Below are 72,089 nucleotides of genomic sequence, written 5' to 3' on the forward strand. Positions count from 1 at the left end.
TCCCTTAAGGTAAGTTCAAATGTCACGGTGTGTCTAATCTGATTTCCATTTGACTTCTGAGGAATGCCAAAAGAGAAAGCATGTTGTATTTTCATATCACTGTTCAATATCAATCTGTATGTCAGCCTTCATATTTTTTCTCACATTGAGCTTAGAAATCTGTTTATAAATAATGATAATTATGTTCTAATATATAAGTTTATTTAATTATGTTTATCTAGATTTCCTTATAAGAACATTAAACAAGATGTGAAGGATTGTTCATTTCTTTAATCTGACTTAAAAACAAATTCTCATTGGTTGCAAATAATAAGTATTATTCTAGATACTGGGGATAGAAACATCAATAAAACATAATCTAATATTTCAGTAAATTTTACTCCAACAGAGAAAAAGTGCAAATATTGATCATGCAGATAGATTTTGACCCAACCTATGACAGATGTATATACTTGGTATTATGGGAGTATGGAATGCATTTTATGTAGTCTGAGAGTCAGAAAATCTTGTCCACAAAAATGTTTATTTTCTCCAAGTATTCAAGATAAATGTTAACTTCGCAAAAAGATAAAGTAGACCAAAAGATATTTCAACACCACACAATCCAGCATGTGCAGATATTCATATAAAGAAAAAATATACAGAATATTGGAAACTACAAAAAATAGACTAAAGAAGACTAAAGAATGAAAAAATGAGAGAAAGAAGATGAAATTATAGCAACAACAATAGTTTGTGTTAGATAAGGTAGGGTCTTTCTATCATGCTAGATGTTTGACATTTAGGTGATAAGTGATATATAACTGAATTGTTAAATAATATACTGCTATAATCAAATATAGCCAGAACACTCTGGTGACAAAGTTATAGTAATTAGGAGACAACTCAGAACACTCTTGGCAAGGGATCTTTTCACCAAATATAGAGAAGAAGCAACCTTAAGTCAGTGTTAGAAATAAAAATGAGTAAGTTTTGATAAACAGGATGGAGGTGTCTCTAAGATCAAGAAGATAAGAGAATATGATGACTTTATTTGAAGACATTTTTAATTTAACTGATATGGAGACTCCTAAAGGTGACTATTAATACAATTTCACTATAATGCTCTGCCGTTAGTTTATTGTTTTTTTTTTCTTTTTCTTGTTTTTTTATTGTAAACAAATGGGATACATGTTGTTTCTCTGTTTGTACATAGAGTAAAGGCATACCATTTGTGTAATCATAAATTTACATAGGGTAATGTTGGTTGATTCATTCTGTTATTTTTTCCCTTCCCCCACCCCTCCCATCCCTCTTTTCCCTCTATACAGTCCTTCATTCCCCCATTCTTGCCCCCCTCCCTAACCCTAACTCTAACCCTAAAACTAACCCCTCCCACGCCCCATTATGTATCATCATCCACTTATCAGCGAGATCATTCTTCCTTTGGTTTTTTGAGATTGGCTTATCTCACTTAGCATGATATTCTCCAATTTCATCCATTTGCCTGCAAATGCCATAATTTTATCATTCTTTATGGCTGAGTAATATTCCATTATATATATATGCCACAGTTTCTTTATCCATTCATCAACTGAAGGGCATCTATGTTGGTTCCACAAACTGGCTATGGTGAAGTGAGCAGCAATGAACATTGATGTGGCTGTATCTCTGTAGTATGCTGATTGTAAGTCCTTTGGGTATAGGCCAAGGGGTGGGAGAGCTGGGTCAAATGGTAGTTCCATTCCAAGTGTTCTAAGGAATCTCCATACTGCTTTCCAGAGTGGCTGCACTAATTTGCAACCCCACCAGCAATGTATGAGTGTACCTTTTTCCCCACATCCTCGCCAACACCTGTTGTTGCTTGTATTCTTGATAATCGCCATTCTAATTGGGGTGAGATGGAATCTTAGGGTGGTTTTGATTTGCATTTCTCTTATTACTAGACATGTTGAACATTTTTCCATGTTTGTTGATTGCTTGTAGGTCTTCTTCTGTGAAGTGTCTGTTCATTTCCTTAGACCATTTGTCGATTGGGTTATTTGTAGTCTTGGTGTTGAGTTTTTTGAGTTCTTTATAGATTCTGTAGATTAGTGCTCTATCTGAAGTATGATTGGCAAAGATTTTCTCCCACTCTGTAAGTTCTTTCTTCGCATTGCTGATAGTTTCCTTTGCTGAGAGAAAGCTTTTTAGTTTGAATCTATCCCAGTTATTGATTCTTGCTTTTATTTCTTGTGCTATGGGAGTCCTGTTGAGGAAGTCTGGTCCTAAACCGACATGTTGAAGATCTGGACCTACTTTTTCTTCTATAAGATGCAGGGTCTCTGGTCTTATTCAGAGGTCCTTAATCCATTTTGAGTTTAGTTTCGTGCACGGTGAGAGATATGGGTTTAGTTTCATTCTGTTGCATATGGATTTCCAATTCTCCCAGCACCATTTGTTGAAGAGGCTATCTTTTCTCCATTGCATATTTTGGCACCTTTGTCTAGTATGAGAAAATTATATTTATTTGGGTTTGTGTCCGTGTCCTCTATTCTGTACCGTTAATCTACCTGTCTATTTAGGTACCAATACCATTCCGTTTTTGTTACTATTGCTTTGTAGTATAGTTGAAGTTCTGGTATTGCAATACCCCCTGCTTCATTTTTCCGGCGAAGGATCGCTTTAGCTATTCTGGGTTTCTTTTTCTTCCAGATGAATTTCATGATTGCTTGTTCTATTTCTGTAAGGTACATCGTTGGGATTTTAATTGGAATTGCATTGAATCTGTATAGCACTTTTGGTAGTATGGCCATTTTGACAATATTAATTCTGCCGATCCAGGAACATGGGAGATCTTTCCATCTTCTAAGGTTTTCTTGAATTTCTTTCTTTAGTGTTCTGTAGTTCTCATTGTAGAGGTCTTTCACCTCTTTTGTGAGATTGATTCCCAAGTATTTTATTTGTTTCAAGGCTATTGTGAATGGGGTAGTTTTCCTAACTTCTCTTTCTGAAGATTCATCACTTATGTATAAAAATGCATTAGATTTATGAGCATTGATCTTATATCCCGCTACTTTACTAAATTCACTTATGAGTTCTAAGAGTTTTCTGGTGGAATTTCCTGTTTCCTCTAAGTATATAATCATATCATCAGCAGATAGGGATAGTTTGAGTTCTTCTTTTCCTATTCATATCCCTTTAATTTCTTTGGTCTGTCTAATTGCTCTGGCTAGAGTTTCAAGGACGATATTGAATAGGAGTGGTGAAAGAGGGCATCCCGGCCTTGTTCAGTTTTTATGGGGAATGCTTTCAGTTTTTCACCATTTAGAATGATATTAGCCATGGGCTTAGTGTAGATGGCCTTTACAATGTTAAGGAATGTTCCCACTATCCCTATTTTTTCTAGTGTTTTGAGCATGAAGGGGTGCTGTATTATTGATTGTGTTATTGAGTTCTATGGTTTTTTTGTTCAATTTTTGTTTGGAAGATCTGTCTAGTGGTGAGAGAGGCATGTTAAAATCACCTAGTATTATTGTATTATGGTCTATTTGGTTTCTGAGATTGAGAAGGATTTGTTTGGCATACATGGGTGAGCCACTGTTCGGGACATAGATATTTATGATTGTTATGTCTTGCTGATTTATGGTTCCCTTAAGCAGTATGAAATGTCCTTCTTTATCCCTTCTGACTAACTTTGGCTTGAAGTCCACATTATCTGAAATGAGGATGGATACCCCAGCTTTTTTGCTGTGTCCATGTGCATGGTATGTTTTTTTCCATCCTTTCACCTTTAGTCTATGGGTATCTCTTTCTATGAGATGAGTCTCTTGCAGGCAACATATTGTTGGATCTTTCTTTTTAATCCAATCTGCCAGTCTATGTCTTTTGATTGATGAATTCAGGCCATTAATATTCAGGGTTATTATTGAGATATGATTTGTATTCCCGGTCATTTGACTCATTTTATTCATTTATTTGTTTATTTTTGACACAACTTGGTTCCTCTTTATTTGAGAGTTCCTTTAGGATAGCTCCTCCCTTTGCTGATTTGCTTCTTAGTTTTTCATCTCTTCCTCATGGAATATATTGCTGAGAATGTTCTGTAATGCTGGCTTTCTTTTTGTATATTCTTTTAGCTTTTGTTTATCATGGAAGGATCTTATTTCATCGTCAAATCTGAAGGTAAGTTTTGCTGGGTATAAGATTCTTGGTTGGCATCCATTTTCTTTTAGGGCTTGAAAAATGTTATTCCCGGCCCTTCTAGCTTTTAAGGTCTGGATTGAAAAATCTGCTGATATCCGTATTGGTTTCTCCCTGAATGTAATTTGGTTCTTTTCTCTCACAGCCTTTAAAATTCTGTCTTTATTTTGTATGTTAGGTATTTTCATTATAATGTGCCTTGGTGTGGGTCTGTTGTAATTTTGTGTATTTGGAGTCCTATAAGCCTCTTGAACTTGATTTTCCATTTCATTCTTCAGATTTGGGAAATTTTCTGAAATTATTTCATTGAATAGATTGTTCATTCCTTTGGTTTGTTTCTCTAAGCCTTCCTCAATCCCAATAATTCTCAAATTTGGCCTTTTCATGATATCCCATAGTTCTTGGAGATTCTGTTCATGATTTCTTACTATCTTCTCAGTTTGTTCAACTTTGTTTTCAAGGTTAAATATTTTGTCTTCAATATCTGAGGTTCTGTCTTCCAGGTGTTCTATCCTATTGGTTGTGCTTTCTATGGAGTTCTTAATTTGACTTATTGTTTCCTTCATTTCAAGGATTTCTGTTTGATTTTTTTTTTCAATATCTCTAACTCTTTATTGAAATGATATTTTGCTTCCTGTATTTGCTCTTTTAACTGTTGATTGGTGCGTTCATTCAATGCCTGCATTTGCTCTTTTATTTCATCGTCTGCTTCCCTTATCATATTAATTATGTACATTCTGAACTCCCTTCCTGACATTTCTTCTGCCATGCTGTCATTGGATTTTATTGATGTAACATCCAGATTTGTTTGAGGCATTTTCTTCCCTTGTTTTCTCATGTCATTCAGGTATCAGTGGATTGCTGAGATGTTGCCGATTTCCTCTATTGACTTATAATGTCCCTGAAGATTGCTAGTGTATCCCCTCTTATCCTTCAGTAACCTGAAGTCTTGGAGGAAGTTGATAATGTGGTACTCTCCAAGGAAGCTGCCTCTCTAGGGGTGGTGGTCTTCAGGTGGGGTATATTCCCTGCTAGTGGGCAGAGGTGCCTCCACTTGTTGACCAATGGTCATCCAAAGGGGAACTAGGTTGCAGGCTGAGGCAAGGCCTGTTTGGGCCTGTGTCTCTGGTTTTACCGTCCTTGTGGGAAAACCTCACCCAGCGGGGAAGACTCACCCGGTGGGGAGGTCTCGCTGGTCAGTTCCCCTCCTAGAGGTTCCCCTCAGTCCACAACTACCGCCTGGGCAGGGCAGCCTTCCCAGGCAACGTTTCCAGGGGCCTGGACCTACCTCCTGGGCCTGGGAGCCTCACCCTTCGCAGATGAGTCTCCTTAGGTTGCCCCTCCTCAGAGAAGCTGCCCGCAGTCCTGGAACCTTCGCTTCACCCCTCAGCTCGTCTCTGTGTAGCTCTTTCACCAAAAGGCACCTAGGTCCCTGGACCGTGCTATGCACCTAATCGCCTGGCTATGCGACCCCTCCTCTGAGCAGCCACCTGGAGCCTCGTTCATATGCTCCGAGCCCCAGTGACCCGCCGCTCGCCTCTTCCTCCAGGCAGCCACCAGGTGTTCTGTGTGGGCGCTTGGAGACCAAGCAACTCACTGCGCATCTCCACCTCCTCAGGACAGCCCCCCCCCCCATTGTTCAGGAGGTTGCTGAGTCCAAACAGCTCGCCGCCCAGCTCTTCCTCTGGCAGCCGCGGGAGCCCCGGCAGGTTGCTCCGAAACCCAGCATTGTGTTGCACGGCCTCCTCTGCAAAGTTCCCCGCTGTCCGTGTTCACTGCTCCAGTGGGGAAAAGGGTATCTTGCCGCCTGGGCAGGGCAGCCTTCCCAGGTAACGTTCCAGGGGCCCGGACCTACCTCCTGGGCCTGGGAGCCTCACCCTTCACAGACGAGTCTCCTTAGGCTGCCTCTCCTCAGAGAATCTGCCCGCAGTCCTGGAACCTTCGCTCTGCACTCAGCTTGTCTCTGCAGCTCTTCCATCAAAAAGCCGCCTAGGACCTGGGACCCTGTTCTGCACCTAATCGCCTGCCTATGCAGGCCGTCCTCTGGGCAGCCGGCGAAGCCTGGTGGGTTACTCTGAAACCAAGCGCTGTGCTGAGCAGCTTCCCTGCAAAGTTCCCAGTGGTCCGTGTTTACTGCTCCAACGGGGGGGGGGGGGGGGGGGGGGGGTGTCTCGTTGGGCAACTCTACTTCACAAAGTTCCCTGCATTCCGGGACTACCGCCCCATCCGGGACGCCTCCCCAACGGGAGAGACTCACCCGGCGGCTTTGAGTTGGTCCCAAGTCACTCACTATCTCCTCTTTTGAATCCTGAGTCCTGGAGCAACATGAAATGCAGCCACCCTCTAGTCCACCATCTTGAAAACCTAGTTTATCGTTGACACCATAAAACTAGGAGAAGAGAAGTGGAGGGCGGACCAAACCAGAAACTTGAGGAATGTCATCTTTTAAGTGATGAACTGAGAAAGCGAATCCTATGAAAAACAATCAAGAGCAGAAGTCAGAAAATCAAGGTAAATTTTGGGTTAGGTAGACTTGAATGATAGGAAGTTTCAAGGAGAGGGGCTTATGACAAAATGCTGAAGAAACAGAGAAGAAGATAAATACTGCAGAGTATTTGATTTGTAAATGAAGAGTTCAAGTGAGGTTAATTTGGTGGAGTTGTTGAGGCAGGAACAAGGTGGGTTGAAGACTCAGTGGAGGTGAGAAATACAGCCTGATGTGCCATGAAAGCAGAATCCAGTCTAACTTACACTGTTAGTTTCCCCACCTAAAGAACAAAGCCAGGTATAAGGAAGCTTTTCAATAATTATGTGTGGACAGATTGAGAGAAATTGGTTGATTCATCACTATTCTTACCAGACATAGAGTTGAAAGGGGAAAAAAAATACAGAAATTGAGCAAAAGCTAGAGGGAAAAATGTAGTATTCAGAAGTTTTATTTTCTTGTAATTCTACATAGAAATTAGAAGCAGTTTCTAATATTAGAAATGAAGATTGGAATATATAACATTAGGAGGGAGATAAATTATGAATTAAGGTCTGAGTCATGAAAAAGTATAGGGTCAAGAGTAAAAGTGGTACAGTTCTGACCCTGAGCCTAAAGGGAAGGAATTATGAATGGGAGTGACAGATAAAAGCATAGATGGGAAGTTTCCAAACTAGAATAATATCGTGTACGTTATACATTTCTTAACCTAAGAGGATGAGGCAATTTTCTGAGGGTAAAAATGTAAGGGGTAGCTAAACACTAAGAAAAGTTGTAGATTTTCATAAAAGAAAAAGAATGATAAATACTGGCAAGAAGAATAATTGATATGCAACTCTGAAGTGCAACCTTAAGTTAGAAACACCAGTTTATAATATCACCCACTCACAAAACTCAGCAATTTTAAAGACAAGGTATCCTAGAGAAAAGTGATTGCAGATAATTCTAGAATGAGAAAATCTGGGTAAATGAGCAATGAAATCGAGTGTGCTAAGTAATCCAGCAGTTCTGATAATCATCTTCTAAGATGCTCATATAGGAAAATAAAGCCAGGAGAAGACCTTTGGCCTTTGTGAGAAGGGAAAAATCAACAAATCGGATATTTTTAGGAGGTTCAAGGGCAAGTTTTCCTGAACTGAAGGAATGAGATGTAAGGGATAAATGGTTTAGTCAGAAAGTGATATCAGCATTTTGTATGTCTGAGGTAGAGAAAGATCCTTATGCAAAGGATGCAGCCACAGAGAGGCAGTGGCTAAAATATACCTGGGTTAAAATTACAGGAATTGGGTGAATCAAAATGCTTTGTAAGTTATGCATTGAAGAAGTTCTCCGCATCAGTATTGCAATGACCTGTATTGGTAGCACAGGTTCTCCACATCAGTATTGCAATGACCTGTATTGGTAGCACAGTAAAGCAGACAATAAGTCAGGTGCACAGTGTTTATGGTAAAAACAGACCAGACATGGATAGCAACAAAACCATTCACAAAGGGGAACTGGCAATGTATTCTAGTGGCATGAACATAAAAGCAGAAGTGGTTTTTACATGAAAGTAGAACCAAAGGAATAGGAATGGTAGTAAAACAAAACAATATCAATAGTCTGTCCAGAAGTTTTTTGGGGTATAATGTATTTCTGTTTAAGGATATTACAAATTACACAAAATCCAACTGCAACTTCAACATTCCAATGGGAACCTCACTTTGCATGTGATTGCTTTAAAAAAAAATCTTTAGCTATAGATGGACACACAATACCTTTATTCTATTTATTTTTATGTGGTGCTGAGGATCCAACCCAGTGCCTCACACGTGCTAGGCAAGAGCTTTAGCAATGAGCTACATACAATTCCTGCTCTTTTTATCATATTATGGGACAAGCCTTGAACTTGTAATCCTCCTGCTTCAGCCTCCTGAGTACAGTAGCTGGGATTACAGGCATGTGCTATCATGCTTTGCTCCATCTGATTACTTTAAGTTCAAAAATTTATTGAGTACAAATTTTAATTGTCCTTAGGTTACTTATCAAAGATGATTGAGAAAATGTGTATTTGAAGATCTCAGAGTTTATCAGTTCTTATGAATGGAAAAGCTTCTCTATTTATGTGAATTATTAAGCCCTGCCTTTATCACTTATATTCATAATTTGCAATAATTGTTTATAGAAAATCTGCTAATGGTAGTTGTATATGAAGTTGAATCAAACCTATTTCTTCCCTTAAGGGCAAAATAACTTATTTGACATATCACATAAATGATAAAGACAGTATGTGTTTCAGGAGTGGAAACAGAAACCAGACCATATTATCTTATCTTCCTGGAAGCCTCATAGAGTACTCTGTCATTGACCACTGCTCTGCTATTGTTCTGATGAAAAGTAAGTGGAGTTAAAGGCTCCTTTCATGTCCTCAGACATTCTAGAGGGCATTTATAGGAAACAGAACAGTCTGAATTTTTTCATTCCCTGCTGGATCTGCCTAAGGGAATAAAGATAATTATGATGATGAGCTGTATCATTATTATTTTAATTTATTGAGTGCTAATGGTGCACTCAGCACAGTAGTAAATAACAAAAAGGAAATGGTCCCCACTCCAGTCTCGGGACAGAGACAGGACATAATAACAAATAGTGATGGAAGGGAGGGTGAGTTCAATTCTCTGTGGCATTTTTGAAAAACTGAATGTGCAATAGATTACTTAAGCAGAGACCTATCAAATAAATGGGAGAGAAATAGGAGAAAAATGTGAGGGAGATAGAGCTCTGTGATTAGTGGAAACAAATAACCCTTATAGATGGTAAGATAATAGAGGACCAAATCAACCAAACATTCAGTGATAGTCAATTTCAAATATGCAGTTCCATCATCATCATATTAAATGTCACATGATACTCCCAGCCTTTGGTTTGAAATATATGAGTGCTGATATGAAAATAACCCACATCTCCATACTGAATGACCCAGAAGCCCTCAACGAGGGTGTAGGAACAGTTAGATGACTAACCACCCGTCATGGGTCAGATGGAGGTACAGGAGCTATAGGCACAAGAGGAATTATTCTAGTCTGGAGTGATTACAAAGATATATCATGTAGAATGGAATACAGAGGACATTGATCCAAGGAGAGAGAAAGAGAAGGATAGAGAGTGAGCGAGAGGGTAGCACAGAAGTAGAGTGAATGACAACTGCCTAGGAGTTAAAGAATATGAAGTTGTTGTCACAATTTTTGCAAGAAGCCTATATGCATTTCATCCTTCTTCTCCATGAGACATCCAGTAAGCCTGTCATACGTTGCTTTTGTTTTTCAAGGGTTTCAATAGTTACAAAGAAAGAATTCTCAACCTTTTAATGCATCAATATCCAAGGACTGCAGAAAACAGTGAATGTCTAGTATATACATTCAGGAATGGTAATTGGCAGTAAAATAGGTTCAGTGGGCAATGATTTAAAACTATTACAAGAGGCCATCTGGAAAAATGAAAATTGATATAGGATTTGAAGTTTTAAAATGTGAGACACCATTAAAGATAAGAATTTAGTGAATATGTGTCTTAAGTCAATTCTGGTGGTAATAACAAAATGACAGAGTTCAGGTAGCTTACAGTCAACAAAAGTTATTTCTCACAAATTTGGAGAATGGGAAGTATAGGATCAACTCATTAGCATATTCAGTGTCTGTGAACTGGGCCCAATTCCTGGTTGGAAAATGACATGCTCTCACTGAGTTCTCTCATGGTTGATGGAAAAAAACAAGCTTTTTTGGACCCATTTTGAAAGGACACTAATTCTATTCATGAGGGTACTACCCTTATGGAGCATTTCACCTTTCAAAACACCATCTCTGGGCTGGAAATATAGCTCAGTGGTAGATTTCTTGCTTAGCATGTGTAAAATCCTGGGTTTTATCCTCAGTACAACAATAACAACAACAACAAAAAAAAAAAAACTACAAAAAAACTTCAAATGCCATAAATTTAGGGGTTGGGAATTGAATATATGAATTTGAAGGGACATAAACATTCAACCATAGCAACAGGTTTTCTTTTTTTCAATCCATCATATACGTATTTAGGTAATTCCTTGAATTTATAACAGATGGAGTTATTACATAGAAAAATACTAGTAGTTCTTTAAGTTGTTATTTGGGAAGAAAAAGAAATTAAGTGACAAAAGTCCTCAAAATAGATAAAATGAATTAGAGAAGTTATAATTGAAACCCGAAATCATTTTTCACATTAGTTTCTGTCAGAATTTGTCTTCACTGGGTACAAAGCCAATCAATTTCAAGATAAAATTTAAATAACTTAGATCTTCATTTACAAAATTATTTCAGTTGAAAAATTCTTCATTCTATGGTAGCATAAAAATTTGCATATAGGCTTGTTTTCTTTCATAGATCTTACTTAAGCTATTTTATCTAAAAATTATATTGCCAGTTTGCCTATAAATAAATGGAACTAGAGAATATCATTCTAAGTGAAATAAGCCAGACTCGGAAAATTAAAGGTTGAATGGTTTCTTTCATATTCAAAAGCTAGAGCAAAGGAAAGGGAGAAAAAGGGGCAGGAATTAGATATCATAACCATAGAGGGAAGATCAGTACAGTAGAAGAAGGGGATTGAGGGGGAGAGAGGAGGAACAGAAAAGGGGAAGAAATTCAGAATGAATCTGACAAACTTTTTTCTATGTGTATATATAAATATACCACCATGAATTCCACCATTATGTATATCTCTAAAGCACCCATTAAAAATAACCAGGTGTGATGGTGATGCCTATATTCTCAGCAACTCCAGAGGCTGAGTCAGAATTGCAAGTTCAAAGCTAGTCTCAGCAACTTAGCAAGACCTTGTTTCAAAAAAAAAAAAAAAAAAAAAAATCAAAAGGGCTGGTGATATAGCTCAGTGGTTAAGTGCCCCTGGTTTCAATCCACAGTTCAAATAAAATAAATACATAAATAATAAATGAATAACTAATGGATAGAGTAGAAAAAGAGAACAGGAGATGGGGTGTAGAGGAGAGGAAGAGGTACTAAACTGGAAAAATTTAAATTTCATGAAGGCATGATTATGTCAACATGAACCCAACAACTATAGTTACACATGTCATGTGAAGGTACTTTTAAAATGTTTCTTGAAAAGCCATCAATATTAGATAAGGTTCAGTCTTCAATATAACACACAGAACAGCTGGATTCATATATCAAGATATCGAGAACATAGGAGACTACACCGATATATTTCATCAGGCCTAGCTATAATTTCCACACTCTATGTGATTTGAGAGCCTCCCTCCATACTTAAGAAAAGATGCAGTAAGATTCTGAGATTTGGTTAGAATGACAGTAACTAATAATGTATTTTATCATGTTTTAATTACATGTGTTATAACTACAACTAAATCTTTCCTAAAAACTCTTAGGTCATTAAACTCTACTGTAAACATAAGAATATAACATTTTGGAGGAGAAAGAAAAATAATTCTTTTTGAAATAGAGTTTTTCTCTTTACCCTGTACTTTGAAAATTGATTATTATTCAAAATTAACTGTTGGGTTTAACTTTAGCAATTCTATGAACACAAACTCATGAATGAAAGCAGATAATGGTGGTTCAACCATTATGGTCAGGCATTTTTCTGAAAACAATTGAAGTGCATGTGAGTTCTGCTAAGGATTTGGTGTGATCTGCCTTCCAGTGTGAAAGAAGTCACTGTCCCTTGCTTTTGAGGAATAAAATGGGAAATCAATTTATTGTCAAATAAAAGATATTATTATAATAATCACATGTAGTGGTGGATAGAATAAATACCACAAGTCTAGAAATATCTCTCCTTTTCTTTTCTTTCTTTCTTTCTTTATATTTTAAAGCAGAAACATGTCCAAAGAGATCCAAGAATTTGAACATCTTCAAAGAGATTGGACCCATTATGATATAGGGTAAATACAATTACCTATTCCAAATTAGATTCAGGTAACAGATCTTATTTATGTCTTCCATTGTGTAGGAGGTAGGGCATAGAATACATAGATGGGATTAAAGACAATTTTAGACATTAAAAAATTCCCCAGTGAAAAGATAACAAGATCATTAAGAAACAAGTATTCCGTGTCTTTACTTGTCATATTTCCTGCTTAAGAGCATTTTCTTAATTAAACAGAAGTATTCCCACTGGGTTTAGGAGAATTAAATTTGTTATAAAGAGAAAAATAGGCAGTGCCAAATTATTGGACCTTCATAGTGGACTTTTGGGAAACAAAAGGTAAATCTCTGAACAAAGCTGGATTTAGGGATGATGTAATGGGAAGAACTTGAAAGATAATTCAGAGACAGTCAGACTATCTGACCATTTGCTGAAATTAAAAAAGGAGAGGACTAAGAAGAGGGTCTTCAATCTTGGGGGCAGCAATGAACTTGAAAAGAGGAGAAGTATCAGTTATGACACACCCACAAATATTTCTTCCATCATTGTCTCTATCATATGATGTGATGTTTTAGAGTGCATAATACACGGTCTATGGTTCTTGTCACTGTTGAAAACAACTTTGCATCCGAAAATGGCTTTTTAGATCGAAATAAGATAACCTGTCCCTGACTCAAAAGTGATACATCTCAACTTACATTGCAATTTCTAGAATACTCATTATTCCCTATGTCACAGAAATTAGAGTCCATGACAGAAAAATGTCCTAGGAAAAAATAAGTTAGAGGGTTTAAGAATCAGCACTAGAGTCAGACAGAGCTTGCTTTATATCCTTTTTCCTTAATCTTTACTCATTTCTTGTTATCTATCAAATCATCATTACTTCACATTAACTGTACAATAACTAAGTATATAAGGTCATAAAGTTTTTTAAAAAGACTTTATTTAGTTCTATATACAACATGATTAGACAAATATTAAATATTTACAATGAACAGTCGTGATTCTGCCAACAGAATACAACAGTGCAATTTCAACTGTAGTACTTCTGCTTGTAAAACTCTGAACTCCGGACTGTGTGGATTGTATGATTGTATGTTAACACTCTCAAAGGCATGGACATCAATGAAAAGGGGCCAGAAGTATGGCTAGGACATAACATAGTGATCATTCAGGGGTAAGGGCTTGGTGGTGTGTATAGGAGTGCTCATCGTTCAGGTAGGTGTGATTGTGGATAAAATACTTTGAATAACTCTTCAAGTCCTACAGTCTTAAGGTAACTCTGATTCTGGAAAATATTTTTTATCAAAATCTTTACAGTAATGTCAAAATACCATTTGTAGAAATTGTTGAATATCTCCTTCCTTGAATGAAGCACATTTCTTTCATCCTCTCTCCTTACCATGGTGCCCCGTGTTGCATATAAACAGCATTATGATAAAGATGGGCACCTAACAGGAAACAATTGCATTTTATTGATTCTACAATGCACATTTTTACATGTTAATACTTATGATATCTGTACATTTCCCATATGTGATAGTATACATAATTTAAATGGCAGGGCATTTGGGGAAAAATTAAACTTTAAATATTATAGTTGATGGAATCTTATATTCAATGAAATTCAGTTAACTCTTTGGCTAATAAGAGAGTGTGATAGTAGGCTTTTTGTTTCTGTGACAAATACCTGAGCAAAACAACTTAGAGAAGCAAAGATTAATTTGGACTCATGATTTTAGAGTACTGAGTTCATGGCTTCCTTGCTTTACACCTAACGTGAGGCAGAACATCATAGTGGAAGGGTGTGGGGGGTTAAAGCCGTTCTTCACCTCATGGTAACTGGGAAAGAGGGAGATGGGTAGGGACAACACATAGTCCCCAAGAACTCACTCCTTCAATTATGTCCTGCCTCCTATAGTTTCTGCTACCTCTCAATAAAGCAATTAGTTTGTTAATTCACTGATGAAGTCAGAGCCCTCAAGATTCAATCACTTCTCCAAATCCCCACCTCTTAACTTTTTTATATTGGGAACCAAGACTTCAAAATATGAGCCTCTGAGGGACATTTCACATCCAAATCATAAAGGAAAGAAACTAGAACTTTAAAAATCACTTATTGTAGATAATGACCAACAATCTGAAAAAAGGAAAATGAGTACCAACAGTAAAATATTCTGAATTTAAAACTGTAAAAATCAAGTATGAAAAATGAACAGAACACGTTTTGGAACTTAGGAACCAAGGTTTAAAGTTACAGGACCTTATGAAACATTATCATTGCGACTTTGAAAAAGTTGTATTCACTTTGCTGACACTCAGTACTTATTCCATAAATTAGGATAAGTTCTATAGGATTACTAGGAAATATGTGCATGTGTGTATCCTATCCTATATATGTTAAGCAAACCCTCTGGTATCTATTATATGTTCAAAAAAATAACAAATTATTATATGCCACTGTTCTAAGATTTTTAGAAAAGTTATGGTGATTTTATACTTATATTTTTCTCTTAAATATTTAAATTTTTAGAGCAGTTATAGGTTCATTGCAAAAATGAAAGGAAGATTTAGAGATTTCCCTATATCCAGTCACACATACATAGCCTCCCCATTATTCACATCTCCCACTGAAGTGGTACATTTGTTGCAGATGATGACTCTATAATTTATCATCCAAAGTTCATAGTTTATATTAGGGTACACCCCTGTATTTATAGAAGAAAAAGTGGCTGTGGTGACACTTGTCATTTTATACTTTATTTTATCATTAATGATGATTTACAGACGCCCTCCTATAATGCTTACATGGTCTTGAAATCACCCTAATTCATACATCATTTTTGCCTGAATTCCAGTACAACTACTGTCACTACATAATTTTCTGGCAAATGTTTTTTGTTGAAAGCAAGGTTACCTGAACTGAACTTGGTTTAATTGATTTATTCAATGAAGATCCTAAGAATAGCACCTGAAAAGTTCAAATTAGTCTAAAACTAGTTAAGGAGCTGAGGGATGGAATAATGCCACAATCAAGGCCCTGCCTGTCAAAGCATTTCCACTGAAGTATTCTTTTAAATAAAATCTATTTCAGGTTCCTGGGACAACAGAGCTGCTAAATGACAATTGCTCATTGCATCACAAGTGCCATGGTATTTATGTCATATTCTGTAAGTCCCATAGTACTAAAGAAAATAACCAATAGTCATGGAATGGAAAATAAAATGAATGATTCCAGCAATTATAAAAAGAACATTGAGCTATTAAAATTAGTCTGATCTTTAAGAAATTTCAGCCCAGCAGTACAAATGTTATTAAAAATAGCAAGATCATAACAAGTAGTCATTAGAATTTGCATATGTGAGTGAGAATGTTCTTAATTACAAATTACATTCTCTAAATTATTTAGAAGCTGTAAATCAGCACAACAAAGAATAACATGTTTAAAGAGTAAAATGTTTCAGGGGATTTTCAAATGCAAATGATGGTAGCAACAATACCAAAAGATTTTTTTTTCTTCTTATTCCAAATCAAATTTCTTATTTGAATAAAATATTATGACAGAAACTACAAAAGGCTTTAAAATTCAGTGGTACCTCTTCTGACTCAGAACACTGTTTTCTGGAAACCTCAAATATCCACAACATCACCCCGAAACAGAAGTGAATAAAACCGAGTAAAGTGTTCCTAGAAATGTAGATATGCAGTTTGGTTGCTGTCATTGATTTAACAATGATTTATCAAATAGTTATTACCTGGAAGATTTGTGTAAAATGTCAGGAAAATATGGATGACTAGATCTTCATCGGTTTCCTCTTCCAGAAAGATGAAGTAGACATTCTCTTCTCCATGCCTCCCACTAAGAATGAGTAGAAATTCCAGACATTCCTATGTATAACCCACACAAGATTATCCTGGAAACTACCTTAGGATCTTAGGATCCAAGGAACAATGGTTGTGAGCTCTTTGGGTTTTCTTTTTCTTCATATATCCTCATATATCCCTGACTGGATAAGCTGGCAGAAATGTCAACAAGTATAGAAAAAAGTCTCCTGACAAGCCTACACTCAGTGAACAAAAGATCAGCAAAGAAGCAACCTAGAAAGACTGAAAACTTTTTTAAATAATCACTGTACTCTAACATGACATCCCACAAAAATATTTCAATACCACTCCAGCAAAGACAAGTAGTGAGCCTAGATTTGACTCTTGCCAGGCTCTAAAAGGTGACTCAACTCAACCATCAAAGTGCTTTCAGAATGAATGGGAGCTAGAATGTTTATCCCAACTTGGTATGCAAAGTTTTCACTCCAAGAATCAGTGGAGTCCAATGAAGAGCAGTAACAAGTTGTTCCTTTTCCTCTCACAGGGTAGTATCTACAGGTGCCTAGTAGGGAACTTGAATTTTTCACTCTATCCCCCAAACAAGGAGTATATAATCCCTGGTCGCCAGGACTAAGTAGAGAACCTGGACTTCCATGCCACCTGGTGGTAACAGGTATTAACCCTCCCACTCCACCTACCAGAGCAGTGCCAGAAAAAGTAAACTAAAACACAAGACTCAATGAGATCTGCAGTATTAAAATATAATGCCAAAATTGTCATGGTACTCTGGTCTAAATGTTTATATCCCCTCAAAATTCATATGTTAAAATCTAATCCACAACGTGATGATGTTAGAAGGTAGAGCCTTTGAGAGGTGACTAGGTAAAGAAGGCTCTGCTTCATGAATGAATTTAGTGTCCTTATAAAAAAGAGCCCATATGGCTAGTGAGCCCCTCTGCCAACAAGGACTCAGCTAAAAGGTGTCACCTATGAAGACAGAACCCTCAATCAAACACCAAATCTGCTGCTGCATTGATCATGTACTTCCCAACTTCCAAAATTATGAAAAATAAATATCTGTGGTTTATTAGTTACCCAGTCTAAGATGTTTTTGTTATGGGAGCCTGAATACACTAACACCAGATTTTAATTGAGTATCTCCATTATGCCATGAATCTGGAGAATCTTAAATTGAGGGGAAGAAAGAAGAGAAACGGAAATGGATGCTGAGATAATGCAGATATTATAAATACATGACTGAAATTTTAATGCATTCATAACAAAAAATGCTTTAATGATTATTACAAACATGCTTGATAACAAAAAATATAGAAAGACATAGCTAATAAATGGAAGTTATAAAGTGGAATCAAGTGGACATTTTTAGAGTTAAAAACTACAATGACTAAAATTAGTTCTTTAAACAGATCCTCAGTGGATGGGCTCAACAACAGGATTGTAAGAATAAAAGGACATAGGAAATAAGCAGTAAACTTGAAGAGTCAAAAAGGAATTTTCTGGTCTAAATGACAGGAAGAGGAAGGTAAAATACACTTAAAAATGAAGAATTCAGGGATGTGTTGGAATATAATTTAAAAATCACTTGCATTATCAGAATTCCAAGTTGGAGGGGAGGGAAGTGAAGAGAAAAAGTGGAAAATATTCAAAGAAATGATGGCTGAGAATTTCCCAAACCAAGTTAAAAATGATAATCCTGAAAACAACTAGCGATTCCTGAAAATATTGTATATTCTATTACAGAATAGAACAGAGATATGGGTATACAGAGGAGGGAATAAACATAAGTAAATGTAGTATATTTTATAAATATTATAGTAGAAATTTGAACAAAATGCTGATAGAGAAGAGATTAACTCTTTGGAAAAGAGAAAGATATTCTCCCAGGTCTGAGGAAATATGAATCTAATATTCAAAGAAATGTATTTTATCAAAAGGAAATGCAGAAGAAATATAGTGATTAGTGAAATTTTTTGATTCCTATTGTTATTCTGGTTCATATTATTTTTAACTTTCATTTTATATATATTTTTAATGTGATATGATCTGAATTGCAGGTCCAAAGAAAACTGGAAGTATCAAATTAGAAAATAGAAAATGTAGAATGTGTTAGAACAATTATAATCAGGTCCAATGATAATTAGAGACTTAACAATGATAACTAGAGACTTAACAACAGCAGATAAAACATACAGAAAATAATGTGCAAGGTTGACAAATAAATGGTAAATAAAGGACGTTGATATATTTTCTTTCCCTCTAAAACAACAAAATACGGAAAGACAATTTTAAAAATCACCATTTTCTAACCCTAGAAAAGTCACAGAACAAACTGAAACTTGTCTCTTTAAGACAAAGAACTGAATCTCAATATGACAACAGAGTCTATGACCTTTATATTCAGGGAAGACATTAAATACAGGTAAGGCATTAGGGAACTCTAACCAAAACCAGCAAAGGCATCACAGGAAAGGAAAACTGCAGACCACTATCTCATGAATCTAGATAGAAAAGTACTCAACAAAATACTAACAATCCACATGCAGTAATAAATGAAAAGGATTATAAAATGTAATCATGTGAGGGCTGAGAATGTAGCTCAGGGGTAGAGAGTACTTGACTAGCCTGCGATGCCTGAGGCCCTGTGTATAATCTCCAGCACCACAAGGGCAAAAATCCAGTCAGAATACCCTACAAAGGCACACATGATTGTGTGGGTCACCAGATGAAAATCAATTCAGGCAGTATACTATATAAACAGAATTAAGACACAAAAACCTCACAAACATTTCAGTGTAAGCAGGAAAAGCATTTAAAAAAACTCACACCTTTTAAACTCACACCTTATTAAAAAAGTCAACGACCTGGAAAAAGAAAGAAAATAACCTCACATTCAGTAAAGGATATCTACGAAAGACCCAGGGCTAATATTCTAATGTGTGGGGAGCCATCCTTATTTAGCAGAATCAGACTAGTTTGAGCCATGGGGCTCAGAGGCCTGGCTTCTAGGAATTGCAGGGAAGTATGTGGGGCTGCGTGGGAGTTGGACCCTGTCTCCTTCTGCAATTTCACCCCTAAGAGTGATACTGCTGTTGACCGGTGACCAGTTCTGCTTTCTCTACTGTTGAAGTTTGTACACTAGAGAAGCACACCAAAGCAAGCATATTAAGCAGGTTTTACTTAAAAGTAATAATAATACAGACTTCTTCCAGGAGGGAGAAGGGGGCCATGACTGATGTTTTAGAATTCCAAGAAGTGAGCACTCCCTACATTTTTTATAGGTTAAGGTCTCTTTTGTTCTCCAATTCTCTCCCCATTTATCTTTCCTTCCTGCCTACTTGACTAGGCCTGGGTTTGCAGGTAAGATGCAAAAAGTGGGAAGCAGATGGGCAGGGGGAAGGCCAAAGTGATTCAGCCAGGTAAGGGCCCAAGGGGCATTAATTAGCAGCTCCCTGCCTGTAGTCCCTGACAAGCACAGGTAAAGTTGGTAATCAATGGGCTCTGAGATCCTTGACATTCCATTCTCCCAGGGGCAGTCTCCAACTGCCAGAGGCAGATGGCTTTCATGGCCTCCATTTCCTCCATTTAACCTGATCCCGATCCCCTATTTCTACACTAACTGCCTATCCCCAATTCTGGCTTCAAGAAGATGGCTCCCCTAACTCCACCCTATCCTGCCATCACAGTAGAAGCTTCTCCTGGTCCTTACCCCCTTTACCTGTGTGTCTATAAATAAAAGAGAGTTGGTCTACTGCAGGTGGAATGTTGAAAAGAGGCCAGAGCCAGTATGGCCAGATGTTCCCACCCCCTCTCTCATAAAAATATTGACTCTTGTGTGTTTACTGAGTAGTTAATTTTTTTTGGTAATTGATAGAAAAACATCCTCCTTGAGCAGTTAACCCTTTACTCTTCCACGTGGGAAGTGGCAAAGAGGACCCCGACATTAATGGAGAAAGAATTAAAGTTTTCCTCCTAAGATCAAGAGAAAGGATGTCTACTATAGCCACTTCTCTTCAAAGTGAACTGATATTCTGGTCACAACAATTAGTTAACAAAAAAAAAAGTCATCCAGAGTAGAAAAAAAGAAATAAAACTATCTCTATCTGTAGATAATATGATCTTGTATATAGAAATATAAACAATCTACTTAAAATACTATAACTAAGGAATTAGTCCTATAATGTAATAAATGCAATATCATAAACAATTGACTGCATTTGTATAAATTATAATGAGTATTCTAAAAATGAAATTAAGAAATAATCCTTTTTACAGTAACAACAAAAGAAGCATAATACTTAAGGTAAATATAATAAAATACACATAAGACTTGCATGCTGAAAACTACAAAATAATGTTGAAAGGAATTAGACAACATGTGAATAAGAGGAAATAAGTTCCAACTTTATGAATCTAAGGCTGTCAGTTTGTTAAAATGGCAGTAATCTCCAGACTGATGTGCAGATTACAGTACTTATCAAAATTTCAGCTACATTTTTTTAACAGAAACTGACAAGGTGATTCTAAACTGATTTGGAAATGGTGATATTCACAATAGCTAAATCAATCTTAAAAGTGAAAACAATGTTGGAAGATGTGTACTTTTCAATTTTGAAACCTTCTATAAATTTGATTATCAAGACTGTTATACTGGCATAGGAATAGACATGTAGATCAATCAAATAGAATTAGGGATTCAGAAAAAATCTTCAAATTTATGGTCAGTTGATTTTTTGAAAAGGTGTCAGTACAATTCAACTGGAGAAAAAATATTCTTCTACAAATGGTTTTGGAACAAATTGATCTACATATAAAATGATGAAATTAAACCATATGAGAAACAAAGAAACTCAACAGATATTATAAACAGAGTCATGAGCAATAAAACCATTAAATTGTTAGAAGAAAATGTAATTGTAAACTTTTGTGAACTGAAGTTAAACAATAGTCTTCTATAACACGGAAAGCATAAATAAACAACAACAACAACAAATAGGTTACTTGGACTTAATCAAAATTTAAAACTTTTACTCATTGAAGAATACCATCAAATAAGAGAATAAACATGTAGAAGAAAAATTTTATAAATCATATATATATGATAAAGGACTTAAAATCAGAATACATAAAGAACTCTTAAACAAAACAAAGACATATAATCCAATTAAAGAGTGTGCAACAAATTTGAGTAGCCACTTCTCCGAAGACAAACAAATGATCAACAAATATATGGAAAGATACTCAGTATTCATCGGTAGGCAAATGAAACTAAAATTTTATACTCTTTCACCACCCCTGGGATGACAAAAATCACACACACACAAAAGTTTGTTGATGTGACTGAAAAAATTGAAACTCATACATTGTTGGTGTGAACATAAAATGGTACCACCCCTTTGTGAAACAGTTTTGGAGTTCCTTGAATGGTGTTGCCATACAAGCCAGCAATTCCACTTCTAGGTCTATGACCAAAAGCTATCACACAGGGGACCAGAGAGTGGGAGGAGCGGAGAGAAAGAGGAAGTGCTGGGGAATGATATTGATCAAATTATGTTATCATACTGTGTGCCTGTACCAATATGTAACAACAAACCCCATCATATGTACTACTACAATGCACCAATTGAAAAAGGAAAAAAAAGTATTTACACAAAAATTTGTACATATATTTTCATAGCAGTAATATTTATAATATCCAAAATGTAAAACTATTTAAATATCCATCAGCTGATAAGTAAAATGTAATATTGTGATAATTCAATATTATTTGGGAATAATATATAAGAATAACTGTCAGAAAGAAAAAAGATCTAGTGATACATATGACTGCATACATGAACCTTGAAAATGCAATGCTAAGGGAAAGAAGCCAACCAAAAAATTCCACAAGTTGTGAGATTTCATGAAATATTCATAATAGGCATATCCATAGAAATATTCTGGTTACCAATAACTTGTGAAAGAAGTAGTGTTGCATTAATATTATCACACATACTTTATGACAATAATATACTAAGGGATATAGTCCCAATGTAAGATATTTATTCAAAAGAAGAAGAGCAACAATAATAAGAACCCAATGTTAACAAATTGAACACAGTAACTTGAAAAATACTTTGGAGATCAACTTTGCAGACCAGGCATTTTCCCATAGTCTAATCATCTAATGGATATTCAGTAGAGATTACCTGAGATACATAAATACTCTGTTTTATCATTTATATCAATAATATGTAAGAGAAAGAAGGAAGGAGGAAATATGTTTAAATTGTGAGAATATATCATCTCTAGGTATGTTGTAGATACACTTTTTAAAAAATTTGTCCAGAGAAGAAATGCACAATGTGTTGGTTAAGTTCAACAACATCGTTTGGCAGTGAAGTATTTGCCATACCTGTGAACAAGTTGTAATAGCAATTTGGTTTTCAAGTAGGGTTGCAGCAAAGAGAAAGCAACAACTCGTTAAACTAATTCAGTATTTTGATATAATGGAATCTAGAATTTTTAGCAGTGATAAAAAATGGGATACCATTACTAGGCCAGGTGGGGCATGCCTGTATTCCCAGCAACTTGGGAGGCTGAGGCAGGAGGATCTCAAGTTCAAAGTCAGCCTCATCAACTTAACAAGGCCCTAAGCAACTCAGTGAGACTCTTGTCTCAAAATAAAATACAATAAAGGGCTGGTGATGTGGTTCAGTCCCTTGGGTTCAATCCCTGAGACAAAAAAGAAAAAAGAAAAAGAGGATACTGTTATTTTAATAGCTAGCTAATTATAAAGTCTAAAAAATAAAGAAATGACTATTATACCGATAAATGAAGAGATTACTTCTTAATCAAACTATTCTGTATCACTTCTTATTGCTTTATATGTCACTATCATTTATCCCCAAACATGTACTCTCAAAGTTGTTTCCATGTTCTCTCTCTCAAAACTTTAGCTAAGAATGTGCCCTTTCTAATGTGAATACTTTATCTATCTTGTTTTTTAATATTCTTTTAGTATCTATAAGAAAAAGGTACTAGTTTGTACAAGTAAACTATTTACAATTTAAACTTACTTTCCACTAAATTAATTCTGAGTGATGGAAGTTGTAACTTCACTTGTTTTACATCTATACTTGAAATTACTAAAGGGAATTCTTTAGTTGTAACTTCACTTGTTTTACATCTATACTTGAAATTACTAAAGGTGATTCTGAGGTCATTCAAGTACTTTATTCTTCCTTTGGTGTCATGCTTGTTACTATGAGATAATGGGACTAAAAATTTGTTTACCCAGGTTTTTCCTATTTCTAGGTCCAAAGGTATCATTCAGATTTACTCTTAATAATAGTTTTTCAAAGTTTTGTTCTTACATTCTCAGGAGCTTTGGGCTCTTTCATATCTTCATACTTGTTCCTTCATCACTCATGTTATGATATTTATTCTTTCTTGCTTTGCTCATTCTCATCTCCAATAATTATACAATAATATCTTATTTGAGATTCAAAATATCTCCCTTGAGTTTACAAACATTCCTTTAATTATGCTTCCTTCATCAAGCTTTATGCATTGGGCCACTTGATTCCAAACAGAAGCTATCGGTGAAAGATTCTATGTCTATCTTGAACATCTTGAAAAAGAGAGCTATTATAAATTAAATTAAAAACAGAATGATTTTGATTATTGTTATAGCTATTTTTATTTTAATTTGGAATTTATTATTTCCAAAGTTGAGGATACATCCCTTGACATATCTATTTGTATAATGCTACAGCAGGCATTTCTTAGAGATACCTTGACAAGTACTTTCTATGAGAGAAGTATGGAAAAAAGAAGGGACAGTAATTCTCTCCAAAGAACCACTATGATATGATATTGAAGGTTAGCTGTGCATTTAAGAGAGATTTTTATTATTTTCATTGAAAGGAAATGTCATAACCTATAGTCCATTCTTATCTGCTTTAATAAAAAAGGCAATGAATGGCACAGCTCTTTGATATCTCTTATAAATTTTCAACATGTCAAAATTGCATATTATTATTTCCATAAAAATTCCATGTGGAAAGAAAGAAAATATCAGTCCAGGCAACCATTTAATATATTCTGAATCCCTTAAATTTTTATTGTATGGCATATTCTCTTAAATGCTATTTCTTTTTCTTGTGGACATCTCCATTGGTCTTATCTATTCCCCATCTTTATTTGTTTTGGCAATTGCCTCAAAAATTGTTTGGTTGGCATAGTGCTATACAAATAAAAAGTAGCATTGTCATTATTGTTGTAATGATGATTATTTCAGGTTGACATTTATACATTTCAAGTTCAGAAAACATATATCTATCTAAATCTATTCATATAATGCTTCTGACATGTGGTATCTAGACACTTGGGCAGGATGCCATTTTAATAAAACATAATACAGAAAAGAATAATAGCTTTCTAAATCTCAGCATGATATGATATTAAAAGGTTATCTATGAATTTAGGAATAAGTTTTAGAGGTTTCCTTGAATAGGAATATCATAACCTATAGATAAAATAGAAGAAAGTGAGGGTTAAGAAACTGTAAATCGAACGTAAATTAATGAAGAAAATAGCCTTGCACTTTGAGGAGATTCGGGACCAGATTTCAACACAAACCATTTTTTAATTGTGTTTTGAATTAAAATATCCAAATTAATGTTATTCATTTAAAAAAGAAAATGCTCTTTGACTATAATTTTTACAGAATTATAATGCAAATAAGATAATTGTAATATTTCCTTCAGTTCAGTACAAAGATCTTACTGTATGCATTGATATAGAGACAGAAGCCCTTGTGTATTATACTTAACAAATCAAATTTTCACTTTTGAACATACCAGGTAAAAGCTTTAAAACTTTACAAGATAGATTCTGACATATCTTTCTCTAAAGTTCTTTATTTTACAAATAGAAATGTTTGTTTTTCATGTATTGGCCTAAAGCAGGTTGTACTAAATAGTTCACAAAGTTTCGAATGGTATAAAAAATAGTTTATCATCACTATAGAAAGAGGCAACAAAACACATTCATTTGTTTATCCATTCCACAAATATTTATTATTGTTACAATCTATGTATCAGTAAGTAAGTAGTGTTCTCATACAAAATAGTGAATGAGATCAAAGCTATCCTATAGAAGTTTAAAGTTCAGGAAAAAGGGAAACGATTCTGTTATGTGGCATTTGGATCAAATTTTGCTATTAATTCCTTTTTGTGATAGTCACTGATTAGAAAAAACAGGGAGTCACAATTTCTCTAATTTTGTTTTATACTGACAAATACCCTATATCTGATTCACGTTACTACTGGTTTAGTAGGCAAAATGAAACCTTCCTACTCTCTATGGCAGATGCCACTAAAGCTGACCTCAGGGATGTCATTTTGATTTGACATCTGTATTAATACATCAGATTCTGTGGTTGGTACTTGGGTGACAGCCCAAGAATAGATGTTAAGGAGATTAGGTTTAGGGCTCATAGTTGTAGAATGGAGGTTGAAGCTGGTTTAAGAATCTAATCACTACATATCGATCCTATCTTGTCCAGGAAGTTGACTTTCCTTGATCAGCACATATCACAGAAATATCTTTTCTCTAGTTTTCTAAAATTTATAACTCTTCATTGAAACTCTTCTTATTTGTTTTCTTATTAATCAGTTCAAGTGCCTTAGAGGCCAAATGATTTCCTCTGTGTCTCTCTTATTTGCCTTAGCATCTAAAAGTTAAGTGAACACCTGGTCTTAAGTGAAAGTTCACAGGCTTGTGATATCATTGTCTTAACTGAAATTGCCTTAAGTGAGAAAGACTGGAGATTTTCCAAGATTTTGCATAGTTTTGGAATTACAGTATAAGGTGTGACATGCTGATGGAGAGACACACAGAAAAGATGGAGACTTGCTCATTTTTATGACTCCCACACAGCATGCTCAGTGTCGTGTTCATTGTAATAAATACTGAATTGAATTTACTCTGATAAGAACAAAAAATATATCTTTTAAGTGTCTTTATTGGAAAATCTGTTTTTGTCATGTAAACAAGGAATTAGGGATTTGCCATATTTAAATTTCTGCCTAATTCACAAGCTAGAACTGAGAGAGAGGAAGTGGTTTGTTGGGAAGAAACCGTGTTAGGCTTCTTTTAGTCCCCAGACATCAAAGGTTTTCACGTGTCCTCCAAGGTCATTTTACTTCAGTGAATTGTGGCTCAGGCCTGCACATTATGCTTCCTACCTTCTTCCCAGGGTGTCATAAGAATTAATGAGATACTCAGCCCAATTCGCATATTTCTCCACACCTCTGTGGATCTCCTCTACACCCCAAGGAGTACTTTATAGGCATCCTTTACTGGAATTTCAGTATGCTCAATTAAGGAAAATTTAATTAAAAATTTATTTCAAAAATAACATCAAACTCCCCAATGCTTTCAAACTTACAAGCGTTCCTCTCTGTAAAACACATATTAATTAGGGATCCCAGCTACATTTGATGTTCTTTGGATGTCTAGAACTATTTAACCAAGCTCATCCCCCTTCAATTTAAAAAAAAATGTAACTGGGGGAAATGCTTTACAAAATTAATATGCGTCTTGCACCTTATTCATAGCTGCTGTACAGAAGTTCTCATTGCAATTAGTTGGAACTCTGCACACTGATGAAATGAGGCAGTTGCAGAGGGGAATGCCAATCTGGCCCTTCACCTCTACTTTTCTGATTAATTTAAACTTAAATCATCAAGATGTAATGTTTAAGGATCAGTTGATTTTTCAAGATAACTGGTATTTTATAGTGATTTGAATATTTTCCCCTAATAGTTTTCTGCACTCTGCACACTTTAAAAAGAAAAAAAAGAAAGGAAAGAAAAATATTTAAAAGGAGGAGGGAAAAAGAGATGTGAGTGAGCAAGAAATGAAAGCAAAAGGCCAAGAGTTGACTTGGACACTAAAGGAATAATTTAATTTGTGAATTTCTAAATTAAAAGGTTTGTATATTTTCATAGACAGTATACCAGCTCTGTGGGGAAAAAAAAAAAAAAAAAAGTCTTCATTCTGCTGTCAACAGTTGGCTCTGTGACAAGCAAGCTTTATGACTTTGGGCAAATCATTTAACTCCTGTGCTCCTCAGATTTCTCATCTTTGCAAGGAAGGAACTAGATAATCTCTAGGGCCTGTTCTAACCCTAATTTTAAATGTGTCTGTTACATACCTGTTGTCCACACCAGGGACTAGCTCTGCGTCTTAGAAATCATATTGAACTTCTCCACATTTCCTGCTAAATAAGCATCGGTGGACAGGTTTGTGACATGTCCACTTTTTTATCCAAAATCTCTAGTACAAGGTAGACTTTGAACACAAATCCACTGAACTACCACAGTTTACAAAACAGCAAAAATAAATAAATAACATGAAACTGAAACAGTAATATAAATATTTTCCTCCATACCAACATTTATATTGCAAATATTTTTAGCTACATAAATTTTACAATTTGAGGAAGGTAAAAAATTAAGACCAGGAGAAACATAAGGCATATTAGCAACTAGCAGGAAGAGTTCATTGAAAGGTGAAACCAAGAAGAGGAGAATAAACTGTATCATACAATCTGTAAGAAAAGAGGGACATTTTATAAAAGGAAACTAGTCCACAATGGCATCGGCTATTATCCTAAACTGCAAACTACATGTATAGTCTGTGTTTAATTGTCCACAAGTGGCAAATTATCATTTTTCATTTGTTTTTATTTCTCCTTGGCAATTGGAAAGATAAAATAAAAGCATCAAAAATAGCATTTATGACTTCTACAATAAGGACCTAACATAAAGCAACTACTCTGAGACTTAATGAAGTATCCATGTGCAGTTCTAAGAAAGAATGAGTTAATTACCAAACAGAGCTATCTTATGAAATATCAAATTTAGTTGTTTTGCCGAGATATCACTTCCTGCCATGTTGGGAGCAAATTCTCATACAAAATGATTAATCAGCATTAACCTTGGCTGCCACATTATTCTGCCCTTCCAGTTTCATGCTATTAATTTCATAAATGGCAGTTAGTGTAAAGTAACTTACCTAAAATATAGAATTGCTTCACATTCTTTCCCTAACTCTCCAACATCTACATTTTGCCCCTGAATATTGCCTATTATCTGGTTATATTTTTTCTTATACTTGAAACATCTTCCGTCTTTTCCCCTGCTTCTTCTTACTTAAGTTGACTTTGCCCTCCCATTAAACCAATTTATTCTCTTCTTTATTCTCCTTATCTGGCATCCGATGCTCACAGATTTTATCTTAATAAACAATGGGGAATCATTCTCAATCAGCTGTTCCAAAAGGCTCCTGTTCAATGCCTTTTGGAAAGAAATTATATCTTAAAACATCATTTAATAGGATAAATCCTATTACTGTATGAAACTGAGTATTGCTGGATCATATCATATCAAGGTAGTCTCTGAAAGGATCCCTTTCTCTGAATTGAGAGCCGATAGTTGCCTTTAGCTCTTATTTAGTATGTTAGGGAAAAAAGTCTATTGGTGACTATAACATTCAAAATACTCTAAATATACTCCATTCTGAAAGAAAATAATAAAGAAAAATAATTATTTATCTTCAATATTTGCAAATCCCCTCCCCCCTTTTCTCCTCTATCATTTACAGCTAGGAAATTAAATGTTAAGTTTTATATTCTGTTCTAGCAACTGGTACTAAAACAAATTAAGTCTGACAGTAGCATGAAGTCTCAAGTTTCTCTATTTTCTGCCATTTAACTTTATTATTGTGGCTTCCAGATACAAAAGCATGTGTCATGTGTGCCCTATCCAAAGTCTGATGAAATATTCAACATAGTAGTTTTGCAGAGGTGTTATCTCCTGCCATGTTAGGAAGATTCATACAAATGATTAGTCAGCATTACCTTAATATAAAATTTTACATGTGTTAACACATACAAAATGTGATATCACTGGACATTGTAGAATTGCTTCTGTATTTGAAGATATGTAACCTGGTTTTGCATGGAGCTCATAAATTTTTAATTCTATTTTATCACCATAAATATTGGAGTTTTTAATAGTGAATTAATAGGTGTTATTTGAAATAAAGGCACAGGCAAAACTCAATATGTAGAATTTCCAACTTTAATTTCAGAAGTATGCTACTATTATAAGTATATGTAAACATTAAATTGCATTGGAAAGGTATTCCAACAAAGAACATTAAGGGGAGCTTATGTGGGAGCATTAAATTCTCTTTGACAAATATCTTTTTCAGGAATCCAGATACTTGTTACAATGAGATTTATGTGTACTTAAGTTTCCTACTTTTAGAGAGTCAATATGCTTCCATTCTAGGAAACTTTCTTCTAAATGGCTCAGTAATGATGATCTAATATTTCCAAAGTTAGTGAGAAAATAGTCTTTCAAAGGGAAATCTGCTTATAGTCTTTATTTATCACTGTCTCTATGAGTAACATAAGAAGAAATGACTGACCCTGGGAACAGTTAATATTTTACTGTTAAGTGTTATTAATATTATTGCAACCAGGAACTTCCTGGATTATACACAACTTCTTTCTTTAACTGTATTAGTTTTGATTGCCAGAAAATGAATGGCCAGGGGACTCTCATTTTCTCTGTTACAATGATTCATACATCAATCTCATCTTGATTTCTTTAACCTCATTTCATAAATCTTGATAAAAGTGCAGGCAGAAGGTGAGCAGTCAATTACTTGGCTGTTTATTTCACAGATGAAGAGTAGAGTTGTGGGAAAAGTGAATGAGGATAAGAGGTTAATATGATAGTTTGGGCCATCACATTGGTTTAAGAATCTACAGAGTGAGGACACTAGCTGCTATTGACAATGCTAGAAGATTACCATCATAGGTCCTATTCACATGCAAGCCATGTCTTAACAAGATTTTAAGTGTTTTTAAGAAGTTAATTGCAAATATTCAGGAATGACATTAAAAAATACAAGAACGTGAAAAAAGAAAAGAAAAGCCTTAGAAACCAAGTTTCTCTGTTTCCTCCAGCTCATGAACTCAAGTGTATAAGAGCCAGTGAGTAGTAGGGGCAATCTAGAAATTGCTGTCATTTTCTTTCAATGAAATTTCAAATTCCATTGACTACACCCCAATCCTCCTTTGTCTTTTTTTTTTTAAGTTTTTGTATTCTGAGACTTGGTCTTATTAAATTGCCCAGGCTGACCTTGAACTCAGGATCCTCTTGCCTCAGTCTCCAGAGTAACTGGGATTACAAGCTTGTGTCACTACACCTGACTCAGTTTTACAGTATCTGCAATCATCATTTGTCATTTTTCATAAATATAAAAAATATTTTTTCAGAAATCAGTAAATAATTTCTAGTTACCTCTGAATCAGACTCTGAGCTCAGAATTTTATAATGTGACTCCTGACAATACACTGATTTTTTTTTAAATGACCTGGACTAAGTGACAAATATACAGATTTGAATTTAACCTGAGGTTGATAAGTTTAAATGGAATGCTAACTCTTATAAATTTGGGGCGTGATAAAAGAGAGAGAGAGAGAGAGAGAACACTACTGTATGCTCCATAAAGTCAATCTGTTGAATTCACTATCATGGCAGGTCACTGAGCGCAATGCCATGGCTATATAGTTTTATGGCTCTTAATAACATTTGTTGTATGCAAAGCATATATAATGACATGGGAAACCAAACTATATGCTTCCATGCATGTACTCCTTTACTTTGTGGTTCAGGAAAAATAAAATGATACAATGAAAACCACAACTAGTTCCCAGAAGAAATTAAGGAAGAATACTCTTGTACTTCTTTACAGCTGAAATTTTAGCAAGGTAATGTGTCGTAATCTATATTTTGAGAAATAATGTTAAGGTAGGTTACTAAGGAATGTTTTGATCTTTTCCAAAATTCAAAAAAGAATTTCTTTCTGATATAATTAGTTTACATTTTTCGCTTTTTCTTTCTTTATCCAGCAAAGTTTTCCTCCAGATGGAAAATATCTTATTAATAATAAAAATATGAAAAGAAACTCATATTGAGATATTATTAGATGCATTTTTTGCATTTATAGGATAAACCCTAGTTATCAAAAAATAAGCAGTTAAAGGAACTTTAGAAATTTTAGTCTTTGTTTATAAGAAACTTTTTAAATAGGGACTTCATGAAGAACTTTTAGTATGTCATGGTGACCATACTCTATTGATTCAGAGTATATTTTCTTTAGATAGAATAATTATATCTTATTAAACACTCTTGAGGTGAAATAGTTTTTAATTGGAAAATTCCCTTTTTATAAATGATTGACTCTTCTTTTAGTTCAGAACTAGCAAATGATGAAAATCAGTACTAAGAATTGGCTCCTAAGATGATCAGCAGAAATTTTTGAAAACAAAATTGTTCATCAAAAAATATACATATATGTATTTTTTTTGTATACCTAAATCATAGTAGGGATGAACCTTGAATTTAGTTTCCAAATTCTTTGTAAACTTAGATAATTCCTACCCAAAGAAAGAGCAAACCCAGATTGGAAAACTTTTTGTCCTAAGATTTGTTGTCCAGCTTCTTGACACTTAAGGTTAGAAATAGAAAGAAGTATTTAAAAACAAATGGTCTGTGGAATGTTCTCATTTATATCAGAAAGAACGAAAATTTGAACACTTCACAACTTGATGGAGATTGTTGATTTGTTGAATTGAGATTATTAACTGCCTTCTTGAGATAATTAAAGTATTTTGTACTCAAAATAATTGGAAGCATTGAAAATAAAAGATTTCAACTAGACAGTAGTTTTAATACGACTGCTAAAACTCATTCCTATAAGTGAAAGTATTCTCTATTTAAATATATGTTACATTATTGAATATGACCACCAATTTTTTCTCAATAATAGCAAAAGAGAGTAGCATTGTCCTTTCTGGTTCAAAGTTTAAGCAAGCAGTTACCTACCAAAACTGAGGGGAAATATATTGTTTTAGAGTCTGATTTTGCTTTGGCAATAAAGGAGGGGGATAAGGAAATGAATTTAATGTACAATAAAAAATGGTTATATTTCCTTTTGAAAATTATATTTGAATTCTCTTTTATATATCACACACTCATTCATCAAAATATTTTTTTTGGGGGGTGCTGGGGATAGAACCTAGGGCCTTGTGCTTACAAGGTAAGCACTCTACCGACTGAGCAATCTCCCCAGCCCCTCATCAAAATATTTTCTTCAAAATTCAGTCCAGTATGTATTTCCTACATTAAAGAAAAATGAGAAAATTAGTTGCTAATTTATAAAATTGCAAGCATGCTTTAGTTTTGAACATTTGTGAAATCCATATTTTCTTGTATGTAATTCAATAAATTAAAAAAATATTTTAGATAAAATATCTGATACCTCAAGATCTTAGTCATTCAGTGGTACATCTTTATATACTCGATATTCAACACAACTGAGGTAAATCAATTCATTTACTAAAATAATCTTCAGTTAATTTCTTAGAAAGTCACAGCTGAATTTGTTCTCAGGTTTTTGTGTGATATGTTATGTAGATAAAGCATTACATTCTATTTTTGAAATCAAGATAAAAAGGCACTGTTTGAGAAGGTTATGATCCAGTGATTAACAAGAAGGAAAACAAATAGAACCTCTGAAAATATTAATTTTAAGTCCTAGTTTAATAAGATTTTGTTTTAAACTTCAGGTTCATAAATTCTGTAATATTACCAAGTCAACTATCTTCTCTCATTTTTCTCACATATAAACCAAGGATAATTGTCTCCGCCTACCTCCATCACATCTTGGGAAGATCAAGTTACATTAATTCCTAGTAAGAGTGACTCAAGAATGCAGAATAGATACCATATTTGTTATTTGTTGAATACAAGAGAAAGATAAGAATGAATATGAATAAAAAATCAGAGGAATGTGCATATAAACAATTACTCATGCTATAAATACCATGTAAAGGAAAACAGAATAAAAACCCAGCAGAAAAGCATATAGCACAGATGTTAAAATTGAGTGCCTCTTAGAACTTTATTTATTTTTTACTATTTTCATTTTATTCTTCTCTCTGTTGTTATTCAGGTTCTATACACGACAGTGCTTTGAATCATTCTTTGATTTTTCAAAAACAATCTGGGGAAAATTTTTTTGAATACTTTCTCTGCTGGTTTTCAAAAACAATCCTTAGTTAAAAATAAATACATAAATAAATAAAATACTTTGATACTCCCTCTCTGGTTTCTTCATCTTCTATTCCTCTCTTTGGTTCACTTGTTTTCCCCATGGATCTGTATCATGAAATGATCTGAAGAAAGCTAGGTAAATGGTGTTTATATCCCCAAAGACACATATTCTCAGATTTTCTGACTAACCTTTCTACTAAGAATGTGTACTGCAAACTTTGCCTTTCAAAAAGAAAGTTTTGGTCAAAAAGTTTAAATTTGATACTTTATTTAAAGGGCAAGTGACCTTTATCACACATAATTCTGTGTTCTAGCTTCCCTTCACTGTGAATTAAGTCATAGATTCCATTTTTTAAATGTTGAAATTTATTGTACATTTTTCAATACATTCGTTATAAAACATACAGAATTACATTAAATACATTGAACTACAAATGGTTTAATATTTTATAGTTTCTTTTTAAATACATGAAAAATAAAGTTAAATATTTGAAAACATTATAATGATTTACTATTTCAATTTCAAGTTCTCTGGAAATTTAGTACCCAACATGTTAGCATGATGGATTTCCTGACTCTTCCTTTTTAGTGTTCCTGGGAAAATAGGTGACTATTTCATAAATCTATATTTCATAGGCAAAAATCAATCATGTTTATAGCCATCAGGCTCAAAAGGATGATACTAATGAAATTTTTTGTCTATCTGTTTTTAATAGCTTTATTAGGTATAATTTCCATACCATAAATTTCACTCATTTTAAATGCATAATTCAATTATTTTTAGTAAATTGACTGAGTTGTGCAACCACCAAAAGATATAACTTTAGGACATTCCCATGACTTCAGAAATGTCTCTGATATCCATTTGTAGCCAGAGTTCTCACCTCCAGCCCTGGGCAACCACTAATCTTTTTCTGACTTTTATAGTTTATACCTATGTAAAGATTTAATATAAATGGAATCATATAATATATTATTCCTTACATTTGCTTTCTTTCATTTGGCATGATGTTTTTAAATTCATCTGTATTGTACTGCATGTTCATATTTCATTGCTTTTTATTGTTAAATAGTTTTGCATTGTATGGATATACTCCATTTTGCTTATCTATTCATGCTTTCATAGAAATGTGGGTTATTTTCACTGTTGGTGCCATTGTGAATAATGCTGTTTGAACATTGGTATGTCTTTTGTATGTTACTGTGTTTTCATTTCTTCTGAAGTAGATAGCTAGAAATGGAATTTTGGATTACATGATGTTTTAGTAAACTTTTTCGCTACTGTGACAAAAAAGGATCTGACCAGCACAATTATAGAGGAAGAAAAGTTTATTTGAGGCTCACAGTTTCAGAGGTCTTAGTCCATAGAAGGTTGGCTTCATTACTCTGGGCTCCAGGTGAGGCAGGACATCACGGTGGAAGAGTGTGGCAGAGAGAACCAGCTCACCTGTTGATCGGGAAACAGAGAGAGGGGGAGAGACTCCACTCTCCAGATACAAAATATATACCCCGTAGCCACGCCCTCAATGAACCACTCCCTTGAGGCACACCCCACCTGCTTCCAGTTACCACAAGAACTAATTCACTGATTAGGTCAAGACTCTCAAAACCCAATCATTTCTCCTCTGAACCTTCTTGCATTGTCTCACATGTGAGCTTTTGGGAGATATCTCATAAGTCATAACACATGATAACTGTATTTAACTTTTTAAGAAATTGTCAAGTTTTTCCAAAGTGACTGCATCATTTTGTGTTTTTACCAGCATTGTATAAGTTTCTAATATATCTACACTCTTACCAACACTTATTATTTTTATTATAACACTCTTGTGGATGTGAGGAGGCATTTCATTTTGTTTTAAATTTGTATGTCTCTCATGTCTAACAGTGTCAACCATCATAACATGTGTTTATTGATCATTCATGTATCTTTTTTGTTGAAGTGCTTTGTTTGGTGAATTGAGTTGTCTTTTTATCATCATGTATTAAGATTAGTTTTATATTAATATATAGAATTTTATTCATTTTTATCAGACACATGAATTATAAATGTTCTTTTCTAATCTATGATTTGCATTTGAATTTTCTTAATGTTCTTTGAAGAGCAAGTGGTTTCTATATCTGCCATTTTATAATTTATTTCCATATATTTGACATAAAAATAAAGATACTTAAGATATTTATAAAGCAATGTAAACATATTTTGTATATATTTTAGACAATTTTAAAAATATCCATGAGTAGGCAAACATTGACTCTGATGAATGCACAGTAAATCACACTGCAAAAGTTGAATTAAATGAAAATACATCAACCATATAATAATAACACCTTATTTTGCTTATCAAAAGAATTATAGTACCTTTGAAGTAAAGAAGAGGGCTGTTGCTATTTTCTCTATTCTGTATCAATTGACATAATTTACAAGTCCACATATGAAAAAAAAAATTAAAAAAAAAACTATATCCCCTTTACTACTGATAAAGGACTGGCAGGTGAATATACCTTAGAGTGAGAACCAAAATTGGTTGCTAACTCCATATTTGAGCCTATCCTGAGACAGCACACAGGGAATAAGAGTGAGTTTAGAGCCCCAACATGTGTTATTATCTCTCATTGGTTCAGGTGGAGAGAAAAACAAAACAAAACAAAACAAAAGACCAAAACTAGACAGGGTTTAGTCAGAAAAGAGAACCACATGAGTTTTCAGAGAGAATATTTATTATAGAAATTAAACACAACAAAACTGGGGGAGTAATTGAGTAAATTATTACTCAAAAGTGAAAACGAGACGGTTAAAGAATTCATCAACCAATCTGTCCTGTCTAGCCAACAATGTGGTATGCTGGCAGAGATGCCTATGGGGAACTGTTTCCTCTGTAGATCTGCAGCTCAGTGTATGATAAAGTAGCTCTTGTGGTAGCTCTTGGTCAACAGGGCCAGCAGTTTGGAAGAAGAGTTGGGCAGAGAGCAGAGGAAAGTCAGAGCTACCTAGATCCTGCCTGGACTTCTCTGATTTCCATCAATGCCCTAATTGCATGATCTTCAAAAGCAATGGCTCCTGATCCTAGTTTTCAAATCTAACTTAGAATCATGTAGGCAAAAGTATCCTAGAAACTATATTTCTACTTTAGCAAATTGAGAGCGTAATCTGATCCCAGATCAGTTTTTCTCTTTTCAGCGAGATGGTTGATGATTTCCAACACCGACTAACTTGCTCCTCTGTAAGTCATGGTGCAAGAAGTCCAGAAAGTTTATAGAAAGTTATTCTTGGTAGATAGAGAAATGGGCAAGAGCTGCTTCTCCAGGAGAGCAAGGCTAATCTAATGCTGATAAGTCAAAAGGAGCATTCTTATCAATCGGTAGGGCAAATATTTGCTACTACATTTTTTGGAAGGCAATTTGGAAATAAGTATTAAACATTTAAAATATGGGTCTTTTTAAAATACTACTTCCATTTGTAACCATGAATCCTATAGAAGTAACTGGGAAACTGGGAAAAGATTTATTTATAAGTACATTATTTGTAGTCTTATTTATAATAGGAGAAACTTGAAAACAATTCAAGTTCCTTTAACATGGAACTGCTTAAAAATTCTGCATTCACATGATTGTTATTAAAAGTTATTAAGCCTAAAACATATAATTGTATCTACATTAGCCAATCCCAAAAAACAAACACCAAATGTTTTCCCTGATTAGTGGATGATGATATATAATGAGGATGGGAGCGTGGGGGTAAGAGAAGAATGGAGGAACTTTAGATTATGTAGAGGGAAATGAGAAGGAGGCAGGTATGAAAAATGGTGGAATGAGACAGACATCATTACCCTATGTACACGTATAATTACACAAATGATATGAATTTACATCGTGTACAACCATAGAAACTAAATGATGTACCCCATTTGTGTACAATGAATCAAAATGCAGTCTGTAAAAAATAAAAAAAATAGTTAAAAAAGAATATGATTGTATCATGATAAATAATACCAGCATGTAGTATGTAAATATGTTAACAACATTTTTATGTGTGTCAAGAATTCAGTTGATACTTACTTTTTCATATCTTTGAATCTGTAGACATGTATTACACTTAACATAATTTTTTGCAGTGGACCTGCATTACATTTAAAATAAAAATTTCAGTGGTTTTTAACATTAATATCGATTTTCACAAATCAATTAAAACAAATTATGAAGGCAATATTCTAAAGAAGTGCAAACTCTATTAATGCTATGCCTCTTTGAAAAATTCTGAATACAAAATGTAAACACAATTTAACTTACTGATGTTTTAATGAAACTGAGTATTATACCTTTAAGCATGTTGAAGTGATTTCAATATAATCCTTTCCCTAAAACAGTTTATTGTGCTTAATGTGAGCATAGCAAACACTTTGACTTCCTTTCCATGCAAGTCTATAAGAAGAGGAGCTTATTGTTGCTGTTCTATTCTTCTTTCTTCCTTTGACTTTGATTCTAAGGACAGAGCACCCCTTTCATCTTACACAGATATGACTCTGCATAAATCTTTTAGGAAAGGTCTCTATGCAGGAAATGATATGGTAAAAAAAAGTTCTTCCCCTTTTCTATATAATTTTTCCTTTTGTGAGCCTGTGATCTGACCCTGAGTTTTATTATGAATCCTTGTTGCCAACCAATTTTTTGTGTGAGTTATAATCCTGGCTTCTTGCTTTGTTAGAGGCATGGATGTTTAAAATATAAGAACTTTCTCATATCAGCATCCCTTGCCATATGTCCTTGTCTTCTTTCAGCTCATTTTTCAGTGAATAAAAGCACTTTTAGAGTGAAGGAAAGGTCAGAATTGTGGACAAATATTTTCTTTGAATCGACTGGAGGTCAAGTTATCTGATTTACATTGATCATAAAAACACAAGCAAAGTATCTAATAAGGGAGAAGGATGCGAGTGTGAAATTAAAATTCCTGTAAGCCCCACACAAAGTGAGTGAACAACAGAGGCTATTCTGTAGAGATTCACAAAGTGATGCAAAGCCTCAGAACAGCAATGTAGTGTAGGATTTCTTGCACACGTTCTGACGCCAGGCTTGCTTGGCAGTGACTCTCAGGTCAGCTGTGTCTCCTCAGTCAGGTTTCTAAGAATCTCTATACCTTAATGTCTCATTTATAAAATAGGAATCATAATAATGACTATAATCTGGGATGGTTAGGAAAATCCATTGAGTTAATATTTGTGAAAAATTTAGAAAAGTGCTTGCTACTGTCATATATCAATTTTAATATCTTTATAAAGGGAAGATCAGTCTTATTAGAGTGGGTCAGTATTGGTCCCCCAATGTTAAAGAGCTTAATGATTTGATGCTTTGTATGAAAGCATTCCTTTTCATAATAATGTAAGACACACAAACAAGTTTGAAAGCTTATAACCATTAGATAGTCTATGTACTCAAATACTTTATTTTCCTGATGTAATTTTTCTCACATGAAATCTATGAGGTAGATTCATATGTCAGTAAAGTAGGACTGAGAAAGTGTGGCATTTCTGAGGACACTTACTGAGTGGCTGAGGCAGGCTACTTGATTTAACATCTTTGGTCTCAACCACTGTACTGTCAGCTTACAGAACTAAAACTGAAGGTAGGTGTTGTAGTCAGCTTTTTCACTGCTGTGACCAAAAGAATCTGACCAGAATCATTTTAGAGGAGGGAAAGTTTATTTGAGGACTTGTGACTTCAGAGGTCTTAGCCCATAGAAGGCTGGCTCCATTCCTTAGGACTTGAGGTGAGGCTGAACATCATGGCAGAAGAGTGTGGCAGAGGGAAGCAGCTCACATGGTGATCAGGAAACAGAGAGATTCCACTCACCAGATACAAATATATACCCAAAGCCACATCCCACTTCCCACCTCCTCCCACCACACCCTACCACTTTGGTTGCCACTCAGTTAATCTCTGTCATGGGATTAAATCATTGATTGGGTTAATCACAATCCAATCATTTCTCCTTTGAATCTGCTTTCATTGTCCCACACATAAGCTTTTGGGAAACACCTCATATCCAAACCATAACAGTAGGGGAAAACGTTCCCTTTATTATAGCTTCTCTAAACTTTTGTTTATAAAATATTTTTAACTTGGTTTAAAAATTCAACCATCAATAATACTTCCTCTTATCAAATAAAGCATGCATGAGCTATTTATAAGCCACTGGTTAATTTTTTAAATACATTTCCTGAATTTATTCCAGGGAGCATCATATTTCAACAAGTTACAGTGGGTCAAAGAATCCCCACCTTTCTATAGGGTGCATTTTGTATAAACTTTGGTAAGATCAAATAAAATATGGAATACACAGACAATATAGAAAGGAATTGAATGAAGTTTCTTTTACCAATAATATGACAAATTCACATATTATTAGTTTCCTAAAAAATTAGAATCTACACATTATATGCTTTCTGAAGGATTTGCAATTTTAAATACATATGCTTTTATTTCTATTTTGCAACCTAGATTTAATGATGCTGCATTAAAACATTATTTTTCCCCTCTTGAATCTCTGTGGATTAAAGCAATCCAAATTTCATGCTTATTTTTTTCTTTCATATACTCACTTCTGGTTCCTTGGAAGATCAAAGCTGAAAATTTTGACTTTGTCTAAATCAGAGGGAAATAGGTCAATAGTGGCTGTTGGATAGACTTCGGGTTCATTTTTGTAAACAGAATGTCTTTGGTTTGCTTTTCAAGTTCCCTTCTTTCCTGCATCTCTCAAATATAAATAATCTTTTGGGTTCTGCTCTGGCTATTATTTCTTGGCATTCTTCCCATTCTTCTGAATGATGTCATCATGCTCATTATTTCATTACCATATCAAGGTCAATGACATGCAAATTCACAATTTTCATTCAAATATTCCATGACTTCATAATATGCCATTATCTCCACTTGGATGTTGGTAGGAATCTCATATCCTGAGTTGAACTTATTATGGGTTCCTTTCTGTCAACACTTGAGCTACTTTATTGTTTGAGTTTTCTCTCCATGTCCACTTAAGGTTGAGTATATTTTTACTAATTAAACAGAGACATACTTTTCTCAATAAATGTTGGCTACAATAGTGTCAGGATATGTACACAAATCTAAAACGACTTTGATGTAAATGGACCTTGCTACAGTGACTAGCACCAGTCATGCATGCTGCTTTGCTTCCTATCATGTTCATAAGGTGGATAAAATAAAATAAGAACAACCATTACTGTGAACGAATAGACAATAGGTTAAAGTAATTAAAGATTAATTTTTATATTTTTAGTATCTAAATTATCTAGAAACCAGAAGTAAAAGTCTCTTGAGACCTGAATGATATCTATCTTGGTTGGTTTTCTTCTGGTATGACAGAATGCAGACTGAATAAATTTTGTCCTGACCAAAATAATCAGTTAATTTATTGAACCACATGTTGTTCCTCTCAGAATTCCTGCTATCTTTAAAACTGTTCCTCTTTGTGCTTTTAATTTAGTTTACTTTTGACATATAAACAACAATGTAGAAAATGAGGCTGTAACTAAATATTTGTGTCTCCCCCAAATTCATTTGTTAAAACCCAATTTCTAGAGATATTAGATGGTAGAGATTCTGTGAGATGATTAGGTCATATGAATGGAGCCCCCATGAGGAGATTCCAGTCTTTATGAAATGGGCCTCAGAGAACTCCTATGCTCCTTCCACCATGCAGGAACACTGTAACATGGTGTGCGTATATAGAATTTATTCTTCACTGTTCTGGTGGCTGGGAAACGCAACATTAAGGTGCCAGCATTAGACAAGCCCTCCTTGCTACTTCATTACATGACATAGGATACCACATGGTGAGAGAGAGCACAAAGAGAAGGAAAATTTAGATATTAGGAAATATAGAAAAATATAGATATTAGGAATTCTGAAAGGAACCATAATTCAATAAATTAACTCATCATTTTGGCCAGACCTGAGCTTTAAATAGTATGTTTTCCTAATTCACATTTTAGATAAGGTTACAAAGTAATTAATTATTTTAGTCAGTTATGTAGTTGCGAATGAACTATGGTCTAAATGTTTGTGTCTTCCCACAAACCATGTTAAAATCTGAATCCTCAAAACAATAATATTAGGGGCAGTGCTTTTGGGAGATGATCAAATCACAAGGTGGAGCCCTCATTAGTGGGATAAGTATCCTTATAAATTACCAGAGAACTCTCTCCTCCCTAGCACCCCATGAGGACAAGGTGAGAAGGCACTATTATAAACCATGAAATGGATTCTCAGCAGACAAGGAATATGACAGCTCCTTGATCTTGGATTTTGCAGAATCTACAACTGTGAGAAATAAATTTCTATTGGTTGTAAATCACCCACTCTATGATATTTTGCTATACCAACCCAAACAGACCAAGAGGGGATGAATCAAAAATTCTGTGCTAATTTCCTAGAAGTTTCTGTTGATCTTACATCATCTTCAATATCTTCACTGAAAATGTTATGGTTGGCTTTCTAGTATACTTGGAGTGAACAGAAAAAGACTAGGACAATGAATTTTATTCCAACAGAACACATAAGGAGATACAGTAGAAACAGACATCCCTATAGAGTATGAAGACACTGCTCATCTGTCATTTTGTAATGACATATCTACCTGTCAACAACACTTTACTTGGTGCTCTGTGTTCCACCTCCTCTGTATGTGGATTTTAAGCTAACTTTCTGAGTTTTAGTTTCAGTTATATTCACTATTTCAGGAAGTTCCTTGCTAGATATTTCTTGTTAGATGTAGCTTGATCCTTCTGTCTGACCTTGTTTTAGAAGTAGTTGCTTAAAAGCTGTGCGTTCTTACTCCATTTATCACTAAAAGTTTTCTCTGACAAAACCGAGCTAAATTCTAGTCCTCTGGGACTGTATTCTTTGTCTTAAGTAAAGACAAGCCCCCAAGCAAAGTCATGTTCTTTCTCTATGGAGGCCTACTGGGAAACACCTGGGCCTTTTCCACAGTGTGGCTGAGGGCCACTTCCAGGCACTGGCCAACGCCCTGCACACTCCCCTCAGCCTTGCCTCAGGCCACAGGTCACATCAGTGTCCTCCCTTCTGCAATGCTCCTGCAGTTCACTATGCTTGTGGGCTTTCCAGTAACATCTGGTTGAAACCCGGAATGTTCTCTCTAAATTAACCTTTCTTACTGGCTTTCTCTGGGTGTGTACGGGTGTGTAACACTTTTCTAATTAATTTAATATGACATTGAGAAGGGTTTAAAAATAAAGCAAAGTTAGAAAAAAAAAAAAAAAACACTAATAATTGCTGCCATGCTCTCTGATTAGAAACATCTGATCCACTTATGCCTAAATTCTGCAGCACAGGTCACATTTTCCCTCTATGTTGTGAAAGAGTAGACATCCCCTTACAAAAAGAAAAAGGGAGAGACCCTCTGATATGAAACAAATATATCTAGTTAATATTGACCAAACCAAAATGGGTGCAAATAAAATCATTGAGTTGTGCTGACTGTGGTAAATACAAGGACAGTACCTGAGATAAAATAATGTAGTTATGAGTTAAGGACATTGTGTCCATTTCTGTGAAGCAACCCATCCCTTCAGAGGCCCCAGAAGCTGCCGGTATCAGATATGGGTAGTCTGGCTCCCACACCTAGCTCTCCCTGCTAACCCACCAGGTGCTTGCACTCCTTGAAAAAAAAAAAAAAAAGGAAAAAGGCCCCCTATTGTAAGCCTGCCAGGATTTTTTTATGGTTTTCACTTTAAAAATGAGCTTGCTGAAGTCACTCCCCACTACTACTGCCCCACTTGGAGTAGTGGTCCTGATGTGTCAGTCTGTTTTCTTTTCCCTTTTTTTTTTTTTTTCTTTTCCCAAAATAAAACTTTTTTCCTACTTTAGTTTCTGGTGGTCTCACTATGCATTGATAACCGGACCCCACAACAATGTGACTCCTCCCCTATACTATAACATGCTGGAAAGAAGGGTTTGAAATTTCAGTTAAGGTGTAAGTGACAGGTCAATTTTAATCAATTCTCACACCCACATGGTTCCTTACTAACACAGAAGAATTCCAGTTAAAACAAGATATGGGGATGATAACCAGAGAGTGGGAATAGTTCCAGACGAAGGACCTTCCTTTCTGTATTTTAAAAGCTAATAGATTCATTCAGCATCCTATTACCTGTTGTTGGAATCAACTTTCCTACACATGACCACACCCTGCTCTTCTCCGAAGTCTGTCTTTTCATTGTTTTGTGAAGAAAATGAAAAGACAACTGAGGCATGCTTTCCATGCTCAAATGACTCATAAGATTTACAATTTATTTCCTCAAGTTGATGAGCCAAATACAAGAGGCAAACAAGTGGGTTCCTCCCTTCCTTCTTCCTTCCTTTGTGTGTGTGTGCTTTTTTTATAAATATTTTATGCCGTGTAACAGAAATTCCAAACTATTCCCATCGTGTTACACAAATTATCTGGAAAGCCTCAGGAGCATCACTCAAAATTTTTGGTCTTAGTTTCCTTATTTGTAAAAATAAAACTACATAAAAGTTGAATGAGAATAACAAATGAACATTACAATTTTAAGCAGTGTATGTTGTATTTCGAATAGTAGAGAATTATCAACGATCACTCCCAGAAGACTTTCTCCATGATAACATTGAGCCAAAGAGAACGAAAGCTTTAGTTTGTTCGTGAATTACAGTAAGTTTCCCAACATTTTTCCTTCTTCATCCAGGACACTCTACTGCACTAAAGCTTGTTTCTCATTTTGTCACTCCAGAATTGTGTCCATCCTGAAACCCTATCCACAGTACTAGAATATACTTCTTAATTTTGAAAGAAGCTAATGGCAAGGGTCATCCTGCCATTTATGAGATATGTGACTTGAGGCATACTACTAAACCTTTCAGAACTCCAGCTATCATGAAAATATGGAAATTATAGATAATACAGAGAGGGGTCCAGGAAAGGAAGAAGGAAGCGCTATCAGTAGAAATTTAACAAAATATAAATTATAAAATGCAAAAAACACATAATTTGTTATATTATTAGTTCCACTTTAAGTGACTGAAAAGGAAAATAAAAGATAAAGGTTTTGATTGAATAAATGACTCATTCAATGAAATAGTCTGCAATTTTTAAGTAATAATGAAGTGGCATACACTTTTCAACATGCAGTTAGTGTAAAGGATGTCTTTGAAACATCCTTTGGCATAATAACACCAACACACACAAATACATGTGCACATAAACATAGATGATAAATAAATATAGATGTATACAGATATGTGTATAGAAAATCAAATGGATATACTATAAAAACTTAATAGTTGATATATATATATAGTATTATACCCATTTGTTTTATTTTAAAGTATTATTCTTATATAAACTATACTAATTCCATAATAAAAAATTTACAGTTAGATCACAAAATTACATTTAAGAAATTAAGCATAGCAAAATATATCTACTTGAAAATGCAATTAAGTAATAGTTCTGAGGAATTAATCCAATAAAAAAATGAATCCAACCTAAAAAACACAAAGTATTTTAAATATAATTTTTAAATAATCATTTGCACATTTGATAATCATTCCCTTTACTTTTGACTTTACAGATGAGGAGAGAAAAAAAAATGAATTCAGTTACAGGTGATTCATAATTCATATAAATTCATTTTTTAAGGAACTGAGCTCTAGCAGTTATTAATTATTAGAAGATTTACAGTACGTTTAAGAATGATGCATAGCAACGACTGCAGGAAAAGAATGGATCCTATCCAAATAGCATGGAAATAAGTGTTGCATTTATATGTAAGGAGAGAGGATTTAATTTCATCATTATTATTGCCATTTTTAACAGCAGTATGACTCCATGGCAGCCATCATAATTATTGTCATAGGCTGGGAGGTTGTGGGAGGGCAAGAACATTTTTATAGATTAATAATCTCTTGAGGTCATGGAGTACCAAATGTGTTTCTTCTCTACTGAGGAGAAAGGGAGGAGAGGGAACAGAGGGAACTGCCTCTGATTAAATCTGAGAAGCCTGGGTTTCTGTGTGAACATCTTAACAAGAAAATGAGATTGAGTTGCTTTAAAACTCATCTAGTTCAAAGACAGTAAATATTGCTTGGCAGCAGTGAAATCTTAATTAGTGTTTCCCCCCTGTTAAACAATGTTGGTGGTGGGGAGTCACTGAAATATTCTTTCCTTTTTAAATTCTTATTTTTCAGAGCAAAGTGTTTATAAATTGCCCATTTTAATCATATATATATATATATATATACACATACATATATATATGCATATATATGTATATAATTTGTCATTGCCCTATAACCACCTGATTTTTCTTTTTTTTTACTGACTTCCTACTTAAATTTTCTTTTGTTAAATATTATATAAGAAGATATTTCTTTCAGGTTGTTCAATCACCACAACTTTTATTACAATAAAGATATTTCCACAAAAAGGTTAAGCTGAAAAATGAATTATGTCAGTATGTAGTCCATTTTTAGAGACATAAATTATTTCGGATGTGACTTGGTGAAGATGTTTCTAGAATAATGTCATGCCCTTTATACTTAATTATAATGCAACATAATTTAAAACCATGGATGTGTAAGTATGAATCCTTCTGTAACTGAGGTTTTTTTCCAGATCTACTCCTAAATTTCAAACAGAATTTAGACTCACTCTTAATTCATTTCTATTCATATGATTAATATTTATTAGAAAATATTGATATCTTGAGAGATACAGTAAAGAGGTTTGGACATCGATTTGAACTTCAAGAGATATACAAGCTATTCTGGGAAAATATATTACAAGTAAATACAAATCTGAAACTAAAAAAAGTAATAATAAAATAAACTTCAAAATGCATTTGACTAATTTTTGGGACCCATATTCTTGCAATATTGAAATATTTTTTTTCCTCCTTTATGTAGAAGACCCCTAAATATACTCTAAGTAACTTAACCCCAACTAGTGAGCTTTGGAAAATAATTCATCAGCCACATAGAAGCCCTTTAAGTATTTAAGCATAACCCACACCTCCCCCGACCTATTGTGAGCAAACAGAACAGATTAAAGAATATTTGAAGAACTGCTATAAACCAAGATTGTCTCCCATAAAACCTCACTTAAGCTGGAATAATAGAATCCTGCATTCATTATCACTTTTTGGGGGGCACTGGACCACTGAACCACATTACCAGTCCTATTTTGCATTCTATTTAGAGGCAGGATCTCACTGAGTTGCTTAGTGCACTTTTCCTGAGGCTACCCTTGAACTTGCCATCCTCCTGCCTCAGCCTCCTGAGCCACTGGGATTACAGGAGTGTGCTACTGCATCCGACTCTTTATCACTTTTGTAGTTTTTATATTAATAGACTTCAGAATATTAATATCTCTACTTTTTCCTGTCTATATTGTTTCTATGGACATTGACAGCAAACTTTTTTTGTTTGTTTCATATAATCTTAGCAGGAAAGACAGTTGAACCAAGGGTGTCCTTAAAATAAAGTTAAAATGCAACTTTTGCATTTTATAAATCAAGGAGTAGTTGGAATATAGATAACCATGGCAAGTTTAATTCTGTGTTAGCCTAATGCTTTGCTCTTTTGTCATTTTTCCAGGAAACTTAATGGAAGTTGTATGCATCAGTAAGCAAATTAAACAAAAACAGCTATCTTTGGTGAATATTGGCTCAAGGCTCCTTGGCTAAAAGTTTGAAGGAAGCATTCCAGAGTATGTACTTTGATAAAACCTCAGGCACTGTACATGTGTCGTTTCTTCTCTAATACTAATTTAGTTTTGACAATTTGCTTGGTGATAGATGAATACTAGTCTTTGTTGAGGTCAGAGTACCAGAATCCTCATCAACAGTGCTTTCATATTTTGCAAATTCTGCAGCTATGAGAAATATATAGTCTTTGATAATTTAAACACTTTTTATGAAATTATTTAAGAGCAAAAACACAAAGTCGAAAAACAAATTTGAATTATATAATATTTTTAAAGTCTTATTCACGGACTTACTTGAAAGGGGCCCTTTAAATATAATGACCACATTTCCATGGTATTCTATAAGCACTTTTGAAAATAAAGGTAGCATGATTAACAATTTTACTAAAGTACGAGGCAAAAACTAGAACTGGCATGAAAAATCGAGGTATATGGTTACCTTTTTAAAAAACCATCTGGTTAATTTCATTTTCCCAATTCCATCTATTATATCTCTTAGTTTTTTCTTGGATAATTTCAATAATGGGAGAAAAAAATATCTTTTGCAATAGGTTATTCCTTTAACAGTCTTTTTACTTCGTTGAATGTATCTGTTCATATTTATCCAGAATCTTTACCCTTTGACTCCTTGTTTTTAAGTTTGAGCTTGGAAAGTAATTCATCTCCCACATATAAATTCTTTAAGTATTTAATCATAACTCTTACCTACCCCACCCTATTATTTTTAGCTTTTTTTCAACACTATATTTTTCTAATAATTCTTACGAAGCATGAATTTGACATGCCGTATCTGTGTTACAACTTCCCTTAAACGTACTCCAGTGTCTTTCTTTGTGGTTCTTTCTAAAATGTATCATTGAGAAAGACTAAAATGGTGGAACTATGACTAATTACATTTGACTTTTTGTAGCCTGAAGATAGTTTCAAGTTTTATATTAGCTAATAATGGTTGGCATCATGCTTCTCTGATATGCATCTGAAGTGTGATTCTTTTGTGGGAGTCACTGTGGATGGCAGTGATCCACCCTGGGTGGCAATCACATTACTTGTTTCTGTGACCAGTGAAGCACTCTACTGCTGTCATCAGACTCTTACTCTCTTCTTGAACCTGTGACAAAGGCTTTTGCTTCTAGGATCACCACCCATGTTCAGTCAAAGCAAAGAGCTCAGGCATTACACCTCAGCAAATGAGGAAATAGCTGGTATCTCCTTCACAGAACTCCTTTCTTGGTTGCTTCGGCTAATTTCCTGCTTTCAGACTTCTGTCAGGGAAGAGAAGGCATTAGTCTCTAGGTTCACATAAGCATCGACTTCTGTTGGGCACACATCATGCTGGTTTAAGGACTTTCTGGTGCAAAATCTCACCATTTCTGTAATGCCACAGATTAGTGAATATCCTGAAAAGACAAAGAAATGTCAGGTTCATGCATTGCTCCCCTAACAATTCAATAATTCCTTTCACTTTTCTATTCTTAAATAACTAGTTTAGGATACTTAGTGAGTTTTGCTACCTTTTGGTTTTTACTGCATAAATTTATCTGGATATCGTTCTTTGGGATCAATAGATATTTAATACCTATTGTGTTTGGTTTTACTTTATGGGAAATTTTTTAAAAACAGATTTCCATTTGATACACTACTCTTGTACTTCATTGAACACAGGCAAAGAATAAAAACTATTAACCTTAATCCATGTACAAATCGTGGGAAAAATAGAGTTGTAGTAAGAGATGCTGAAATAGTCCTTTGTACCTCAGTTCCCCACTGCTTTGCAAAATATTTAACAGCGTGAAAACAACTTAATAGTCATAGAGTCACTGGTTCCATCATTTCAACCCCTGGGTGCATCCATCCTAAGTATGTTTATATAATCCTTGTTTCTATAGGATTCTCAGTAAGAAAGAGAAATCAAAATGCATGGCTAACATAATGCTGTCAATATTTATGACACCATGTAAATCTAATCCATGTTGTTGGAAAAAACTCAGCTTCTTTATAGTCCAATAGCTCTTAAATAATGAAGTTTACTTTGGATGATTAATCATAAGAATCCTGCTTACACATCTCTACCCTGATCTTTTAAATCATATCACATCTTCTTTTTATTTACTAAGAATCTAGATGATTTGTATACCATTTTTTGATTTATGGTTTTGAAGTAGAGCTCTCGAAAGGCTCAGTAATATGGAAATCAATAATGCAGATGCTAAAGAGGTACATTCCCTTCCCTCCCATGGTGCTGTTCAGCCCTGTTTCCTCATATGTCCCTCCAAAACCTTGAGCGTTACTATTGGTACTCTTAGACTATGATTTGCTTGCATTAAAATCTATTCTTATGGTTAGTATTTTAAATCTAATTGCTGTCAAATATTATTTGTTAACAATTAATTATTTTACTATTAATTTTCTCAAAACCTACTCTTAAGTAATTTTTAAAAATTCAGAATTTTAAGTGGAAATTAAAAATTTTATATTCTTAGTCATTTCCTGGGTACCCTAGATCAACTATTTCACTTTTGAGTATTTGTTCATTTGTTAACTGTTTATTATGTATTAACTCATTCTCTAACGTTCCACTAAATAGTTGAGAAGGCTTCCAAAACCACTAAGTTCAGAAATATAATGTTCATACTTGAGTAAGAAAAAAAAGAATAAATCTAGATAATTGAGGGTACTTAATTAATAAAGTAGGTTTAAGATTAACAGGTATCTTTTCTGAAGAAGTTACAAAGATGCCGTAGGACCATTCCTGAGGTTCCCATACTTGGAGGAAGAAAATTTATGTAATTCACAAATGTTTCCATGAGAAAATGTTAAGTCTCTTGAGTTTCCAAATAAGTCACTTTCCTGTTTTAAAACTGTCATTGTAAGGAAATTTCGAAAAGACTTAGCATGATTTAATTATAATGAATTTATATCTGTGTCTTTCTTTTTATTTTCCTTCATAAAAATAGAAAATTACCTATGATTACAGTTGATAAGATTACCCTTGCAAGCTGGTGAAGTTTGTAAACACCTCTTCCCTGATACTTGTTTAAAAAATAAAATAAAATAACTTCCTGTTTCTTTGATTTTAATATTTTCTATTTTTTAAAGTACTGAATATTTCTAATTATCTCATAAGCCTAAGTTTTCAATAAACACACTAAAATGTGGGCCCATGATATAACTCCTGTAATACCTCTTATAAGGTGATACTTGCAACTCAGCATGTTACATCTGGGTTACTTTATCTTTAATATTACTGAATAAAAATTTATTTTCCTTTAGTTGGTGGCTGTACACTTTGCAGTAACATATGACAGTAATTTTGAACATCTATAAGCTTCGCAACTGCCTGAGAATATGCATGATGTATTCACTATTATGTTTTAGAAATAGCATCAATGTATTCACTTAAGATTTATTTATCAAGTGCCTTCTCCATGCCAGGCTGTGCTCTGGATTACAGCACAGAACACAGCGTGAAGTACCTGCCCTTGAGGAGCTTACATTCCATTGTATGGCAAATAGAAAAACTCAACAAACATTGGATGTTGTTCATGGGTGAGTTAGTGAGGGAATTAGTGCATCAGGAGATGATTGCCATGACTATAAACTGGTTCAAAATAGCTCTGTAGTTTTCATCTTCAGACTAATCACTAATTAGTGAGAGCTTGAAAATTTTATGTAACATAATATTTCTTTTACTTGTCTATTCTTTTTAAAGTGTTTCTCTCGTTTCTCTCTTTTTACATAGTCATTAGGAAATAAGATTATTTATGATTATTTATGAATTCCTTCTAGAGGATGGCTATGCCAAAAGATAATTTTTATTATCCCCAAATATAAAAAGGGACACAATAAAAATAGAAAAAAAACTTCATGTCTATTCTACTGCTAGAGAAAATCAAGTGATAATGTCAATAATATCATGGTTACAAAATCTAAAATAGATGTTGGAGATTAATATAGAGAGATGTATGTTAATATATGGATAAATTTAAGGTCAGTTTATTTAATGTCTTGCTCTGGTCTGAATAGACAATTCTAACTGCTAATTCCAACCACTCCCCCCTAAAATCACAACAGCTTAAATTTTCTTGACTTTTATTTAATTCATAAGTTCTAAATATATGCAAGAAAATGTTCATTTAGTGATATCTCACTAAATTGGCTTTTATTTTATTCTAGTTTTATACTTACAATCATTCATTCATTTACTCTGTTGTTTAACATATAATTATTTTTAAGCTACTCTATTTCACACTAATCTCTGTCCTATATTCTTACAAACAGGAATGAGAAGATTCTACAAGTCACCATTTCTATTTACGTACCCATTAAAGTCATTATTGCCAATTGGGTCAGATGAATTTTCCATTGCAATAAATATTAACTCAATGTATTTTAGTATTTATTTACTATTTACTAATTTCAATATTTAGTATTCAATTTTAGTATTTTCATATTTAAATTATTTGTTATTGATATAAAATACATATATATATATATATATATTTTTTTTTTTTTTTTTTTTTTTTTTTTTTTTACCAGTAATTGATCCCAGGGGCACATAAATGCTGAGCCACCTCCTCAGTCCTTTTTTTAAATTTTTATTTGTATTTGGGACAGGGTCTCACTAAGTGACTGAGACTGGCTTTTTCTTTCTTTCTTTCTTTCTTTTTTTTCCGATGAAGATGGTTTGAACTTGTGATCTTCCTGCCTCAGCCTCCAGAACCACTGGGATTACAGGCATACACTACAGAGCCTGGCAAAATGTTTATATTAAGTATGCAATAATATTAGTAAGGTTATGAATGTAAGAATAATTGAGAACTAGGAGCATTTGTAAAGGACATCATTGAACCCAGCTCTGATTCTCAGAAGGTATCTCATTTATTAGGGTAACAATGTATATAGTTGCTTTTGTGTTAAGTCTGATTTGGTAACTGAATGGGTATGCTCTGGCATCATTTCTATATAGCTATTTATTAGTATGCAAATTAGAAATTTTGAAATATCATGAATATTACTAATTTTTTTATATTCTCATCCCTTACTTAACAACTTAAATTCCAGATTATCTACTTGTTATAAAAGGTCTTAGTGACCTGATGTCATAGATCAAGTCACCTGAGTTACCTTTCAAAGGATATAATGGGTTGCACAGAATTATTTATAGCCTATGCCATGTGTAGCATGACAGGTGATTTAAGATCAAGTTACAGACCTTTATTGAAGAATAGACTTTGGGAATAATAGAAAAGTTAGTGTGCCATCATGCAGTGCATACATTCTCATGAGTGCTCTCACATTCAACATATGAACTGTCAGAGATATCGCTTACCATAGATGCCTCTGATGGATGAGTTACTCATTTCTGCCTAATGGACCACTCAGCATTTCAATTCAACTGTAACTAAGCATATTCTTTATAGTTTTCCCTATTCAAACACCTAGTATATTGCTAAGTCCTTAGGGGCACTCAGTATTCTTTGATTATGATATTTCTTATGAGCCAAGTGGATTAGGGGAACCAAAAATAGAAAAAACAATGAATGATAAAAATTTTCATACTTGGTACCCCGTCTTAAAATTAAGGAGGCCACATTTGAAATATCCTGAACTACTAAACCTGTGACTACATAAAAACTGTTGCTAAAAATTGATTTATTAATATGTATGTATATTATATACACTAGATATTTCTCTTTCATGATAGTCTTCTTCAAGATGTTTTATATTTAAAATATATTGTATAGTTTCACATGTATATTTTATATTAATAAATCTATATGTAGATTTATATTTATAGATATATGTCTGATATATTTTATAGATAAACCTCAATAATCAGTATTATTTCAGTGATGATAATACATATACTGTCTCTAATATTTAATATGCATTATGTTTTGTATCATTTTTAACTAAAGATGCTCCTTGCCTTCAAAGTAAAAAACAGCGTGTTCAGATTGAAATTAACAGATCACATGAAATTGCCCAGTTTTCGTGTAAATTGTTAGACCATGTTAACTTGAAATTTGAAATAATTCTTTGCAATCTATGTTTATTTGGCAACAATCATCATGGCTTCTTAAGAAATTCCATCATTCTTTTGTATCAAATACACATCATAAGGGAGAGGGGTAAATATCAATTCATTTACTTCCTTGTAACTGATATCTCATGATACATTAGTAGCCGCATCTACGCATGAACTATTTTTAAATGATGTAGAACTAATTTTGCTAATGAAATTATGAGTAATATGTAATTTTTAATGAGTAAACATCATATTTAAGTGGAAAATGTGAAATTTTAAAAATATGAAGATTTTAAAAAATTCTCCATATTTACTGAGCCCTAGTTTCCATTATGTATACAAAGTAACACAAAAAAACTATTTAGTTCACTGAATTTAGTGGATTATTTTTATACATTTTGCATACATGAATCTGGACTTAACTTCTCTGAAATCAGGACTCATCTAGGTTATAACATGGAGTGTAAACAAAATTCACATTGCCAAGAAACATTCTTTACAGCCTGCTACTTACATCATTGATCCATATTGTGAAGGTCTTGCTTTTTTAATGTCTGGAAAGTTTTTAGCATTAAAATGTTATAATGTAGCTATACTGTATTTTTTTCTTCTGGTTAAAGGTTAAACTCAAATACAAGAATGATACTAATATGTATTTCAGTGTGCTAGTAACCTAAGGGTGTACACATGCTATAGGTGATAAAACAAAAAAAAGTTTGATGTTAATTTCAAGTTTTTCTAGAGTAGACTAAGAAATAGATGAAGACTCTCGATAAATCTTTTGGGGAAACAGTTCAACTCCTTTCACTTACCAGGAGAAAGGGTCCTGTTTTGTCAGCTCCCACGGCTTGACACCATGAACAGTTTTGTGTCTTCCTTTTGCCTCTATTTCACTGGGTTATGTCCTGCTTTAAGAATAATCTGAAGATGCTACCTTCCATCCTTGTTATGCCATATGCTTCCCATAGGATTTAGAGTCTGACAATTCAGGGGAACCATCCTTCACTAGGCCTGGCCACAATTTGATTATTATTATGTTTTTAATGCACATTATGAGAGAAGTTCTACAGAGTTGGAGATAAGAGTACAATCAAAGGAATTTTCATGCCCTTTCTTTTCCTGCAAAAGGAAATACCTAAACAGTAGTCACTGATCACCAGTCACTGTGCTTTCAGATCATTATCATTATGATAATGATGACTCAAAGAATTCTACGAAGAGGAGCTTAGAGATGGGAGATGCTTGGAAAAGAAAATGTTGTCAACCAACATCCAATAAGGAAGTTCCAGCAAGAAGGAATTTCTGTTCTGACCCCTTTATTGTATTCTTAAGACAGGATCGTCAGCCCTTTTATTTTTTTCCCTAGGGCAAGATGGAGAGTGCCTGGTAAAAATTAATTATAAACTTTGCCTATCTTCATGAAAACCAATCACAACCTTGTTACAATGAGTTGCTTTCTAATGGATTGAGGAAGAAGTACATGTCAAAAAGAACTACATGAAGGAAGTACCTTAAGATGAAAATGTCCATGTTATTCATTCACCTTCATAAACATAGACACCTACACACACACATACACACACACACACACACACACACACCTTAAAGTAAAAGATTCTCGGTTAACATGCCTACATTACTTAAAAGTAACTGTAAACGCTTTTGTTTTGCAGGCATTTTTACATAATTGGGAGGGTGGTTTGGGGAAGCTTTTCAATGATATTTCCCCTATCACTACAGAGCACATCTTCTGCATATCACCAGCTGTAAGAGTAGGAGCTATTCTTATCTATACATTTTAATACAGACTCAGAAGATCCACAACACATCCTAAAATGAAACACAGTATTATGATAGCCTAAACAGATGAAGATTTTCATATTTGGAATTCACAGGTTTATAATGAAATTAAATGGTTTGAAGGCAACATAGTGAGATTCGTATGGGTTTCAGAGTTGGATGAGCAGGGTTGGAATTCTAAATCTACTCCTTATTACAGATGGATTTGGGACACATCAATTGAGGTAATATAGGAAAGGTATCTAAAATGCTCATGGAACTTATTTAGGTGTTTACACCTTGAATTTCATTGCTATTGATTGAATAATGTTATGCATCCCTCTCACACCAAATTTTATACATTGAAACCTAATCCCTACTTGCTGGTATTGGAGGTGAGACCTTAGGGAGGTGATGAAGTCATCAGAATACAGTAATGCAATGAATGCCCTTATAAAAGAGGTCCAGCTCTGGAGACCTTTCACCGTATGGGGACATGGTGAAAAGAGAGCTATTGCCCTGAATTAGGAAACAGACTTTCGCCACATACCAAATCTACCAGCACCTGATCTTGCACTGTCTGACTTCCAAAACTGTGAAAATAAGTGTTTTGTCTTTAAGCCATCAATCTATAGCATTTCCATTATTTCAGGCCAAATGGACCAAGATATTAATTTTTTGACAGTTGATTTAAAATCCTATATATATTATTCAAAATTAATTTTCTTAATACTCAATATCATCAGTATTTGTGCTGTCTTTAGTCTTCATGCACTTGGGATCATCAGTTTTTTTGCATTTTAACCATGTTGGTGGTTGTATTGTAATTTCTCATTGTAGTTTTAAGTTGCATTTTCCTACAATTAATGAAGTTGGGCATATATGTTTATTCAACATTTGAACATCCTTTCTTATCAATAGCTTTTCTTATCGATAGCTTTTTAAAAACTTGATTCTTGTAAATTTTTAGCATCTGTACTCATATTATTTTGAAAGGAAATATGAGGTTTCTGGAGCAGGGATAGATTATTCATACTTATAACAATAACTGAATGAAAAGCAGGGATTCCTAAACCAAAAGACTTCCTCCAGAAAATACTGGATTGCCCTTCATCTTGTCCATGTTCCCCAAACTGAAAACAGATAAAATTAGCATACAGGCAACAAGTTAATTTTTTTTAAAATGGGGATTTAACCCGGGGAATCTTAACTACTGAGCAACAACCCCAGCATTTTTTATTTTTTATTTTGAGACAAGGTCTCACTAAGCTGTTTAGGACCTTGCTAAATTTCTGAGACTGTCCTCAAATTTCTGATCCTCCTGTCTCAGCCTCCTCACCCACTGGGTTTATAGGTGTGCTCCACCACACCTGGAAAGATTAAAAAAAAAAATTTCATTTTTGTAATATAATCATTTTAATATTTCATGCTGTCTTTCCTACAGCCTATTAAAAATCAGAAAGTTGGGAAAAACTTAATTTTCCTTCTAATAAAAATGAGGTGCAATGACTTCAACCTGACATCTTATGAAATTATTTTTGATATAAAAAACCAGACTTTGATATTCAAAATTATGTTGACTTTAAATAAGTCACTTTGAAAAAATTGAATTTAATAAAAATCACAGAAATTGTATGTTCATAATTTTTACAAAAATTTTTTGTAGATTTTTAGCATCTGTATTTACTCATATTTAGTAAAATCAAGTTAATAAATAGATGATTACAAACATTTTTATATTCTTTACCAGTAACTATTCTTCTGTTCCCTGAAGTTAAGCCCCATTCTAGTTCTGTCACCACAGATTACAAAGTTTGCCTACAAATGCTTATAATTACAATCATACAATAGGAACCATTTTGCTTCTGTGTTCTTTTGATAAACCTTATGTTTTTGAGCTAGACCCACATAATTGTGTGAGGTAGGCCAACGTTTTCATTGCTCTATAGTTTTTCATTATATCACATACCAGTATTTATCAATGTACTTTTATGAATATTTATATTATTTCCATTTGGGAATGATTATGAATAAATACATGCCGATGACATTTTTGATCATGTCTTTTGCTGTAAATTTATTGGTATTTTGTGAGGTATATTAAGATTCTATGATTTATTGATTTTAGACATTAGGGTTGGTTTAGATATTATAAGTCATCTTTCAATTACCATTTGCTCATGTCTTTTTGTATTTGTGTTGGGAATGAATTATACCTATGCTCAATTCTATTAAGTAATGCCAAAGAGCTTTCCAAAGTGGTCATTCTAATTCATGCATTTATCAGCAGTTTTTGAGCATTTTAATTATTCCACACTGTCAGTATTGTACTTGGGTATCATCAGTTTTTCATTTTAACCATGTTGATATCTGTACTGTGATTTCTCATTGTATTTTTAAGTTGCATTTTCCTATGATTAATGAGTTTGGGGATATTTTTATATGTTTATTCCACATTTGAACATTCTTTTTAATCAACAGCTTTAAAAAAATTGTTCTTGTAAATTTTTAGCATCTGTATTTACTCATTATGAAAGGAAATATGAGGTTTCTGGAGCAAAAATATATTATTCTTACTTTTAGCAACAACTGCTTTAGTATACCATGCCCTATTCTTTCTCCCTTCTGGGGCAGTACAGTGACAGTTCCACAGATAAACCTTCTTAAGGAACCAAAAACGTTTTCCATCACCAGAGAGGAACCCTGAAATCAGAAACCCAGGAGTTTATATGTATGGTGATCAGCAGCTCCCCTCCCTTTTGAAAATAAAGGGAATCTAATTTTCCAATGTAAACAAATTCTTTTTGTGAAAAGAAAGGAGAAGTATCTGAGTTTTTACTTTTTGAATTTCGATGAAAATAAATGCTACTTGTAATAGGAAGGGGGAATAAGAGGAGCTATGTTTCCATGGCTTCATATTTTATCTTATTTTGAATTGCAAACACCAACTTCCAGTAGTTAGATCTCTCTTGTGTTTTCACTGTCCTTTCTGTCTTCTTTTAACTTTCAAAGTCTGTTTATTAGCACAAATTACAGTTTTCTTTGTTCAGAATGTCCTAACTTTTTGAACCATGAAATTATTCATATTGCTTCCCAGCTCCTTAAATTTCTACTGTATTTTCATTTCCTATTCTTACAAATTTGTAGAATATGTTCATATACTTTGAATGCAAATTTTTAAAAATTTTTATTTTATTCTGATTTTCTATTATTTTGTACCCTTTTGTATTTGTATGGGTTAATCTCAATATTTTGCCTTGGCACTTCAGTTCACTTAACCTATCAATGTGGTATTTAATCTCACATTAAACTTATTTACTATTATCTTAATGACTTTTTAGATTATGTGATTCAATAATTTCTATTGTATTATGTTTCTCTGTGATTACGGTAAAATTCTCTGTTTCATCAGTTGTTAATTTAGAGTATCTGATACCTCTGATAGTTGAATTACTTATGGATCTCTTCTGTCTTAGTCATACCTTGGTAATTTTTGACAATATTTTAAATGCCTCAAGAAAATTACAAATATTCTATATAATGACAACTTCTTCATAAAGAACATAATTTTTTTTTTCTTTCAACAGAGTTAGAGTACGGACAGATCAATTTATACCTTAATCTAGTCTCAGATGGAAGGATTGCCTTCGGGGAGCTTGTTTTATTTCTTTATACCTATGCCAAAGGTCTTGTATGTCAATGTCCCTTCAGGAATTGTGGAACATTAATGGTCCATCCTTCCCAAGAAGTTCGGTCCAGAAAATCAATTTATTTTCCTTACATTGTTTAGCTCTCCAAAACCTTATTCAGGCTCTCAGTTCTTAAGTATCTGGCCATTTATAAATCAGTGAATAACTTAGGGTGAAATGACATGAAACATTAGTTATACCACTATACACATTCTCATTTCTCTAAGATCCTGGTTGTACATATTGGGGTAGCCTCAGTAGCTGTTGATGCTTCCAGAAGAATGTTTTTGTCATTATTTTGTTCCTTTGGGCTTTGTTTGCACGTTACTTTTTGCTTTTTTTCATACCAAGGATTGAATCCAGGGGCACTTAACAACTGAGCCACACTCTTAACCCTTTCTTTATTTTTAAATTTTGATACAGGGTCTTGCTAATTTTCTTAGAGACTCGCTGAGTTGCTGTGAATGACTGTGAACTTAAAATCCTCCTGCCTCAGCCTCCTGAGCCACTGGGATTACAGATGTTCACATTTTTCTATTTCAACTAGTTTTCCTAGTTATTCTTGGTAAGAAAAATTCTCTTCTAAAAATTGGTCCATTATCCCATTTGTGTACAATAAAAATAAATTTTAAAAAATTGGTCCATTACAGGCAGAAGTGGAAGTTTTATTGAAATTTTAACCATTCCTAAGTTTCTACTTATCATTTAGAATTAAGCAGAAATTTTACTTTTTTTGGTAGAATAGTTTTGATGTATCATACTGTTGTGTTGTGATTTTTAATGTTATCAGAACTTCTATATATTTATTGCAGCTCATATATAAATAGTTTTCTGGTTAATTAGATTTGCATCTTCATTGTCAGTAGACTGTAAATTCTGAGATGTTTCTTACACTGTTATTTCTGAAACCTAATATATACCAGACATTCAGGCTTTTAAATCCTGAATAAATAAAACCAAGTAAAATACATACATGAGAAGATATACACAAAATTCAGATAGTTGTCAATTAAGTGTTGAATTGGTCTAAAACCAACAAATTATTATTTGTTAGTTAAAAAAAATTCCATGAGAAGTGTTTCTCCAGAAATTAAAATGTGATCATATCTAAAATTTGGCATGAACTTTTTTGTATCAATATTATTAAAAACCCAAGCACATATCATAGATGTAGTAGTTTTTTTATAAAGTTTTAAATGAATAAACCAAAACAGAGCATATGCTATGTTTATACTACTTATAAGTTTCTGTGTAGAAAACTAATAAAATGTATATAATAAATAAATATGGTTGTATATAAACAGCAAGCATCAGAGATAAAGGTGATAAATTTTATTAAAATATTAAAAATGAAATTAAGTAAAACTTGCACCACAAGGGGCATGCCCAGGAAGGATTAATCTTTTCTTTGGATCCTTCCTTTTCTCTATATGCTTCCTGACTTCCATGGATGGAGCAGGGATCCTCAGCCATGCCCTTCTACACTTTTGTCCTGAATCATCTTGGTTCCAGAGCAATGGAGTCAGTTAACCATAGACTAAGACCTCTTAAACTGAGTCATAATAAGTTTTTTCTCCTCTAATTTGTTCTTGTCAAGTATTTTGGTCAGAGAAATGAAAAGCTGATTAGCATAGAAATTGGCAGTAAGAAGTAAGTTCATTATTATGATTATGCCTGATCATGTGGTTTGGAAGCATTTGGAACTGGTTTGTGGGAGGCATCTGGAAAAGTTTGGAGATGTAGAATAGAGAAAACTTAGAATGCTCTAAGCAGAACTTAATGGGTGATTCTCATGGGAGCTCAGAAGACCAGAAAGCTAATAGGAATGCAGACAGTAAAGACCATACTTGTGAATTTTCTGAGGAGAATAAGGATTCTATAGGGAATTGAACTACAGATCACTTGTGTTATAGTTGGGCAAAGAACTTGTCTACATTTTGCCCATGCCCTGAGATTTTGTGTCAGGTCAAATTTAAAGGTGATGGACTAATTAAATTGGTGGGGGAAATTTTAAAGCAGTAAAGTATTCAGGCAGTGGCATGGATTTTGTTGGTAGTTTTTATTCCAGTTTACTCTGAGAATCAGGAGCACAGAGCATAACAGAAGAATTTTTTTAACTTGTAATTTTTCCATAAAAGTATGTGTAAAGTTGGAGCCAAGAAAGGTATGGTTGTTGAAGAGATAACTGCAACAATAGAGATGCTGAGTACTTTGCACAGATACAAAAAGAAAGATGGCTTATGGAAATCTCAGGAACTTGAAAGACCACACCCACTGCAGAATCCAGGATGTAGAAAGAAAAACTCACTTGAGAAGAGAACTGTCCTTACAAAGGAGAGACTACAAATTTGTTTTACTACACTTAGCCACCCATTCTGTCAGAGGCCACAGCAATCATGGTCCCAGGAGGCCTGTCAAATGTTCAAACTGGCAACAGACTCTCACAATGTCTATGCACCACAGGTTCTTCAGAAATGCAGTTTTCTGGAATAAAAGGATCATAGGAGTTTCCATTGAGATTACATAAAAGACCTGGGAAGTCAGGCAAAATGTGATAGGTTCAGAATCCCCAAAGGGGATTACCCAGGATTCCTGAAAAGTCAATTTATGAAATTGTCAGAAGGAAGTCAAAGCTTCAGTGGAGATACCCATGATTAAGAGATGGCATTAATGTTGACTGACTGCTGAAGAAATTTACTGACTATGAAGAGAGTCAGACTGAGAGAGGTCATTAGTGCTGCAATTGGCAAGGACAAAGGGGCCAGGTTGTACATAGCCCTTTGCAGAGAATATCCCACTGCTAAGTGTCCCAGATGCTCAATGTGGTGCTACAGAAAATGTTTGACTGACTGGGTTTAGGTCTTACTTTGGTCCTATTATTTGTCCATTTGGAATGGTAATATTTATTTTCTCTATTGTACATATGTAACTTGCTTTTAATTTTTATAGGGGTTCACCACCAAGATTTGGCTTTGAGTCTCAGATGAGATTTTGGACTTAACTGGGCAATGCTGAAACTGTGAAGACTATGGGACTCTTGGAGATGAACTGAAGGCATTTTGCATTGTGAGGTAGACTTGATATTTGGGGGTCCAGGGGCAGAATGTTACAGTTTAAATGTGAGGTGTTAAAACAGTTTCTATTTTGCTTCTGAATGATGCTTATCTGCCTGTTTCATTGACTAGAATTACTATTTCATCAAAGTCAGTCACCAGGGAGGGACAGAAATCCTATTTCCTAAGTAAAAATTTTTATCATTGTTGTTATGGTTTGGATATGAGTTGTCACCCAGGAACTCCTGTGTTAATGCAGGAATATTCAGAGATGAAATAATTAGATTATGAGAATTGTAACCTAAACAGTTCATCCTGGTTGAATGGACTGACTGGGTGGTAAATGTAGGCAGGTGGAATATGGCTGGAAGAGGCAGATCATGGGGGTCATGCCTTGGAAGACTTCTTCCCTGCAGTTCCATCGTCTTTCTCTCTCTACTTCACAGCCACCATGTGATGAGCATATTTCTTCCTCTCCTATGATGTTCTGAATCACCTTGGGCCCAGAGCAATAGAGTAGAACATCTATGAATTGAGATCTCTGAAACTATAATCTCTGAATAATTTTTTCCTCCTCTGAGTTGTTCTTGTCAGGTATTTTATCACAGCAACAAAAAGCTGACTAACATAGTCTATAAACTGAAATATTTTCTATAAAATGGCATAAATTACTTTTCATTTTCAAATCAACTCTGTTTAAAATGTTACATTTCATTAAAAGTTGTATTTTAAATGCAATACTTCCTTGGAAAAATAAGTCTAATAACCTTTTAGGCCAAGGACTAAATTGTAACTGTGTGGTATGGCCAAATTTGTAACTTGGTATGGAACCCCTTGAAGTCTCAGGAGAAATAGTAAAGATGATCACAGTTTGACTTGCAGAGTTTCAGAGAGTTCTACATTCAGATAAATTACATTGTCTTAAATAAAAGAACAAAAAGTGTAATTCAATACATCTCCAACAGAGAAAATTTTATAAAGCTAAATCCAAAATCCATTTGCTTTATCTTAACCAATTGTTATTACCATTAGTTATATAGAATTACCTGAAATCTGTAAAATACACCTAAGTCTAGTACTTCCACTTCAAATAAGATATTCTAAAATACAGAAGACCAGTTCAGAATCATATCCAGGATTAGATTTATATACTCAACTCATCTGTCCATGCCTCTTAGAATGGTATAGAAAGTTGGTTTTTCCATGCTACTGAGGTGAAGAAATTATGATGGCACAGAGATCACCCTTACCCCCAAGTTCTTGCATCCTCCTGAACTAACCACTAGCACAGGCTTATTCCCTCAAGTTCAACATGGAAGTAGAAAACACAATGAGGGCTAAAGCTAGAAGGTAGAAGGAATGTTGAACTGTGTCTTGGAATTAAATGTGTTTTAATCAGCTTTTTCACTTCTGTGATTAAAGACCTGACCAGAACAATTTTAGAGAAGGAAAAGTTTATTTGAGGGTTCATGGTTTCAGAGGTCTTATCCATAAAAGTTCAGCCCCATTCCTCTGGGCTGAAGTAAGGCAGAACATCATGGTGGGAGGGTGTGGCAGAGGGAAGCAGCTTGAATCAGGAAGCAGAAAGAGAGAGAGAGAGGCTCCACTCTCCAGATACAAAATATGCACCCCAAAGTCATGCCCCAATTCCAATCTCCTCCAGTCATACCCTTCCTCTTCAGTTACCACTTAGTTAATCCCTATCAGGGGAATAATTCACTGATTGGTTTAAGACTCTCACAACCCAATCATTTCTCCTCTGAACTTTCCTGCATTGTCTCACATGTAAACTTTTGGGGGATTCCTCATATCCAAACCATAACAATGATTTTATTTTAAAAAGCTATAGACAAAAGCAAGTTCTCATTTCACAGGTACATCTATGTTAATGCAACTAACAAAGAGAAAAACAAATAAACAAGAAATTTGTCACTGAACATTTTGAAGATATAAACTTAGTTAATCCTGCCATCTATGGTAAAATAGTGTGTGTGTGTGAGTGTACTCACTCATATGTATATGTGGAATTTCTGGAATTTCTATATATTTTTTTCTTTAGTTGCATTAACAAACATCTCCTTCAGTAATCCCAGTTTCATTTTGAATCAGGACTTTCTTAGGGAGGAGAAAGAGAAAAAAAGAAGGGATAAGGAAGAGGAAGTAAAATAATTTTTGTACCTTTTCAAATTTATATAGAGAGTAAGTAGTTAAGCCGCTCTTCATATTGAATCATATTCTAAGTTCTCCACAGTTAGGTGTAATTTGTATCTTTAATAAGCAATCAGAAATGTAAACCTGAAAATATTATTTTCATCTGCATCATATTACTTTCTATTATTTTAAAATTGCCTGTCCTCAAAAGGAGTTTAATCAAGTGACCTTACTCTTCATTCAGTAATAAAGGAATGAATTATCCCAGCAGCATCTGAAAGTTGCCCTATCCACCGTGCTCTGATCAAGACATTCCACCGTGGCAAAGGAGCAGGAGGTGCCAATCCCTCATCAACCAGCGTCTGTAACACATCAAAAATTGCTTCGTTGGGTCTTACTTCTTAATAATGTGCAACCCATAAAACAAAGATTTTAATCATTCTGGGACAAAAGACAACCTAGAATTCTATAAATAGCTCATTTGCTCCTAAAAGACACAAAGACAAACAATAAAAGGGGAAAATGTTAGTAAGATGTGGTTGAAATATTCATAGTATACTGACCTAAGATCCTCAAGCTGGCTGCCCGACAAAACTCAGTAGATTTGAATGGAACATAGAATTTCTAAATCTCTTTCAATAACACAACATGTTTCTTTGTCTCTAGTGAGAAGTAAGTTCAATAACATTTGGATTTTTAAAAAATTGGTCACTTGACATTGAAAGAAACAACCTTGGTTAATTCTGCCATCCACCATAAAATAATGACTAATATAATTAGAGGAAAATGTGCCCATTTTTGAGAAATGCTCATATCTCTTACATTTTGCCAAAGCTTTATTCACACGTTACTTAACTGTCAAAATGGCTCAGTGAGCAGATACTACTTTTTCCATTTTATAGATGAAGACATCAAAGCACAGAGATAACTGTGTATGCTGTCAATTTCTATTATTATATAAAACCTGCACTCAGTTTTCTCTGAATCCAGAGCTCATGACTGGCAACCAAACTGTATCCTCAAATGCAACTTCCAATTGTTCTCTAGTGTTTTAAAATTTGAAAAATGAATCATCATTTTTTTTCTCATTATTATGCCTTATGATCTCATAAATCATGCAGCACATACAATATTAGCATGCCTTTTTATTTTTTAAGGTATTATTTTATTGTGGTAAGAATGCTTTCATGAGAGACAATTTTGCTATCAAATTGTAAGTGTACAGTACAAAATTGTTAACAATAAGCAAAATGTTTTACAGCAAATTTCTTGCCTTATACACTTGAGTTAGCAACTTATCTTCCCTCCACATGACCCTGGCAAACAGATCCCGCTCTCTGCTTCTGTAAGTTTGACCATTATCAATTCATCACATTAATGGAATCTTGCAATATTTGTTCTTCTGTGATTAGCTTATTTCACTTTACACAGTCTCCTCTGTGTTCATCTGTGTTATGACAATGGCAGAATTTCCTTTCTTTTTAAGGTTTAATAATATGTTATTGTATGTGTATATGACCAAATTATTTAACTATTCAGCAGTTCATGAACAATAAGATGTTCCAATATTTTGGCTATAGTAAACAGTGCTGCAGTGAACAAGAAAGAATTAGTATCTCTTCAAGACTTGGATTTCAATCCTTTTGAATATACACTCAGAAGTAAGATTATTGACTGAGCATGGTGGTGCCTGCCTGTAATCCTAGCAGCTTGGGAGACTGAGGCAGGAGGATTGTAAGTTCAAAGTCAGCCTCAGAAATTTAGCAACATAACAAGATCCTGTCTCAAAATAAAAAATAAAAATGCTGGGGATGTGGCTCAGTGGGTTCAATTCCTGGTTAAAAAAAAAAAAAAAAGTAGAATTGTCGAATAGTATGGTAGTAACCTCTTTAATTTTTTGAGGAATTTCTTCAATTTTCCATAGCAGCTGCACTACTTTGCATCCTACTAACAGTATGCAAAGTTTACAATATTTCTCCACATTTTTCATCAGTACTTGTCTTCTATTTTCAGTCTAGTCATCCTAAAACATGCAAAGTGCTATCTAATTGTGGTTTTGATCATTTCCCCAATACAAGTGACTTTTTCATGTACCTGATGGCAATTTGTACATCTCCTTTGGAGAAATGTCTATTTAAATCTTTAGTCCATTTTTAAACTTAGTTATTATTTTTGCTTATTGAATTATGAGTTCCTTATATTCTTTGGAAATTAATTCTAACTGATATAGGGTTTGCAAATATTTTCATTTTCATAGATTTTCCTCTGCTGTACAAAAGAAAAAAAGAAAAGAGAAGAAAATAAGGACTCAGAAAGTCTAAATGATTTACCTAAAAATACAGAATTAAGGAAAAAAATCAGAAATTGAACCTAATTATTATGAATCAGTCACATTGGGTTGCGTAAAATAAATTCTTAGATTTTATTAACTATTGTGTAGAAATCTTAGGAAATGTTAACTGTTTCAAGTACTTTGAAATCCAGGCAAACAACACCAGTATGAAATCCAGATAATGAAGCCAAGAAGGAAATAGCAGTATGTGACAGGCCCTGAAGGCAACATCTGCTTTTGTTTTAAAAAGTACATTTTCTATGTGAAATTACTCTGGAAGAGGTTACTGGCATATTTTATTTAAGTAAATTCCATACATAATATATAGTCTGTGTCTACCATCTAAAGGAAAGAATCACCTAAGAGGAACTTTTTATGTTCATTGAAACTGTCTGCTAAGTGGCAGAGTCCATTTGTGAGTCGATCCAAACATTTTAATTGTCACAATGAACTGCTGACTCATAGATACTTGATAGGACCTTTCATCTTAGTGAATGACATTAATAACATCTGCCCTTCTTTTCTTTTCTTTCTTCTTTTTTTTTTTTTCTTTTGTTGTACCTAACTGCTATGGTTTGAAGGTGTGTCCCCCCCTCTCCTTCCTAAATCCGAATGTTGAAACCTAATCCCCTTTCCCTAGTGTTAGGGAGTGGAGTCTTGAAGAAGTGATTAGACCCTCAGGGCTCTGTCTTCATCCCTGCCTTTGCACCAGTGTCCCTGTGACATAAGACCAAGGGAGCTTGTTTGCCCCTTCCACATCTACGAGCACAGTGAGAAGCCACCATCTATGAATCAGGAAACAGACCTCACAGGAATCTGATCATACCAGCACAGTGATGTTCAACTTCCAGACTCCAGTATGGTGAGAAATAAATTTCTATTGTTTAAATGCTACCCAATTTAGTGTATCATATGGTAGTACCCCAAATGGACCAAGACACTAACAAATGAGATTGATTCCATTGCTTGGAATTGAACAGGAAAAAAAAAATAAAGTTCTTGTATGATAGTTCTGGAGAGAGTACTTTATGGTTCAACAGATGCTGGAGAAGCAAGGGAACTCTATTCTCTTACTTTACTCAAAGTAAAGTAAGATAAAATAGAACAATTAAACCAAAAAGTGTTTGGTTAATCAGCATCAGTGATCATCAGGTCCACTGAAATTTTTATTTACAGAAAGAAACATACACACTTACATTTCAGATGACAAATATTGTGTATTTTTGATTCAATTATGAGAATGAATTCCATTTCGCATTCTGATTTCATAACACCAGGAAGTTCTTACTTGAATTAGTCGTAATAGCAATTTGGATAGCAATCCTTTTAAAAACAACCTGTTATCCTTCTCAAGATAACGTGATTATGTAATTTCCTTGTGCAGAACCAGTTCTTTTCTGTCTTAGAAAATGTGAATGTTCTAATTACCCACTCATCTTGGTTCAAAGACTATTATAATTCTTTAAATTGGATTCTCCTGCAGAATACAGAGGTTGGAAAATTATTTTCTGATTGAAAAAAATGTGAAAAGTCAATTTACTGACTTTATTCTCTCTTTGATGTCTAAATATTTATATTAATGTTGAATGATTCCACATAAAGTACTTAATATTCACAGTGTTTAATGATTATGTGGAAGTTTAGTCATTACAATATGTTTTGAAATTGCAGGTATTTTGTACTATATCACTCTTGGATAAGTCAGTATTCAGGCCACATCTTTATGCATCCTAGGAAAATAAACCAAAGAGGGAAGCCTGTCAGCATAGTTTACCATGGTCTGTCTTGAAAATAGTTAAGAATTGCCGTAGCCACATCAAATGCATGTGATCTATTGAGATTGTTTAAACTGCTGAGATAGCAATACTGACTGATTTTGTAGTACTGTGATCTTTTTTTTCCCACTGTGTGTGGCTATAAAATAGAAAAACTTTCCAAGGGAAGATTCTGGAAGTTAGGAGACACCTAAAATTTATATCACTTGTCTGATGTCTTATACAAATTCTTAGTCAAGGTGATCCCCAATAAATGGAAGTTTAGTGAATGAATAAATGTTCTTAAAATCATATTGACATTGAGTGGCCAGATCAAATCAGTTCCAAAAGTTTTAATTTACTGTGACAGGGCCATTCTGTCTATACAAATCTGATCCAGGGAAATCGGATCTTTTAGACTTGACTGACATCATCGGCTCCTCTGTAAGGTAGTAAATATTTATGCTGAGATGGCACTTTTATACCAAAAGAGTTAGCAAGTTATAGGAAAGATATCTCTTTTAATTTAATGCCAATAACATTTAACAATGTGCAGTAACAACTAACAGCAAAGGGAGAATGTGTCAAAAACATTCCTGAATAATTTGTTTTTGCCTACAGTGCCAATTAAACAGCCATGCCCCATCAGTCTATCTTGACCAGTTAAAGAACAGAAAAAAAGAAGAAAAAAGAAAAAGAGGAAGAATTTCTTTCCTATTAAGTAGATGAAATAGAAGGAAGAGAGAAAAGTAGAGGAGATTAAAAACAGACAAAAGAAGGGATATACTTAATAAGATGATTATATTTTTAGATGCTTCTTTGTGGCATCCTGGCCAAAGGCTAACTACGTTGCTCTTCAGTTAGGTTAATGATGAATTGTTGAGATATGTTCCTCAGAACCCTAGTGCCCAGGGAAGAAGGGTAAATAGTAGCCTTCTCCTACTTCCTATTTCAAATACCTAGCTTTATATTTCTATGAGATATTCTGAAAGATTTAGGCCATTTTTAACAAATGTACTATTGTTACTTTTTTTTTTTTTTTTTTTTTTACATAAAGACCCTAAGAGAAGAAATGATGATAGGGATTAAGTAGCTAAAGACTTAAGAAATTATCTTTATTTTACTTTTGACATATCCTGTTTTTCAGTCTGTAGTCCACTACCCAGTAGCTCTGGAAAGCAGATCCTCACACATGAGTTTTTAAAGGTTTCCACTTTTTTTCTGCAAAATTATCTACTTTGAGGTCCCTGTTTAACTTGGACTCTTCCTAAAGTAGAGTCTTTATTTTTCTCTTGGAAAATATGCCCTATGTTTCCCTGCTTCTATAACCTGACTCATCTAATCTTTCCCCTACCTAAAATACTCTTACTGAGAGTTTTAACCTGTCTTCCCATCCTTTATTCAAAACTCTCTTCAAATGGAAATATATTTCAGAGTCCTTCTCCTAATACCCACCTAGATAGGGTCTTTTCCTTGTATGTATTCTATATTACAAATGTAGTATGTATTATATATTTGCTTTTAGCTTTTGCTTGCAAATTAACAGATTAAATTACTAACTAAATTACTGACTAACAAACTAAAGTAGAAAATTAGGGGCAGAAGATACTGTGAGGAGAGAATGATCTGGGATCATAATGCCTCTGCTCAAATCTCAGTTTAGCCACTTACTAGCTGTAAGAGCCTGAGTTTGTTATTTTAGCATTCAGTGCCCATTTCCTTATATGCAAAATGAGAAAAATAAATTGTTTCATTTTTCACAGGCCTTTTGTGGAGTTTAAATAAAACAAAACAAGCAAAGGTTCATAATAGTACTTTGTACAAAATATGTGTTCTATTAAACTACTTGTTAATATCATTATTATTTGAAGATTATATTAATTTGCATTATCACCTCCCAAAGTTTGCAAAGCCTTTATATAGAATTCATGCTTCTTCTATTTTTTATAATATAGCCAGGTTAATTGTATATAACAGGTAAGCATTAATTTTTAAATTGAGTGGAAATAAATCAATGTCTGCTTTAGAGCTACACTATAATCGAATTTTGTGTCTTTTTTCCTTCTCTCTTTTCTGAATTTCCTGATATAGTTCCAGCTTTGGTGATGACATTTGGTTTATTCCATTCCTGGTGTGCTTTAATTGGAAATGCTATTTTCTTCTCTCCCAGAGGAGTAGAAAGAATAGGAACCAGCCCATGATTCCACCAACAAGTGGCTGTATTTAAGTTTGACGGGGAGGAAACGATTTTGCTTCACCCCTACCCAGCACAGCTTGGTGGAGGTAGCACACACATCTTATAAGTAAAAACTCTTTTGAGGCATCTTCATTTTCCTGTATAGATGAAAATAGACACAATGGTTAATGTCCATTGGGAGCTTACTATGCACATGTATCTATGATAATTTCCTCAGGTGTGTTTTTCATTTATCCTAATAACAATGCCTAAAATAGAGTAGTATGATTATTCCCTTTTTACAGATGAATCAATGAGATCAAAAAGTTTACATTATGTACTTAAAACTACACAGATGATGAAATGACAGAATATGAATCTGAAGAACATTCTATTTGACTCTAGAGAAGGTAGCTCTTTGCTAGGCTGATTTTTTTATAAACTTTTATCAAGTGTCAGTATTCATCTTCATTCATCAGAATATCCTCAGTCACTTATAACTCATACCCTGCGTAGAAAACAAACTTTAGTAAGAAAAGCACTAAAGCACCTAAACTCAATCAGAATTGCTGGGAAAGTATCTAAAGTATTATGGTATTACAATAATAAATTATGGAGAGTTCTCCAGAATTTATTTTCTGTTCTTTGTCCTTATTTCCATGCACAGAAAAAAAAAAAATTGTTGTGTTTCAGGAATCTGTGACTTTTGCTTCAAAAATATAGGCTTTCAAGACTTAGCAAGTAAAGTATATGATTTAAATAAAGCATGTGCAAAAACATGTGAAATATCAAATTACTAGAACTGGGCCAGATAAAATTCTCTTGACTGAGCAAAGAATAAGTAATGAAGAATCAGAGATATAAAACATAAGATATCAGAATGACTCAGTCTTCATGAGGAAATATTGTTAACAATGATAAGTATAAGAAAGGTCAAATGGTTTGGGAAACCATAAAAAAGAGGATGTTTGCAACCTAGCCTCTGAGGAGCCCTTTGGATACTGAATACCCCTCATAGTATCTGCACAGTTAGGATGATACAGACCCAGAGGTCACGTCTGAGTAGTATTTACAGGCAAAATATTTCAAATGACACTGTAAAGTCTTCATGTATTTCAGAGTATCAAAAAAGGACTCAGCAGAATATGTGGTGCTGTTCCTGAGAAAAGCAATATATGTTATAGAGAAAGTAAGACAAAAGGAGTGTTTCATTCACAACAAGTTTACTTAACACACACCTCACAGGAAATTCACAGTCCAATAAAGAACAGGAAAAATCACCAGATGTAGAATAGGTGGTCAACTGAGAGCAATTCCCATAAATGTTTATTATTCAGTCTTCTAAGGAATCCTGTCAAAAGAGGTGGGAGAGGTACAAGAGGTGGGAGAAAAGGCTGAACTCAAAGTGTTTTTCCTCCCTACTTCTTCATGATCATGGTATCTCCCTTGCCAGATAAGTATTCCTCCCTACTTCTGAAGAAGGGAACTCATAACACAATCTTAATTTCAACTGTAGAGAACAGAGTTTACTCTGTGCTCCATTAAAGTCACAATCGGAGATCCATAGCCAATCATAACTATTTTACATTTTAACTTCACTAGTCCAATTTAAGCCAATATTTGAATATAGTTTGTTCAATTTGAATAAATTAATTTTTAAAAACACTGTCAATGTGCACATAATCAGCATTAAGTGCTAATGATAATCTATGTGTCCATCTTTTTGTATAGTACTTTTAGAAATGGCACAGCACCATGGATATTTCTCCTGGGAACA

Source organism: Sciurus carolinensis, chromosome 5 (assembly GCF_902686445.1).
Source record: "Sciurus carolinensis chromosome 5, mSciCar1.2, whole genome shotgun sequence".
Classification (NCBI taxonomy): Eukaryota; Metazoa; Chordata; class Mammalia; order Rodentia; family Sciuridae; genus Sciurus; species Sciurus carolinensis.